The sequence below is a fragment of the Pagrus major genome, chromosome 10 (genome assembly GCF_040436345.1).
Source record: "Pagrus major chromosome 10, Pma_NU_1.0".
Taxonomy (NCBI): Eukaryota; Metazoa; Chordata; class Actinopteri; order Spariformes; family Sparidae; genus Pagrus; species Pagrus major.
Window position 1 is genome coordinate 7,897,374 of NC_133224.1, and position 70,422 is coordinate 7,967,795.

Below are 70,422 nucleotides of genomic sequence, written 5' to 3' on the forward strand. Positions count from 1 at the left end.
ACAATTGGAAAAAAGAGTGGTAAAAAAAAAAATAAATGGAAATGCTGGTTTCTGACCTGAAACAAAAGAAAAACTCAGATGGAACTCAAACAAAATTAAAATCTGACCTCAGTCATGTCATCCACCTTCCTTTTCATCATCCTAAACACTGGTGGCACCTCACCTCGCAGGAGGGCTTCTGATGCATCTGTCCAGTGGGTGAACTGCTTTCCATGGCTCAAAAAACGATTAAACAATAGAAACAAATAAACATTTCTTAAAAATGGTTATATTAGACAATGACAAACAAGTCACGTGAACACAGCACAGCACAAGTGTGTATCTTCAATCTAAAATGCAATGGTATTACCTTCAAATGCAATGGCATTTTTCATGTGGACCTCCAAATGCCGCTGAAGTCTGGCTGGTTGGCTCGGTTTAAACATGCCTTTGGGACAAAGGGGGCAGTGGTACTGACTGCAGGCTTTCCACCACATGGAATAATTGAGTGATGCATCTAAAAAGGATATAAAATGCATCACGTGTTTGAATTATAGTACATGAACTTCAATTCAAATTAATGTATACAGCCTGCAAACTTAGATTGTCTTTGCTTACAGGTCATGGCCACTTGCACCAGGTAGTGTAAATGAGGCCTTACTTATGTAGAAGTAGTAATAATGACTACAAAAATACTGCACTACGGGTTAAAGTCCGGCATTCAAAAACTTACTTAAGTGAAAGTGGCTAAAACAAGACACTTAAGTAATTTAGTATGTTATGTTAGAAGCAAAATATACTCAGTAATTTCAGTTACTATTCGTTTTGTTTATATACTGTAGTATACAACAGAGGTGGAAAAATAAAAAAGTAAGAATGTGCCATGTAGTCCTGCCACATGTTGATTCCACTTGTGCACTTAAACAGGTGATATCACTAATTAGCTATAGCTATAATTAGTTAACTTTGACGTTATCTAACTTAGCTTCAAAACAACAACCCAAGCCGACATGTAACATTTGGTAATTTGCATCATTAACTTCTATAACATTATTATTTTACGGCACCTATATTGACGAAGAACACAAGAAACCATGCATTTACTTTCTGTGGATAATAAAAAACAGCTACTCACCGCTACTCGGGACACATGCTCACTCGCTGGTCTCTCTTGAATTAAAAGGCAGGTGAAATGAAGATTTAAATGTCCTCACCTGCCGTCCTGACAGTGGACCCTGCACCGAAAGTGACCTCACAGTGGAGGCCTGCTGCCAAGTGCCTCTCATTACGCAAACACTGTCAGTAAGTGAAAGTGAAACGAAATAAAGCCACACCACCGTTCAGTCGAGAGGCACACAGGCACAGTTTGAAGTGCTCTGCTTTTTCAGTGTAGATTTGTCGGTAAAATGGCTGAATACCAATATCCATTGTTCTTTGAAGCCAGAGATCTGACAGACAGAGAGAAGGGGAAGGTCACGAGACACTTTCAGAAGAGAAAGGATTCTGGGGGAGGTGACTGTTTGATGATTGAAAAGGCTGGAGCAACAACATATAAAGTATGTTTCAAGGAAAAAGAAGGTAAGGGATCACATTTGTTTAATATGAGTTAAAGGCAGAATATACTTTCTAAAAAACATAATATTCTATGTAGTTATAGCTAAAATCTAGTGTCTTGTTTGGACCTTGGCCTTGTTTTTTACAGACCAGGAAAGGGTTTTGCAGAGGAAGTTTCACACCATCCCCCTACCGGATGGAGAACTGCGTCTGACTGTGAGTCGGACTGATTCGCCACAGACCTTTGATCAGCCCTCCACCAGTCAGTCACAGGTGAGTTTCCCTGAAACCCTGCCCTTTACTAACACTTCAGAAACGTCAGAGCCAAATGATCTGGCCTGACCAGTTTGAGGGGGATTTCTGAGCAGAGTCAACATCTGATAATTAAAATGTTTGGTATGCCATTGTGCTGGCTGTGGGGACAACACATTTTTATGCTATCTTTTTAGAATTTACAGATTAATAGATGTAGTTTAGACTTACATATAAACTCATACATTTGTTTGTTATTGCTTTTCTCCTTTAGACATCCAAAAAAGCAAACACAAAAACCCTTGAGAAGATTTTCAAGCCAGATATTTTCCTCCTGTTCTACCTGAGAGACAACCTGAAAGCAAATAAAATTTTACAGAAACAACTCTCTGCTATCGGCTGCACAGTGGACTTTGATCTAGATGAGGAGGAAGCGGTGGTTAGGGGGGATGTTGATAAAGGGTCTGGAAGCGCCTTTGCCAGTGCTGCAGAGAACTGGGAGTTACAAGTTGATAGGGTCTTCATCAATCTAACTGAGAGCTACCTCTGCTATCATGTGGTTGAGGCAAAACAAGCCAAAATCCTCATGCAGGACCTCACCTTTGCGACTGATGATATCAAAGTGTACACAGAGGGTGGTTATCCTGTGGTTGTGGGACCCAATGACGATGTAAAGAAGAGGATTGCGATCCTGGAAAAGAGCCTGCCCACTCAGAAGGAATTACCAATTGCGGAGAGGCAGTTCAAAGTGGTAGAAGAAGAGTTTAGTCGAGAAATGAGTACACATTGCCCAGAGGTTACAATCCGCAGAGGCAACGCCAAGATCATCCTGGAGGGCCCTGACAAGGAGGTGAGGTCAGGAGCTACAAAACTTGATGAACTCATCAAAAAGGTAAAAGAAAAGAGAGTTAAACTTCCTACAGCTTTACTTACCTTCATAACATCCAGCGGTGCCATCTCCAAGTACCAAGCTCGCTTCCAGCAGAGCCTCAGAAATCCTGTTTTCATAGAGGTGGGGTCAGACCTGGTTCTGTCCAGTTTGTCCGCAGATGCGCTGGATGAAGCTGAGACTGCAGTACAGAGAGACCTGAGTCTGGACAATGTGCAGCTGCAGGGAGCTGCAGCTGCACCACCAGATCTCGACAGGGTGAAAGAAATCCTGATGAAAGCCAAGAACGAGGCAAACCATCGAGAGCTCAGAGTGGACGTCAGCTTCATCCCAGGACCCAGTGGAGCTGCAATCACCAAAGTACAACTGGTGGGCTACAGTGAGAATGTGAACAAGCTCAAAGAAGTTCTGCACAACTACCAGATGAACCAAGTTGGGACACAAGAACGGCTGAAACTGCCCCATCCTGAACTGGTCGACTGCTTTGACGATGTCTTAAAAATGATTGGCATGAAGCAGAACAAGGTGACCTTAGAAGCCTCACATTTTCCATCCCCTTCTGTGCTCGTGTCTGGTCCCCGCTGTCAGGTCCAGGAAGTCAAGGCACAATTAAACACAACTCTAGCCAGTCTGACGAAAGACACACTGGTTCTAGATGGACCAGCAGCACGGCGGTACTTCCAAGCAGAGGGTAGATTGAGCAAGGAGCTAGTGGAGAGCTCCTGTCAGGTTATTATCAGGGAACAGCAAGGCGTGTCAGGAACCACCAGCAGCCCTGGCACCACCACCATCACGCCCAGACCTTCCATCACCAGACGAAGCTGCAACACAGTTGGGAGCACTGCGGTCAACAAGACGAGCCTGGAGATCAAGATTGGCGATTTGGTGGATGAGCAGGTTCGACAATTTCCGTTGTATTTTCCAAAGAGCAGTACAGCAGCGATGAAACACTCACATTTATATAATTCCTTGTTATTTCCACAGGTGAATGTGCTGGTGGCCCCCATGATCAACGGGCAGCTTGCCTCTACAAATATTGGTTCAAGTCTCTTAAAGAAAGGAGGGAATGCGATCAAGTCAAAGTTTGAGTCGGCGGCAGCGAATCGCACCTTCGCCCCTGGTGGTGTTCTGCAGGTTGATGCGCCTCCGTCTCTGGGCTGCTCCAAGCTCCTCTTCATTGAATGCCTGGCATGGGATGGAGCCAGAGGACAGAGCATAAAGGTAAAGTAGTCAATCTTGAATCTCCCTCTCGTCAAACTTCACATAAGTTAATTGACTGGCAGATTCGCTCTGTGTGAACAAACAATAGATGCAGTGGAGTGATGTAGCCAACTAGATAGTGATGCTGACCGGTGAAATCACTTCATGTAGCTCTTTCTTGGGTGACGTATTGCAAATAATGCGACACGATTTATAGCTTATGGTGGATGAGGGGCTTGTGCCAAAAGATAATTATCTTTACTGAAATATTGTGTTTTAATGGTGCAAATGAAAAAAATCAAAGGCTTTTTCAAGTCTGGCTATAGTCGACAGGGCATTTCAAAATTGAGAAATATATTGCAGTTCAGTTCGTGGACCATGATTGGAATTAAACAGATCATGGTGGGGTTTTTTTGGCCAGTTGCCCACTCATTAATGCACAAATCTTGATGGTTGTGTTTGAAGATATGATTGTTTGTTTAGACAATAAACTGTTATATATATTTATACAAAGTGACATCCAGTGTCATCTAAAGGCAAGAGTCCTCCTTGCTCTTATGCTTAGTTACATTCGCAGTTTCTCCTCAACGATTGTGGTGCAATGTTCATTTGTATTTATGAAAATAAGAAAAGAAATCGTGAGACACACACCTGGCCAAATGCTGCATTAAGTGTAGTATTAGTAGTATTAAGCCCTAAAACAGCAGTTATACAGTCTTGTGCCTTTTTCAGGGGGATTCAGTCAAAATATATCTTAATTAGAAAAACTGCGGTTCATCCGTCTAAAACTCAAATCTTTTTTATGCTGTGTGCTTATGAAAACACTCCGCATATGTCTTATTTTTGTCTCTTAGGCCCTTGTCAATGGCCTGAAGACGTGCTTGGACCTATGTGTGCAGCAGAATGTGTTCTCAGTGGCCTTTCCGATTATCGGACCTGGAATTGTGTTAAAATACCCGCTGAGAGTGGCCGTTGAAGTGCTGACTGAGAGTATTCGCCTTTTTGGATTATCTGCATCCTCTGGTTCTCTCGCCACCATTCATATCGTCATTAAACCAGGATATCCTGACTCTGAGGAGGTGAAAATCAACACTCAAACAACTGGTTTGTAAGATGAATGTGTGGAGGATTTATTGATGAGAGGGTTTAATGCTGGTGTTTTTTGTTTTTTTTACAGTGCTACCATGAAGTGTACAAACACCTCAGCTCAAGTATAAACCAGGGAGGCCAAGGTAAACCATACATACAAAAAAATCTTCAAGGACTTAGTGATTAGCAATTCGATATTTATATAAAACATGTTGTTGTGTTCTCCTTCTCAGCAATCTTCAAGTCCCTCACCACCGACCTCGACGACATCACAATGACAGTGGGAGGCGGGGTTAAACTACAGCTGGTGTTTGGTGACATCACTAATGAGACTACAGATGTTGTGGTGAACACGACCGACTTCGCAAATTTCCAGAACGGTGAGTGAGAGCTGCTGTAGCCGACCAAAAGACCATGTCGTAACCGTTTCGCGCCTTTACGCTCATGACTTTGTTCAAGACTGAAATATATATAATAGAATTAGGGGCAGATATATTCATGGTGACCAGAGGATGAATCCTTTTTACTTTGGTCAAAATTTCAATGTGTAGGGGAGACCGGCAACAGCGTGTTAGCATTACTATTGTCAACACGTTAGCATGCTGTCATTTAGCGTTTAGCTCAAAGCAGTCTAATTACAACCTCACAAAGCTGCTAGCATGGCTGTAAACTCTTGTTGTGTAATCTAATCGTTTCTCTGCAGACGGTGTGTGCAAAGACATCTTGACTGTGGCTGGACCAGAGGTGGAGGCTGAACTTAAAGCAGGTGAGGAACAAGAACACGCAAGATGTTTTGAAGCAACACAGGTTGAACAGCTTCTTACTTATGTTGTCTTTGTTGTCTTGTGCGCAGCAAAAATGAAAACGGGAGAGATTTTTGTGTCCGAGTCTGGATCGTTCCCTTGTGAAGCCATTTTACATGTGTGTGGAGAAAGGGACGCAGGTATCATCGAACAGCTGGTGTGCGACATCATTGAACATTGTGAAACATATGGATTCGACTCCGTAGCCATTCCTGCCATCTGTGCTGGTAGGTATTTTGTAAGACTTTCCAAAAAAACCCCACAAACACTCAGCTAATATCAGTGTTGTAGTTTAAATTCTGCCAGTAAACATTCAAACTGTTCATGCAGGAGCTGGAGGGTTGGACCCTGGTGTTGTGGCAGGTGCAATCCTCCGAGGGGTGAAGGCTGCAACGTCATCTACTTCTCTGTACTCTGTCACCAACATCCGCCTCGTCCTGATTAAGATCAATGTCTTCTTGGCGTTTAAAGAGGAAGCGACGCAAATGTTTTCCACTGCTGTAATCAACAGAGGTAACAGGAAGTTTCACAAACTTCTTTTTTTGTGTTTGCTTGGAAATATATCTCTTTTTTAAAATCATAATTCACTTGTTCCATTGTAAATTTTCACTGATTGTTATCTTTGGACCCTCCTTGCAGTGTCAGTGCCTCAGAGGCCTCATGTACAACAACAACCGCCCTCTTTGTCAGTGAGCACAGACCTGAGCCTCCTCCATACCACCTCCACAAGTCAGAAGTCCGTCTTCCTCTTCCTGGGTCTCTCCAGACAGGATGTTGACGATGCCATGACAAAGCTGAGGGGTGCGTATCAGGCTCAGTGCTCCACTCAAACCTTCAAAAAGGAGGATCTGGCGGGCCTCACCCAGGACAACGTGGAGGATCTGAAGCAGCTGCTGGAGACGCAGGGTCTGTACATACAGAGGGGACCAGTCCGGGCCGGGAAGCTTAACAGTGAGTGGGTTTAAAGGATGGAGTCAACCAGGTGACGCAGAAGATTAATGACTCTCAGCAAGAGTGTCTCAGAAGAGAGGTGAGAGTCAGGGAGGAGGAGGAGCTGTACACCCGTGTGGCTTGGTGCATCCTGGGAAATAACGGAAACTGGGTCAAACTCCCCAAAACAGCCAATTACAAACTGGAAAAAAATGATATAGCTGCAGGGGTTGTGGACGCACAGGGCACAGAGTGGAGTGTGGATGTACAGAGGTTGGAGGCTTCAAGACCAATAACTGGACAAAAGACGAAGCTGAAACGACTTGTGAATCTTCCAGGTGAGAAGATTGTTGCAGATGAGCATTTAGCTATGCATGAGCTAAGATGAGCTGTTCTGGAGCTTTTGATCATATAACATGTTCACTTTTTAAGACTTTTTGGCTTCAAATTGAGTTTAAAAGTGATATAACGAAAAACATTTGCCAGTGAAACATTTATTTCTGCAGTGTGCTGCTTAGCAATTTATTTGTGCACATTTGCCCACCTGCAAAAACTCTAATGATGACTTCGGAGGGGACACCTACATGAAACGTTATCAAGAGCAATTCCTGAGATTCCACATTTACTTTGAATAACTGACAATTTTCTATGGTGTCCTCTCCTCACCTTTCCAGACTTCACCCTCCCTCTCTACTGGGACAACTTGCCTGGCGGTGAAGTGTTCAAGGCGGTTGCACTGCAGCCTTCCTCTGCAGAGTACAAGTCAGTGAAGGAGGCCTTCAAACGGACTGTCACCAAGACTGTGATGAAGGTGGGGAAGCGTTTCATTGCCTGTAGACATTTCCCGTGTCAGGGTATCCCTTATGATTTAAATCTCAATATAGTATAATTGCATAATATCTGTGTTCTTAACCTTCATTTGAAGAGTCAACATATTTACATCCTTCTAAGCCAAATTCGGAAGCTCAGTATTTTCTTGTTTTTGTGCATTTCCTGACAGATCGAGCGCCTCCAGAACGTTCATCTGCGACGCGCCTATGAAGCGCAGAAGAAGCAGATTTCTGATAACAGAAAACAGGATGGGGGAGCAAAGGAAAAGCTTCTGTACCACGGGACGACCCAGGACAACTGTGACTCCATCATGAAAACTGGGTTCAACAGGCGCTTTGCAGGACAGAACGGTAAAGATCTTTCTCCTCCGTCTTTACATTTCCATTTAATTCCTTCAACTGGTGAAGTGTAACAATCACATGGATGATTTTGGAAAATGTTGTTTAGATTCAAGGACTTCTTTTAAATTCCCTATTTCCTTTTATTCTCAGCTACTTTATACGGTCATGGAACCTACTTTGCCGTAAACGCCAACTACTCAGCACAACCCACCTACTCGAAGCCGGCTGCTGATGGTTCTCAGTTAATGTTTGTGGCCCGAGTCCTGACCGGGGTCTACACTCTGGGAAGCAGCGACATGAAGGTCCCTCCTCCTCGCAGTGACAGTCAGCCCCACGACCGCTGTGACAGTGTGGTGGACATAATAGACAACCCATCGATGTACGTTGTGTTCCATGACAACCAGGCGTACCCGGACTACCTCATCACCTTCAAGTGAGGGAGGTTGCAGAAAAGTTTGTTTATGAAGATGATAATTGCACATATACAGATCCAGCCACAGAGGCCTTCTCATTGAACGAATGAATGAACGATCGACCACGATTACTTTAGCATTTAGCATGTTAGCCAGACCCAGCATGCCTGATGTGTCTGATTTGGGTCACTTACAGTGCATTAAATCACTGCCTATTTAAGGTAGATGCAACCTTTTTATTTCTTTACCAGTGTCGGGGTACAATCATGTTAACCTCAACCCATAACGACGCAGTTCTTTATTATATTGCATTGTTGCACTGTTCGCAGACTGCCAGCCTCGGCCCAGCTGCTACTGCCACTTTCACACCTCTTGATCCTCTCGGGATGATTCCTGTAATAGAGAAACTAGATACAGAGCAAAAACAGATGTCCAGCTCCTGGGTTTACTTCCTGGTTATGGGGCGCACTGACTTACTTCCTGCTCGGCCCGTAGACTTTACATTGTGATGACGTCACAGATTTTTAAATCGCTTTTCAGGGCTCAAGCAAAGTTTTACAAAAAAATTCATAATATAAAGAATCATAATCTATCTTGTTTGTAATTTGATGTGTCCTGTCGTTTTATAGATGTCTCTTTTATAATGGCAGTCTACGGGGAAAAAGCTTTTTGGGCTGCAGGGAAATTTTTCCAAAACTGCGAGTTGCCACTGGGCAGAATTGGGAGCAAGGCCGAGCGGCACCGACATAATAGATCCACAGTGATATAAGATTTATATCAGATTTAAACTTAGACATCTCACCAAAATAATTGCATTTTACATATGTAGGCCAGGTTTAGCAGCACTAAAATACTGATGTGCATTGTAAACATTAAACAAGGTAATGCCATATCCCTCTGCTTGATTTGAATTTACCGCGTTTAATTCACCCACCGTATGAAAATGGTACGTAAATAAACGCACACTTAATATTGTCGCTGTTCATGTGAAGGAAACTGGATTTAGGCAGGCAGTTTAGTTCATACCACAGAGCCGTTGAAAAGAATCAACTTTTGTTTGTTTGTTGTTTCTTTTGTTTTATTCTCACACAGTTTGTCATAACTTTTTTTTTATGTGAATTTGTTTTTAATCTGTAAGGAATGTGACTTGAAATGTAGCCTTAATTGCAATAATTGAGATAAAAAACAAAAAAGGTACAAGTAGCAAGAGTAAATGCAGTTCATTACCTCCGATGCTGCGTTCGAATATAAGTTAAAAGACAGTTTCGATTGTTAGATAGTTGTGTTATTGTCGCCTGGGTCCAGATGTTTGACTCCACCCACTCCACATATCGGAAACATACGGACAAGTGGACAATTCTGTCTGATATCAGGCAAATGTTTTCAGCTATGTTCACTTCGTTATGCAATATGCAATAGTATGTGTGAGGGTTAGAAAAAAACTTTTTATCCTAAGTAAACTTTACTTTATATAAGCAAAGGCTGCTCAGCTATTTGGGTAGTTTGGGTGCAAATGCAGTTTTTCCATTTCTTCGGTGATGAATTATGTCTGATTTTGTGTTTGTTTGGGAATTCATGGCTTAATTACCAATCTGATTATTAATAAAAAAAAAAGCCAAATCATTGATGGTGTCACTTTGACGTTTTGGACTTTCACCACTGACACACACTTACAGTACAGGGAGTATTGTATCTGGGTGACATATGGCTCCGTTCAAATGAAACATAGGGTCTTTTTTACTAAGATTTGTGGCCCTCTTTAGCTCAATGTTTTGGTTACTGTTTTGTTTAGTTTCACTGCCCTAATCAGCCCTGTTTCTAAATCCAGCTCTCATAAAATCTCTAAACTACCTACAAAGCAGCAGACAGACAAAGTTAGCAACTAGCTGGTTAATACAATTGAACATTTGGCAAATCGTGACCATTAGCATTTCGTTTGAAGACTTGGTGAAGACTGAAAACGAGTTAAAGGGGAGAGTCAGCTAACAGGGCCACTAGCTGCATGGTTAACCAAGCTAACTAGCTCAATGGCAGCTACAGTTACCAGAAGTTAGTGGTTTATTTAGCAACAAGTAAAGCTATCTGTCCATCAGGAACCTTCATGAATCACAGGAGGCAGAGCAGCCGGAGGACATCACAGGGAAAACCAGACAATATTTTCTCCAATACTGACGCCAAGATGCAAAAAAAGCATCAATTCTTGATATTTGCATTCAATATAATGTTGCTTTAAATGTCTTGAAGTCTAGAAGAAGAATCTTCATTTCTGACATACAATCATACAATGTAAAACGTAGTGAAACTCATTATTTAAACCATGCCGGAGGAGCAGAGGGCAGCCAATACACCTAATACACGTTTGAACATGGAGAAAACCGGAGCACCTGGAGGAAACCCACACAAGCACAAGGAGAACATGCAACATGCTCTTCCCCAGCCAGTAGTCGAACCCGTCTTGCTGTTAGGCAATAGTGCAAACCCTCAGCTTGGGATCAGACACTTTGGTTCAATGTAGACGGACAAAAGAGAAAGCGAGGTGTTGGTGATGAGCTCCTATCAGGAGGTCCTAACCCTCCAGCATATGGAGTTTCAAATTTGAAGAAAGTATCACAGAACAGCAGCATCCCCAGCTTCTGCACATCCAACATGTCTGCCACTAGATGGCCATGAAACAAATATGACGATTGTCCAAGGGAAGTGAGGCTGTTTTAAGACTCAGCCTTATATTTTACATTACAGGATCATTAATTTGAAAATAAATGTTAAAATTAGTTTACAGGAAATGACAGCATCGTGATACATTTTCCTTCCTGATTAATCACATCTGATTAATTTGTTTGAATGGCTTCTAAACCAAACAAAGCAGTAATTAAAGGTCTTAAATCAAGGATGAGAAGTGATGACCAATTATCACATCAGATTCACATTCAGTATTGTCAAATAACTATGCAGTTTTACATTTTTTGTTTGGTTAAAATTCGCATTTTCCTCAAATAGGTTAGATTTTGTATGTTATGTAGAGGCCAACTGCTTAAATCCACATTTTAGTGTGATTAAAATCAACATTGATCCCACTGAGAAAAACATAAAAATAAGAGAAATATCATCATAAATCATTTGAAACTGTGGCAAATGATGTCATCATCACAACTGCTGTAAGGATTATTATTATATCAACATCATTTATAAAAAATATAATGATTAATTGTTTTCTCATCATCATTACGTCACACTGATCAAGGTACCTGCACAAGACTAACCAGAGAAATGCTCCACTTGAAGCTGAACATCTAAGAAGCTTTATGTATTTGGGTGTCCATTAGGAAAATATGTATCATTTTAAATGAGGAAGTGAGTAGAAAAACATAACTTACAGGAAATGAAACTGAAACAAAACAAAAACACTTCAGCGCGCGCTTCACTCAAGAGGGATGGAGGTACACTGAGAAGCGCCACATGCTGAAAGTTTTACTGTCATTTAGGACTTGGAGGTAAAATGGATGAATACCAACATCCTTTGTACTTTGAAGCCAGAGATTTGACGGACAAAGAGAGAGGGAAGGTGCGGAGACACTTTCAGAAAAGACGAGATTCTGGGGGAGGCGACTGTGGAGTGATTGAAAAGGCTGGAGCCAACACATATAAAATCTGTTTCAAGGAAAAAGAAGGTAAGGAACCTCAGTGGGTTGAAAAGACTTAAAGGCAGAATATACTTAAGGAGGATTTCGTTGGAAACTTGGACATTGTTGTTTCTTCCAGTCCAGGAAAGGGTTATGCAGAGGAAGTTTCACACCATCTTCCTTCCCGCCAGAAAACTACGTCTGACTGTGAGTAGTCTGCCACAGACCTCGGATCAGCCCTCTACCAACCAATCACAGGTGAGAAAATATTGCCCTTTAGTAACCTCAGCTGACACTAAACACAGAGGAGCCAGGGCTTGTCCTGGCGTGATCAAATCACAGACAGTGCTCATAACTGAATCAACACATGCACAAAATACAGATCGACAAAAGAATTAACAATAAATTATAGTGTAGATGATCCTGGTGCAACAGAGGTTGCTCCAAAATATTTAATTAAGGTCCATGAAAAGATTATACATTAGATAAATATGAATTTTAAAATACAGGCAGGTCATATGCATCTTCCAGGTGTATTTATTAGTCCCACATCATATGCAATTTTGCAAATTGTCCAGTTGTGCAAATATGTCCAGATCTGATCTACAACAATACATTTTAACAGTGCTAGAAAGAAAATGGTCACCCTGAAAGTATTTTGGACGTTTATTAGGTTATGTATTTAAATAATAAATCAAAAGAAATGTAATGTTGAAATGCAAGAAAACAGTGCTAGTTAATTAACAATCGATGTTAGCCTTTATAAATTATAAATTATAAATGATAAATTATGTTTGCAATCCTTACTTTGGTTAGTAAGCAAAGATTAAGAAATGAAGCTTGTGTCATGGTTTCGGGTTTTTAGTTCAGTTATTTCCTGTTTTATTTTGTAGGTTTCATCCTCATGTGTCATGTTTTACACTTCCTGTCTTTGTGTGTTTTCCGCCCTTTTCTGATTGCCTTCATTTGTTAGTTTAGTTATTTTGCTCTTAATTTCATGCTTTTATGGCCTGCCTTTGTTTTTGGACTTAAGCTTAGTTATTAAAGCTTTCTTTTTGTCTCTGTGAGCTGCCTGTCCTTGTCCTGTGTCTGCATGTGGGTCCTCACCTTTCTGCAAACCTTAACAGCCTCTTCTGATGAAAAACAGCTAAACTTAATAATGTATTTATTCCTTTCTAGTCAGCTTGCCAGGATAAAACAGTTCTGTTTAATCGATCAAAAACAAAACATTCAGTACCTTTCATCCTATTTTATCCTACCCTTGAGTATCAGTCCTAAAGTAGTCAACATGTTGTGTGCATCATTGTGCTGGCTGTTGTGACAACATAGAAGTTGACAATTGTTATGTAACTTTTATTTGTCATCCAACCATCGATCTTTTGAAGGGCCAAAACCAGGAGGTGAAGTCAGGAGCTACACAACTTGATACTGAACTGATAAAAAAAGTAAAAGAAAAGAGAGTTAAACTTCCTACAGCGTTACTTACCTTCATAACATCCAGCGGTGCCGTCTCCAAGTACCAAGCTCGCTTCCAGCAGAGTCTCAGAAATCCTGTTTCCATAGAGGTGGGGTCGGACCTGGTTCTGTCCAGTTTGTCCGAAGATGCCCTGGATGAAGCTGAGGCAGCAATAAAGAGAGACCTGAGTCTGGACAATGTGAGGCTGCAGGGAGCTGCAGCTGCACCTCCAGATCTCGACAGGGTGAAAGAAATCCTGATGAAAGCCAAGAACGAGGCAAACCATCGAGAGCTCAGAGTGGATGTCAGCTTCATCCCAGGACCCAGTGGAGCTGCGATCACCAAAGTACGACTGGTGGGCTACAGTGAGAATGTGAACAAGCTCAAAGAAGTTCTGCACAACTCCCAGATGAACCAAGTTGGGACAAAGGAGCTGCTGAAACTACCGCATCCTGAACTGGTCGACTGCTTTGATCAAATCTTAGACCTGGTTGGCATGAAGCAGAACAAGGTGACCTTTAAAGCCTTGCGTTTTCCGTCCCCTTCTGTGCTCGTGTCTGGCCCCCGCTGTCTGGTCCAGGAGGTTCAGGCGAACCTGAAAGCGACTCTAGCCAATCTGACAAAAGACACACTGGTTCTAGATGGACCAGGTGCTCAGCGGTACTTCCAAGCAGAGGGTAAAGTCAGCAAGGAGCTGGTGGAGAGCTCCTGTCAGGTTATTATCAGGGAACAGCAAGGTGTGTTCTCCCCAAAGGTGAAACGCTCCAGCACCAGCAGTGTCAAACCCAGGCCTGCCCCCAGACAGCGCCGCAACACTTCAAGCATTGTGTTCGACAAGACGAGCCTGGAGATCAAACTTGGCAGTTTGGTGGATGAGCAGGTTCGACAATTTCTGTTCCACTTTACATAAAGTAGTACAATAATAATACTCACATTGATATTATTACACATTATTTCCACAGGTGAATGTTTTGGTGGTCCCCATGATCAACAGGCAGCTAAATTCTACAAATATTGGTCAATGTCTGTTAAGAAGGGCAGGGGTCGCAATCAAGTCAAAGTTTTACTTGGCGGCAGCGACTCGCACCCTCGCCCCTGGTGATGTTCTGCAGGTTGATGCGCCTCCGTCTCTGGGCTGCTCCAAGCTCTTCTTCATTGAATGCTCGCCATGGGATGGAGTTGGAGGACAGAGCGTGCAGGTAAAGTGAAATATTTGTAATGCAGCCTTCAACTGGAATGTGCTCATATTAAAGCCCTGCCTCATGTTAGATTACTTATTTTTGTTGTTTTGTAGGCGCTTGGGAAAGGCTTGAAGAGGTGTTTGGACCTGTGTGTACAGCAGAACTTGTGCTCAGTGGCCTTTCCAGTTATCGGACCTGGAACTGTTTTTGAATACCCGCTGAGAGAAGCCATTCAAGTGCTGACTGAGAACATCCGCCAGTTTGGATTATCTGCATCCTCTGGGTCTCTCTTCGCCATCCACATTGTCATTGAGCCAGGATATCCTGACTCAGAGGAGGTGACTATCAACTCACATGCACAGCTGCTGTTAATAGTTTGTAAGATGCATGAATGCAGGATTTCTTGAGAATGTGTTTAATGCTGGCGTTTCTGATTACAGTGCTACTGTGACGTTTACAGGCACCTCAGTTTGAATATGAACCAGAAAGGCCAAGGTAAACAGAACTTTTTATTTTATTTCCTATATCTTATTATTGGTTTGAGCTCAAGTGATAATTTTCAACCCAGGTTCCTTTAAGTTTTTATTCAGTTACTTGTTTAACTTGAGTTAACACAGCTCTAAGTTCCCATTTTATCTTAACTAGGCATAGAAAACACTAAAATATCCCAATATCCCTAACTAATTTTGAGTAGTGTACTTTAACCAGCGCTCTGTTTAGAGTTTACAGTGAGACTACCCCTGTAAGCGTTACCAATTCGGCACAAAATAATGAAAAACAAAATACAATCAATAACAGAATCAAGATAAAAAACTCCTCAGCTCTCAGACATTGCTGAGAAAAAACACTGAAGGTTTAATCTTACTGTGATTCAGGTGAATGAATCAGTGTTCCTGAAGTGTAGGTTGGTCTGTCCAAGGTGAAACGGGATGGTTTGGCATCTTCTTTCTCCGGCTCCGAATGTTCAATGTGCAATCTTCCCAACTAAAAAGCTTGGCCTGTGTTACAACAGTCCAACATGCATACAGATACTTTAGTCTTACATATATCGTAACAAAATGAAGTACTTGAGCAGAACGAGCACCGGTTAATTGTTGATTCACTCTGAACCGCCCTAAAATGGAGGCCGCGTTCACCTCACCTTACTAACATGGCTAAACTAGAACATGTCTGTTGTATGTAGCTTCACAATTCGATTTACACAAAGAAAAACCATTAACTGCATAACAGAAAACGTATTCACACTGTTTTAGATTAGCTACTGGTAATTTTGAAAGCACATTCAGCTTGAAACAATGAGGAAATAGCATGCTAACTGTTTCCACTTACCAAATCCTTGATCAAACGTAAAAATAACACAGGAACATTATCCAGCTGATATAGGCATGAGGTGATCACAACAATCCTTCCCAAAATGGATAACATGAAGATTTACTCCACAAAACTCGATTCTTTGCTCTTATTTTCGCCTCTCCTCACTGTTTTGCTATTGTTTACTCCTCCCTCGCTCTCCAGTACGTGGCACTGTAGCTACACTGACATTAGCAGCTGTTAGCCGCTGCCATTATTAAAATAAGCATTACACAAACTAAAATAGCATGAATAAACAGTTTAAACTGCTTTTATGACTCATAATGTTATAATCTAAGACCTGATATAGTATATTAGGTTGCATTATATTTGGCGTTTGCTTGGCCTTCCATTTGTTTGCGGCTATGTTAACCTTGGTTATAGAGTGGTGTTGTTTGTAGTCCCAAAACCCGGAAATCAGTTGGTATTTTTACCCTTCCGAAGTCAGTGGGTTTTTTAATGGGTTTTCCGTTAAATGCCAGAAAAAAAGGTCTGTGGTTACCACAGGCTTAACATAAAATACATAATGAAATGTCCCACAATTAAATTACAAGACCTTACGCATCTTTAAAATGGTGCTAACAAGTGGCTAAATGAGACTGCAGAAGTTGTCAGGGACATTAAACGTCATCATGCCGAACACAGTGACTCATCTACTCACTAGTCCGTCTTTACAGGCCAACTTTAGTTACACTACACTGTGACTTTACAACCTGAAGATTGATCAATTTATAGAAAACGTGTATAGTAATGGTGCAGTGGTGACGTTTAAATCATGCGACCGCAATGTAGTCTGTTTATAGCCTAACGCTAGGGCCCATGTCCAAATAACCTTTTTTTCTCGGCGCAAGCATCTTTTTTTCACTTGTTTCTAATGAGTAGCGAGCGTCTAGTTAGTCTGCTTAGTAACTATCCAGTATAATCTAAACTATCTGGAGTAACTAATGATTCAGTAATTAGTAATAAATTAGTTGTCACTCGTTTCTGGCTTCTTAAAGGAAGCAACAAATGTTTTCCACTTCTGTAATCAACAGGGGTGATGGGGCGTTTCACAAACGTTTCATTCATCTCATTGGCAACTTTCACTGATTGTCTTTTGATTTACCTTGCAGTGCCTCAGTCACCTCAAGAAAAACAACAACAACCATCTTTATCTGTGACCACAGACCTCCACACCACGTCAATGAGTCAGAAGTCCATCTTCTTGTTCCTGGGTCTCTCTAGAAAGGATGTTGACGATGCCATGACAAAGCTGAAAGATCTGTATCAGGCTCAGTGCTCCACACAAACTTTGAAAAAGGAGGCGCTGACAGGCCTCACTCCACACCAAAAGGAGAATGTCAAGCAGCTGGTGGAGAAGCAGGATCTCGACAAACAGAAGGACCAGTCGGGCCAGGACAGCTTAACAGTGAGTGAGTTAAAAGACGAGGTCAACCAGGTGACACAGAAAATCAATGCCTCTCTGCATGGCTCCCTCAGGAGAGAGGTGAAAGACCGGGAAGAGGATGAGTTGTACACCCGTGTGGCTTGGTACATCCTGGGAGATAACGGCAACTGGGAGAGACTCCCCAAGACAGCCAATTATAACCTGGAAAATAACAATACAGCTGGAGGGGTTGTGGACGCACAGGGCACCGAGTGGAGTGTGGATGTACAGAAGTTGGAGGCCACAAGACGAATAACTGGGCACAATGCAAAGCTGAAACGACTTGTGAATCCTCAAGGTGAGGAATATTGCTCTAGATTAATAAGATAAGTCATAAATGTTTAATCAACATCACATCCCAGTAACACTGATCAAGGTACCTACAAGACTAACTAGGGACGTGCCACACCTGAAGCAAAAAGACTATTTATATAATTGGGTGCAAATATGTAGGCTAATCATGAGGAAGTAAACACTAATGAAACAAAAACTAAAGTAAAGTAAAGTAAAAGCACTTCAAAGCACACTGTTCACTCTGGTGGCATGAGGTAGAATTCAGAATTATAGGGAAAAAATGGATGATTCCTAAAATCTGTTGTTTCTTTGAAGGCAAAGATTCGGCAGACAGAGTGAAGAAGATGAGCAGACACTTTCAGAACAGACCAGATTCTGGGGGAGCTGATTGTAGCATGATTGAAAAGGCTGGAGCCAAAACACATCAAATCTGTGTCAAGGATAAAAAAGGTAAGAAATCCCAGTGGGTTAAGTAGTTAAAATGTAGGATCTTGTTGGCAACTTGTACTTCGTCATTTTTTATAGACCAGGCGAGCGTTTTGCAGAGGAAGTTCCACACCATCTCTCTTCCATCTGGAGAACCAGGTCTGACCTCGAGTCGAACCAGTTTGCCACAGACCCCCGATCAGCCCTCCACTAGTCAATCACAGGTGAGAAAATATTTCCCTTTAGAAGAAAGATTCAATGAGCAACCATGAATGTCTGTACAGAGTCAAATGATCTTGAGAACACTTTGAGAGGATTTCTGAGCAGAGTCAACGTCTGCTAATGAAAAAAGTTGACAATTGTCATGATATTATTTTATATTACTAGATTATCAAACCATCTGTCATCTTGAAGGGCCCAGACCAGAAGGTGAAGTCAGGAGCTACAAAACCTGATGAACTGATCAAAACGGTAAAAGAAAAGAGAGTTAAACTTCCTACAGCGTTACTTACCTTCATAACATCCAGCGGTGCCGTCTCCAAGTACCAAGCTCACTTCCAGCAGAGTCTCAGAAATCCTGTTTCCATAGAGGTGGGGTCAGACCTGGTTCTGTCCAGTTTGTCCGAAGATGCGCTGGATGAAGCTGAGGCAGCAATAAAGAGAGACCTGAGTCTGGACAATGTGCAGCTGCAGGGAGCTGCAGCTGCACCTCCAGATCTCGACAGGGTGAAAGAAATCCTGATGAAAGCCAAGAACGAGGCAAACCATCGAGAGCTCAGAGTGGACGTCAGCTTCATCCCAGGACCCAGTGGAGCTGCAATCACCAAAGTACGACTGGTGGGCTACAGTGTGAATGTGAACAAGCTCAAAGAAGTTCTGCACAACTCCCAGATGAACCAAGTTGGGACAAAGGAGCTGCTGAACCTACCGCATCCTGAACTGGTCGACTGCTTTGATCAAATCTTAGACCTGATTGGCATGAAGCAGAACAAGGTGACCTTTAAAGCCCTGCGTTTTCCGTCCCCTTCTGTGCTCGTGTCTGGCCCCCGCTGTCTGGTCCCGGAGGTTCAGGCGAACCTGAAAGCGACTCTAGCCAATCTGACAAAAGACACACTGGTTCTAGATGGACCAGGTGCTCAGCGCTACTTCCAAGCAGAGGGTAAAATCAGCAAGGAGCTGGTGGAGAGCTCCTGTCAGGTTATTATCAGGGAACAGCAAGGTGTGTTCTCCCCAAAGGTGAAAAGCTCCAGCACCAGCAGTGTCAAACCCAGGCCTGCCCCCAGACAGCGCCGCAACACTTCGAGCATTGTGTTCGACAAGACGAGCCTGGAGATCAAACTTGGCAGTTTGGTGGATGAGCAGGTTCGACAATTTCTGTTCTACTTTACAAAAAAGTAGCACGGCAGCCAAGTTATACTCACATTGATATTTTTTTCCACATTATTTCCACAGGTGAATGTTTTGGTGGCCCCCATGATCAACAGGCAGCTAAATTCTACGAAAATCGGTAAATGTCTGTTGAAGAAAGCGGGGAATGCAATCAAGTCAAAGTTTTACTTGAAGACATCAAATCGCACCCTCGCTCCTGGTGATGTTCTGCAGGTTGATGCGCCTCCGTCTCTGGGCTGCTCCAAGCTCTTCTTCATTGAATGCTCACCATGGGATGGAGTCAGCGGAAGGAGTGTGCAGGTTAGATAAAAAAGCCTATATGAAGAGTTGTCTAAAGCAAAAGTGAGTCTGCACAGTTGGCCACATTTGAAGTTTCCTCTTAAAGGCATTCATGGTGCTAAAGTTGTTTGAATGCATATAAACAATCCAAAGTAGTAGTTGTGAGAAGAATATCAAAATAAGTTTGAGAGCAAAGTTACGATCCTGCCTCCTTTCTCGACTCCACACACATTACCAAATGCAGCATAAAGAAATGTGTTTCATGGAAGGATTCAGGTGAGGGGTGTTATTTTGAACGTGAAACTTTGTGTGGCTAAATAGTATTTCCAAGAGTAATAAGCTTCAGAATATGTGGTCTTGTGCCTTTCACAGGGCTTCAGTTCTTGATCAGAATAACTGTGGTATTTTTAACTTATAGCCCCAGTCCATGTTAGATTAACTCACAATGTCAATGCAGAAGTGAAATCACTGAGGAAGTGTTTGGTTTTTGTTTTGTAGGCACTTAGGAAAGGCCTGAAGAGGTGTTTGGACCTGTGTGCAAAGCAGCACTTGTACTCAGTGGCCTTTCCAGTTATCGGACCGGGATTGGTTTTAAAATACCCGCTGAGTGAAGCCATTCAAGTGCTGACTGAGATCATTTGCCAGTTCGGATTATCTGCATCCTCTGGTCGTCTCTCCACCATCCACATCGTCATTAAACCAGGCTATCCAGACTCTGAGGAGGTGACTATCAACACAACTGGTTTGTTAGATGAATGCCTGTAGGATTTACTGATGAGAGTTTTTAAAGCTGGTGTTTTTACTTACAGTGCTACCATGATGTCTCCAGGCACCTCAGCCTAAATATGAACCAAGGAGGCCAAGGTAAGATGTACATTTACATAAAAAAAAAAAAAATCTATATATATATACAACTGCAAACGATCTGTGTTTACCAAACCCGTAGTGATCTTGTTTATTCAACCATGTGTGTCACAAAATGGTGACCCTTGTCCCAAACATATGGTTCTTCATCTCAGCAATCTTCAGATCCCTCACCAGTGACCTCGATGACATCACAATGACAGTGGGAGGCGGGGCTAAACTACAGCTGGTGTTTGGTGACATCACTAATGAGACTACAGATATTGTTGTGAACACGACCAACTTTGTTGATTTTCACAGAGGTGATATATTTTGTGATTGTCTGTAAACGTGACATTGACAACATTGTGAATATGTTGGCATGCTGACATCAGCATTAAGCTCACATTGCCTAACAGAGCTGCTAGCATGGCTGTAGACCCTTGTAGTTTTGCTCTAACATAATCAAATCTTTTCTCTGCAGATGGTGTGTGCAGAGACATCTTAGCCGTAGCTGGACCAGAGGTGGAGGCTGAACTTAGAGCAGGTGAGAAAAAATGACATGCTCGACATTTTCAAGCAACACACACTTTAGCTTCTTCACTCACGTTTGTCTTGTCTTGTCAACCAACCAGACGTCAACCAAAGGAGTGTTTTTGTATCCCGGTCTGGACGGCTCCCCTGTAAAGCCATTTTGCATGTATGGGGAAGAGGGGATGCAGGTATCATCGAACAACTGGTGTGCTACATCATGAGATATTGTGAAAACTATGGATTTAAGTCCGTAGCCATTCCTGCCATCTGTGCTGGTAGGTATTTTGTAAGACTTTCTAGATGTGCAATAAAAAAAAAACCCACAAACACTCAGCTAATATCAGTTATGTAGTTTAAATTAATCAGTATTAATTCTGCCAGTAAACATTCAAACTGTTCATGCAGGAGCTGGAGGGTTGGACCCTGGTGTCGTGGCAAGTGCAATCCTCCGAGGGGTGAAGGCTGCCACTTCATCTACTTCTCTTTACTCTGTCACCAATATCCGCCTCGTCCTGATTAAGATCAATGTCTTCTTGGCATTTAAAGAGGAAGCAATGCAAATGTTTCCCACTGCTGTGATCAACAGAGGTAACAGGAAGTTTCACAAAAATCATAATTCACTTGTTCCATTGTAAATTTTCACTGATTGTTATCTTTGGACCCTCTTTGCAGTGTCAGTGCCTCAGAGGCCTCATGTACAACAACAACCGCCCTCTTTGTCAGTGAGCACAGACCTGAGCCTCCTCCATACCACCTCCACAAGTCAGAAGTCCGTCTTCCTCTTCCTGGGTCTCTCCAGACAGGATGTTGACGATGCCATGACAAAGCTGAAGGGTCTGTATCAGGCTCAGTGCTCCACTCAAACCTTCAAAAAGGAGGATCTGTCAGGCCTCACCCAGGACAACGTGGAGGATCTGAAGCAGCTGCTGGAGACGCAGGGTCTGTACATACAGAGGGACCAGTCCGGGCCGGGAAGCTTAACAGTGAGTGGGTTAAAAGATGGAGTCAACCAGGTGACGCAGAAGATTAATGCCTCTCTGTATGGCTCCCTCAGAAGAGAGGTGAGAGTCAGAGAGGAGCAGGAAATTTACACCCTTGTAGCTTGGTATATCCTGGCACATAACGGCACCTGGGAGAGACTCCCCAAAACAGCCAATTACAGCCTAGAAAATAACGAAATCACAGGAGGGATAGTGGACGCACAGGGCGTCCTGTGGAGTGTGGATGTACAGAGGTTGGAGGCTTCAAGACAAGTATCCGGACAGACGACGAAGCTGAAACGACTTGTGAATCTTCCAGGTGAGAAGATTGTTGTTGCTGAACATTTACGTTTCAAAAGAGCCCGACTGATACTGTAGTCTGAGACCAACAGCAGATACTTAAGAATACCAAGTCTGAATTTCTGGCATTTTTCTATTTTGTCCTCCAACCTTTTTTCAGACTTCACCCTCCCTCTCTACTGGGACGACATGGCTGGCGGTGAAGCGTTCAAGGCGGTTGCACTGCAGCCTTCCTCTGCAGAGTACAAGTCAGTGAAGGAGGACTTCAAACGGACTGCAACCATGACTGTGATGAAGGTGGGCAGCTTTAACTCGAAAAGACATGTCATTGCCTCTAGACATGGAAGACTCGAAGTTAGTTAATAGGTTAGGTTAATGGCTTTCATTCACATTAATGGAACCACTTTATATCAGGGTATCTCTTACACGTGTCTTCATATTGAGTTACTGCACAATATCTGTGTTCTCAACACAGTACAGTTGAAAGGACTAAAGATATTTCCAGCCTTCGGAGGTCATTTTGTTAGCTCGTTATTTACTTTGTTTTGTTATTTTCCCGACAGATCTGGCGCCTGCAGAACGTTCATCTGCGCAAGTCCTATGAGGTACAAAAGAAGCAGATGTCTGATAACAGAAGACGGGAGGGGGGCGCACGTGAAAAGCTTCTGTACCACGGGACGACGCTGGACAACTGTGAATCCATCATGCAAACTGGGTTCAACAGGCGCTTTGCAGGACAGAAGGGTAAAGATCTTTCTCCTCCCTCTTTACATTTCCATTTAATTCCTTTAACTAGTGAAGTGTAACAATCACATGGATGATTTTGAACGATGTTTAGATTTGAGGACTTATTTTAAATTCCCTATTTCCTCTTATTTCCCAGGAACTAGATACGGTCATGGAACCTACTTTGCCGTAGACGCCAGCTACTCAGCCAACCCCGCCTTCTCGAAGCCAGGTGCTGATGGTTCTCAGTTAATGTTTGTGGCCCGAGTCCTGACCGGGGTCTCCACTCTCGGAAGCAGCAACATGAAGGTCCCTCCTCCTCGCAGTGACAGTCAGCCCCACGATCGCTACGACAGTGTGGTGGACATAATAGATGACCCATCAGTGTACGTTGTGTTCCATGACAACCAAGCGTACCCAGACTACCTCATCATCTTCAAATGAAGATGTTGAGGATAGACGACGGGTGCAGAAAAGATTGTTTATGATGATGGTGTTTTATTAGATGAAAGACCACATTTAGGCTGAAAAAATAAACTCATGTAAGTGTATACCTATCACACCACAGAGCTCTTTAGTCCAACAAAACAATATATTTAATTCAAATCGTCTGTCAGACAATCTGTTCCTCGTCAGTGTCAGCACAAGTTAGCCCAGGCTGAAGAGCCTCTCAGGCAGGTCAGGTGATTGTTGCACACCATGCATGAAAAAGCACCTTTAATTATTTATTTCTACCAACCCATGATGCAGATTATGGACAATCTTATGTTAGACAAGTGACAACATAATTGTCTGATTAGCAACTGTATTGTGATTAGTGAATATAGGAACAGTAACATGTTACTGCGTCTGTGTTACAGACAAATGTAAAGTGATTATAGTTATCAGCACTGGTTTACGGGTATTTTTTTTATTATTCTGTTGATTCAGTCATGATAAGATCTTTCTCTTCTGATTAAAATGTCTTCGCCAAAACTACACAGTGCAGCATTAATTGGATTCAGACAGTTTTCCGCTCTGCTGCTTCGGCAATTTCTCGAGGGATGATGTTGTTGTTCTGCTGTTGCACTTTTGTTTGTTTTAGATTACATCATGTGTTATCATTAGGTGATTCATAGTCATCAGTGATGAGTTTTGTCTGATTTTGTGTTTGTAACAAATAAAATTTGCCAAATCATTGATGATGACACTGTGAAGTTTTGGACACACACACACACACACACAGTCACGTCAATATTGCCAACAGGGCACTACATGTCTCTACCATCTAAAAGGGGACCTCTGTTTCTGGTCATTTTGAAAAAACAAAAATAGAATAGAAAAGCTTCTTTTAAGGTCTTTTACCATAATATTACTTCAAATATGTTTTTAAATTTTTTTAAAAGAAATTGCCAAGAGGGGACATCGTTCAGCAACGTCTGCCTATCAAAGAGGGGTCTTACACACACACTTACAGTATAGGGAATCTTTTATTTGGTTGATATTTGCATTTGCATCTTGTACAAAGAAAATAGTGTAGAAACAGTTTTTGTAGACTGATATAAAGAGCTGGAAAGGGCTCTTTACAGTTGTATAGTACTTCAGTATAATAGCTGTAGTTGTATAGTTGGAGTACATTTCAAAAATCAAGCTGCATTAATCAATATTTTGTATGTCAAATGAAACGTAGCATCACAGAAAATTATCCACCAAGGCAGCTGTTCTACTAAGCTTTGTAGCTCTCTAGATCAATGTTTTGGTTACAGTCTCACTGATCAATCAACCCTGTTTGTAAAAGCTGCAGGAAGCCATTTTGAGGAAATTCAGGTCTGATGAATCCACTTAACTACCTACCAAGCAGCAGACAGAGGACAGAAGACAGCAACTAGCTGGTGAATACAATTGAATCTTCATAACAAATAATAACCTAATAATAGATATTTTTTTCAGGAGTTGGGTCAGACTAACTTGACTGAGTAAATGACTGAATATTTTACCTAAATACATAAAATCACCAGAAAACAACCTGGTGGGTTGATCATGTTGCTCTGCCTCTGTTGGAGTTGTAAGGGAATGGGTGTAATTCTTCCCCCTGGTGGTAATACATTGATAAACATAAAATAAACATTGTGTCTGTAATACCTCAATTTTTACTGGATATAGCCCTGTCTTTACTCTCTGCAGTTTTGAGTGTCAAAAACTCCAATGAAACAATAAAAGTGTTCGCTGCCTTCTGTCAACAACCCACAATGCAATGCATATTTTATACATGTGAAAGTTAACTGTGGGGGGACACGACACCTGTCAATGATGACGCAAAATGATGACTAGTTAATTTGTGGGTGAAATCTTTGTTTACATCCCACTATAGAATAAACTATACAACTACTAGAAGATAATAATATGAAATAATGAATGATTGAATGAGTCGGAGAATTTTGAAAACAGCCACGCTCTTGAGTTAAAATGAAGAAGCAAGCTACAGATTTATTCTTCCAAAATATACTTTCTTAAAATCAATTAACATTTTTTAATACTTGGACCAGTTTTTTTTTTTTAAGCATAAAAAAGCACTTAATTGCCCTTTAACTGTCAACATGTTTGATATAGCACAAAAATGTGTTAATTAGCCTTATAATAATTGACTGATATGGAGGACAAGAACTGCCAAAATCAAAAACAGATAGAGAAATAAATACATGGCTTAAAAAATACTATTAAATGCACTAAATATACTATACTATAAAAATAAATGTAGGCAGTAATTGATATTTCTGTTTTAATTTGTTTTTGCATTAATCCTCCTATTTATTTACTTTCACATGTAAGGGACTACAAAAGGTTAAAAAAATACAGAAATTATTTAATAAAGAAATATCAACTCATGTCACATTTACTGCCTACATTTCTTATATTGTGTTTGATGCATTTAATGGAATAATCATTATTATTTATTGAGTAATTTATTTATTTAGTAATTTATTTTTAGGTTCGGTCCTCCATAGCCTAAAACTATCACTTTAGTTGTCATAAATGCTGAAACTACAGATGTGAAACTGTGTTATAGGTTTATATCCGAGCTGAAGTGTAACTGAGCTGAATGTCGTTGGCTGTCAGTGATCCTGCCGCGATCCTCAGGGCTGGATGGTGACAGACGCCTGGCCTCGGACCTGCCTCAGAGCAGGACAGTCCAGCGTAGCGATCACTCTGGTGCTGCCAGCCCTCAGCGGGCTGAAATACTCGGTCCAGGTCAGGGTGGAGCCTCGTGGGATCAGACTGAAACCAGCAGGGGCAGAGTTAGACGGCAGAAGGATTGGGCTGATTTTTGGTGTAATTTTAAAGATAGTCAAAAATCACTGAATCAGGAAGCAGTAACAGTTTATTATCAGGGTGCAAAGCACATGCTTAAACCTGCAGCAACTGCTTTTTAATATACAAACAGATGAATAAAAGCTGTAACATTATGAAAACTTGGTTTACTTATAGCTGATTTTTGTGATCACCTTTAGTTTTTAACAGCCCACCAACCTCTGACATATTAAATGAGTCAAAGACAAAGATGAGACCTATGCCCTACATATACCTATTTCATCTGTTCAGAGCTCACCTGTAATATTTGGACTTGGGCAGCATGAGTCCGGGCCCTTCCATGCGAATGTAGACGCCCTCCAGGCCGAAATCGAAAGGGTTTGTAAATTCGACAGTTGCCATCATCTCTTCACTCACTCTGGCCCCGCCGGACAACTGACGTACACAAAAGACATCCACCGTTAGAAAGAAAAAGACAAATCCGCTGAATAAAGGCTCTTTTCGTTAACTAAACAGTTACACATTTTACATTCACTGTGTGGAATAGAATAAAACAAGCATGATGTCAGACCACAATGGAGAGTTTGGGATTGTGCAGGGTGACGACTTTCATGGCGGTGACGATCTGGCCGGTCTCCTTGACCTTCCCAGTGGCAATAAAATTGAGGTTGGCCTGTTCCACCAGATGCTTCATGTAGTTCTTTGACTCGACCACCACCACCTCCTTCACACCTGGAGAACACAAAGACACAACACTGCTCTCTCTGACATTGACCTTTTTCAATTATTTCTTTTTTTTTTATGATCCAAAGCACACTTTCGAAAGTAGAGGAGTGAACGTTGTTGGTTGTTGAATTAATATTGTAAAAATAGGATGAATAAACATCTTCCTCACTTTTGTTGGGGCCGATTGTCACTGTGGGATCGCTGAACAGGAACTCGGTGCTGGTGACTCCGGTGTAATACACCACGCTACCGCTGATATAGATGTCCACGACGCGGCGCTGGTCGCTGCGGTTTATGAACTCCAGGTCCAGCTCGAAGTCGTCGCCCACGCTGACCTCCAGGGTGGGCAGGACCAGGTCCACGTCAGCCTCAGGAGGGTTGGACTTCACACGTTGACAGCCATACCCCTCTGCTTTTTCCAGAACGGTCCGCTCCTCCTTGCTGCCTGGATTGGATGATTGGAATATATTGTTGTAATGTTTTGTGTTTGTAGATTTCATTCAAACAATCAAAATGTTTGTCTGACAAGCTATCTAATCTTAGTTTAGGATGACATTTGCAATTATCTTAGAATAGGAATTTTCTGTGTGAGGATAATTTAGACTGTCCTAAATTCAAAATAACGGCTGAAAATGGCTCGCAAATAAAGATGGGGAACAACATGAACACTGAAAAATAGGATTCAAAGGCTTCTCAGACCGTAACTTTTGGAAAAGCGTTAACCTGTTGGAGAAACTAACAATGATGTTAGTCTGTTGGAGAAGCTAACGCCAATGTTAGCTAACATTGGCATTAGCTTCTCCAACCGGCTAGGACAGGACACAGCCATGAGTTTAGGAATTGCTTCTGTAATCAGAGGACAGAATTTTTCTGAAATGAGGCCCATAACCTGTCTGCATGCCAAGTTTGCGGTAATCAAAACACCACAATTGGCCCAAGTACCCTGGTCCTTTTCCACGTGCCAACTTTGGCCCAAACCAAGCCAACATAATGCCAATTGGAGGTGATTTACAAACTGAAAGGACCCAAGTCCACACCCCTAAAACCTTGCCAAATCTGGCAGCCACATCGGGGCACATGGCTGGTCCTCTGGTGCCAGAACAAAGCCAGCTGGGCCAAACTCAGCCACTATCATCCCAAATTAACTCTGAACCTGGCATTGTTGCAGAGTATGAAAAACAAATGTGCTTAGCACTGTCTTAGGGACTGCTTGTAGAAGATAATCAATCACAGTAAAAATGAAGTCTTATACTGTGTTCCTGCCAAAGTGTTTCAGTTTTTCTGTTTTCATTACGACACTGTTTCGGGGTTAAATGAATAAACATGAGTACGTTAGTGAGCATTTGTATTCTCTCAGCATTTTTGGGCTGATTTATTTGACAGTTCTTAAAATTATAGTCGGAGAATGTCATGCAACACTCGTGTGTTTGTCTAAACGACAAGCTGAGGCTGCAGCAGAGAAAATAGTTCTGCCCAATATTAAAACACTATGATTTGTGACGGTTGCATTCACTGACCCTCAGGAAACTTGTACTGATCAGTGATGTCACGGCGAGTCACGTCTCCTGGAGCTTTGGTCAAAACCATGCGGCCTACATGAGACTGGTTCACCTTGACCGGCTCCATGGTACCTTCTTTACTCCGGGAGTAAAACACCACGTCGCTGTTGACCTGTGGAGACAAAGATAGAAATAACGTGGAAGTAACCTAAACTTATCTGGAGAGGAGCCCCAACAGAGAAGATTAAATACTGCGTGAATAACAGATTGTCCTGTTGGAGAAACACTGAAAAAATGTTGTTTAAAGACTCACCTCAGCAAACACAAAGGCGGCATCAAAGGGATAGCACATCTGTCCATGTTTGATGGCCTGGACTGATGCAGGACCACATCTGTACATGCCTTGATGGATAAAGAGAGGAAGTATGGAGATAAATGTGACGTCAGACAGTGTATTTAAAACAGTGGTCCTTTAACTGCATTGCATTTTTTAAAAATATAATATAAGGCACTCTTGACTTGTCGTTATAAAGCCACACTTATTTCATAACATTATTATTTACCATCGCTGGTCTCCTGCGGTGTTGCATCCACAACCTGCCAGCCTCCAAAGCCAGCTGGGAGGTCTGGTCTGGACATGTAGCACTCATTCCAGCAGTGATAGTTCCTGGCAATGACAGACATTGTTTTAAATATCATTAGAGAAATAAGTCTAATAAAACTCCTAGTACTCCATAGTACTGAATAACTTCTACAGCCTATAGTGGATCTGAACCCCATAGCTTTACTAGGATTGGGCTTAAAGTGTTAAATTCATCCTTAATCTGGTTCTATGTAAAATAAAAAGCCATGGGGTCATTTAAATCAAAAAGGTTAGCTTAATATGTCCAGCAAATTAAATTTATTATGAGATATCTTCACGTTTTGGTCTGAAAATGGCACTTGATTCAAGTCTTGGAGTGTTCAAAATTTGAAGGGATCATCCTCTAAGGAGCATGAAAGGGCTCCTTAAATTTAATAGCAAACTGCTGATTAGATTTGTATATTCCCTGTTGACAAGTGTTGGCTTACAATGTTGGCAAAAAGTATTAGGATTCATCCTCTGAGGACCATGAACATCCTCAACAGATTTCATTAAAACTGTAGGCTAATTAGTTTAAAAAATACCTTGTCATGAAAGTGAAATGGAAAGTTTGGTGTTAACTGACCAAACCCTGTTTGCTAACCAAACCCATTAAGATTCATCCTCTGGGGATCATGACTAGTCATACCAAATTTCATACCAGTGTTGCCAGTAGTTGCTGATGGACTGCTGGTGCAATTCTGAGGCCACGCCACCAACAGGCCAAAAACAAACCAATGTATGTATACTGCTATATATTATTAAGGTTTTTGTTTGAAGATGGCACTAGATGAAGGTCTTAGAGTGTTCAACATTTAATGAATGTATCCTCTGAGGAACATGAAAGTGCTTAATACATTTCACAGAAAACTGCTGATTTGATTTTTATATTCCTTATAAAAAAAGTGAACGTTTTGGCCTGTTAGAGAGGTCAGGATGTCTGAAAAAATTATTATGGCTCTTCCTCTGGGGACCATGAACGTTTACAACAGATTTCATTAAAATCTTGTCATTACTTTAAAAAGAAATCAATCTTGTCATGAACCAAAGTGAAATGGATATTTGGGTTTTGTTAACTGGAAGGCAATGGGTAATCAAACTTTTTAAAATTCATCCACTGGGTACCATGATTGTGTACATTTCTGATTTCCGTATGATGGTAAGCTACGTGGAAGATGTGTTACCAGATAGAATCTTTGGTGCGATTGCGGTCGATCCTGCCGTTGTCGTGCAGGATGATGTCCGTTTTCAGGTTTCCATCATTGTCATGAGCAGAGTAGTAGTTGGTGACGACTCGTGCTGGGATCCCCAGACAACGCAAGACTAGTTGGACAAGCAATGACAGATATCAAGAGTGAATAGAAGGTTCTCCATTGAACGAACAGAGCCAAAGTACTGAAGAATCAGCCATGCTAAGATATTAAAAACAAGAAAAGGTGCCTCTATACTTCCATTCGTATCTCCTTGAGCAAAGGAATGAAAGGAACTTGGATATTATGACTTATTTAGAAGGGTTTTGAAAAGTGCAACTGGTGTTCGATCAAGATCTCACAGGTGTTGAACACGGCGGCGTAGACCCAGCACTGAGCGTAGCAGACGGGCATCTTGCTGGTGGCGTAGTTGAGCAGGATTTCAGTGCTACCAGTCCAGGAAGTTGGTGCCACCCCGTACATGTAGTCGCCGGTCCAGTTCCCCACCAGCACGCCTTCATCATCGCGGGAGTTCAGCTGAGTGCAACAAAGAGCACATTCACTTGACAACCACTATGGTTCAGTTTCTCAAATGTACTGTAGCTGTTGTTTCTCACTGAAGCCTCATGGAAAAACCAACTGTGTTTTAGAAATAAATAAATATAAATATAAATATTCTCTCACCATAGCAGAGGCCTTTCTGGTCACCTTGATGGGGTCTCCTCTGTTAGTGATGGGCATGTCAGCCTTGTCCATGATATACAGACAGGCATCCAGGACTCCATAGTTAAACTAGGCGAAGAAAATCATCAAATCAAATCTTTGAAAATCAGTCTCGAAGTCTACGATCGGTTGTTCTACTACCTGTCCGTAGTTCCAGTCTCTCTCAGCGATGTCGTCATATGCACCGTGGTAGATGATCCCCACCTCATTCATCACGCACTCCTGCCTCTCTGTCTCATCAGCCAGAAACACGGCATCAGCTGAGGAACGATACAGCAAGACATGTGGAGTTTATGCGGATGAAGGTGAAATAAAATATTACAAAGAAGCTGTTTGTTATCAAGGAGCCTAAACTGACCTGTCGCCCAGGGATTGAAGAGGATGTAGAGGTTTCGGCTGTCTTCCCGTCTGGTCCTACGGATGCCGAAGGGTGTCACCACAGCGACGTACATGTGGTACTTCCCCACAATGCAGTCCGGAGTAGGAGTGATGCCCATGGTGACGGTATTCTCGGAGGTGCTTGTGATGCGGCCTGCCCAGGAGCTCTGACGCTCCTGGGTGGGGAAGACGGGAATATAGGTGCCTTTGCTGTACTGGGGGCTGGAGCCTGGGTGAACAGGGAGCATTGGCAGATTTAACACTTAGCTATGTATGGCACCATGGGCTAGTGACAGTCCTGCCCTTCCAACTTATCCTGAGAAATGTGAAACATCCCATGCTACATGAACTGTTCAATATGATAATGAACAGGAAATGTTTCACTTAATTTTCAGATGAAAAGCTGCACTATTTAAGACATAATTTTTTTTTTTGTCAAATCTTGGCATCAACTAGTTCTCTATACGAAGGTGTGAATTTGACTAACCACTTGATCCAGAATCAAGTGAATTTATGACAACTGCAAGGTGACAAATATCACTTTTTAAGACCGTTTAGAGCTCACCGATGACAAACTCCACAGCGAACTTGTCGCTAGCAGGTTTGTAGGGACGGTTGAAGATGATGTTGACCTGGAACTCTTGTCCTCGACGGACGACGAGAGAGTCAGAGCTGTAAAACTTGGTGTGGTGTTGGGTCTTGTTGATCTCATCCGGCCTCCGCATCATGTCCACATTCGTGATGTCAAGATACTCTGAATGGACAGAAAGACAGCAGGATGTCTTGAAAAACATGTGGATGGATATCTATGAGATTTGCTGGACAGGCTGCCTATTAAAAAAACGTATCAAAAACCTCAGTGATGTGAACGTGCAGTAAATCTCCCTACAACCACTTATTTTTGGCCATTTCCTCACACTCCAAATTCCAGTCACTGCATTATTAAAATTCCTGTCACATATTGATATCTACCACTGCGCAGCTCTTTGACAACAATACAGGGTGGAGTGTGGCGACAAACTGCAGGAAGTCAGCAGAATTTATCCTGTCTGGATGTCATTCATGTGTCAGTCATGTGCAAAACCTACTGGAAACTGTGTCACTGTCGGGAAAAAGACTTTATCTTTTTTAACAAAGACGCACTGTGAGATCTGTCTCCTGCTCTTCAATTCTGCCATCATGAGAGACGACTTGTATATCCACAATTTTGTAAGACGTTGAGTCAGGAGAAACTATATAAACTTCGTATGACTTCATTACTGCAGCACCTTTATTCCCTCTCTGTCTGAACGCTGCTCTGATTGGTCAGCTGTCACAGGCCTGAGCAGGCACCACCCATGGCGTTTCCGCATGAGCTCTGTTGGTTTGCAACTAGACTTAAATCAGACAAACTCATAGTTATAAGTTCTGAAGGCGTCTAAAAATACAAAACTACAAATAATAAGTTGAATAAACTCAAAAATAAAACGTTTTCTGACTCCATTACATTTCTTTATGATGTTTTACAGTGTGATCTCTCACCAGTCAGAGGTGGAAATCCTCTCGGGCCCGGTGCACCAAAGGGCTCAAACTCAGGTACCTCCGTGGTGTCAGAGTTGGCGCTGGCGATGGGAATTGCCGTGCGGCCGCGGTTTGTCACCTTCGGAGGGGGTCCGGAGGGAATAGGGGGGGCAGGAGAGGGAGTCGGGGCGGCACTTGGATCAGACATGGCGCTGATAGTTCAGGGTGGATGATCTGTCGCAGGACTGGAGGAGGAGAGTGGAGGGAAAACAAATACATTATTCCTGCATTAGACTGAATAAATCTTTAAATAACTTCATGACTTCAGATTTCAGAAAATATGCTCATTAAAGTTCTTCATCCATGCAGCGTCTCGAGCTGAATTCCCATCATGCTGGGCGAGCTCTCAAACCCATCTGCTCTACATCTGTGGAAAAACTGGAAGCACGCTTGAGTATGTGTGTGTTTTGTGTGAGAGAGAGAGAGTGTCTGTCCTTGTCCCTTTTATTAAAGATGGGGAGACACGGAAATATTGAAGCTTGCAAATGATGAAACGCACATGGAAGTGGTCTCCACGTGTGGTTGTAGGTTGGGTGAAGAGACGTTTACAGTCACTCCTCTTCCTGAAAGCTGCTGGTGAAGATGGACACTTTTTGCGTTTGGTGATTTATTTTCACTTCACAAATATTTTGTGTTTTTGTGGTCACAGAGAAAGAAACAGAGCATCAATCATGGCTATTAAAAACTTAATCTACTGCAGTAAATAATTGAGTCACTCGTGGTCATGCAGCGAAACCACAGTTAGTCTTACTGCGGTCTTCTTTCATGTTACTATTACATCATTTCACTGGTATGAATTTATTTTAAAATGCATTAACTTTAACAAACCTTATTGTCTGTTATCCTGCTCCTTATAGATCAAACTATTAACTGTGAAGCGCTGATCAGATCCTTTTAATCGTCCCCTTTCTATCTAAGGAAGTTGGTAATAAAGCTTTAATGCTATGGGCTGTTCTCTGTCATCATTTAGCTTTTTTAAAAATGCTTTATTTTCTCATCTTCAAAAACAAATTGCTTATGTTTACAGTAATGTTATCACTGTTTATTCCTTTATTTATTCAGAATGATGTTTTTTTTATGATTGCGTCTAGTCTAAGGCCCCGTTTACATGACAACAGTTTGGCGAAAAATTTGTCCCTTGCTCATACGACAACATTGTGAAAACGATCCTCGTGCACACGGAACTTAACCGAACAGCTGTGAGAAAAACTGATTAAGATCGATAATGAAAATAATTGTTAGGTGCGGGCCCTAAAAGTGATAATGTAATAATAAATTTAAAATGACAATAGTGGAATTGGTGGTGAGCACATCAACAGTGCTCCTACCGTAAAAGTAGTAAAAATGGGAGCTGTACTTTATGGTTAACCAAAGTAATTAAAGGCCCAGCTGACCACAAGCAGGTTCAAACTTATCCCTGGGTGTGAACACATCAAATTGATGTAAACAAAGTCCGTCAGTGTTTTCAGAATGACTCATTAAATCCACAAAACATGATACAGAACAAATATGACATCAGCCCTTCGGTCCAGATGGGATCTACCTGAAACCTGCTTCCAGACCCCGAGTAGACATGAAGTTACTGCCATGATGATTACGTAGGCATGTGGTCAGGCTGATTTAACCCTTAAACACACAACAGCTGTTTACACAAGATGCTCGCAGGCTGCACAGAGTGTCAGGTTTGAGGTACAAACACCTGGCTGAGAATAAGGTTGCTCGTTGTTGCATAATGTGGGCGCGTGCCAGACGAGGAAAGAAGTTTGGGACGACGTTTGGCTGCATGAGTCATCGTTTAACACAGTGAGAGCTCTGTTTTCACTGAAACCACCATCAGCACAGATAGACAGGCTTATAACTGCTGCAGACAGGCTGAGGGACACACGGGTGGACAGTAACATTAAAATAACATTATGTAACTTTTCTACCTTAAAATAACAGCGTCAAAATCACTGAGATTTACGACAGTGTTGTTGCACTCATAAACTGTGGGGGTCACCAAATTGCACACAATGACAATTTCTACATAATGTTGCATTAAATATATATATTTTTTTATGCAAGTATTTGTATTTGAGTCTACTCTACATACTATGCCGTTTTTACTCCACTGCATGTATTTGTCTTACTTTTGAGATTGATATTTTACATTTACATTATATTCCGTTTATGAGTTGTCAGCAGTTCCACCAAAGAGAGATTTTTTACTCTAAACTTATAAAACTGTTTCTTTCAAATAACAGTTTGATCCCCAAAGAGGTAAATCTCATGAATATTTCGCAAAGTAAAGCGTAGAGAAAAGTCCAGAATACTAAAAATACTTCTATTTTTATACTTAACAAACATTTTGATCCCTATTTCTGTACTTTGACTGAAGTAGGAGTTTGACTTGTGATTGAGTATTTTTTGCATTAGGGCTTAATTGCATTCAGCAAAGTAGCTCTTAGATAATTATAGTGGACTAGCACAATACAGTGGACGATGTTTCCATTTGTAAACTTGAGGAGTGAAGTCCAAACTGTACTAAAGTCCAGGATTTGACTGAATATACATGTAGTCGTTCCACAGGTCACACCTCGTTATATCAGTGACCTAAAACTCCTCCATGTCTGAGACACTTGGTGAACGCTCACACACACGTGTGTTTAACACAACTTTGGCAAATGCTGACACAGGAGAAAAAAACCTCCACACAAGTTTAACAGCAGAACTGAGCCTCAACATGAAACTCCTGTGGACATACTTTTTCGAGCACACAACTCAAGTTAAACGGACAAAGATCTACATGCATAATATATAAAATATGTGTTTCAACAGTTGAAGAGGAAGAAGAGGGATAATTTTTCTTTTTTGTGTGTTTCTAATACTACTACTCCAACTACTACTACTCTTACTACTGTATAAGTAAAATATTAAGGTAATAACCTAGATTAGAGGGATGAGTGAGGATTACTCACTCAAGAATCACATTTTAGAAGAGAGAAAAAGTGTCAATAATGTAATAATTCAATCAAACTCCTCAAAGTTGCATGCCATATCGTGAAGTACAACAGGCTTTGTTCGAGTTATTCAAAGTTTGTGTCACCAAATGATCTCAAAAGATTACTGAACAACTGCATAACTTTTAAATGACTTTCAGATGTGTCGTTAAAATCATTACCATCGTCACATCTGGAAGGTATAAACTCTTGAGGAATTTTGTAGCCATAAACCTGGGTCATACCTGTAAAGTCTGAAGTCTGAATGCAGAGTGGTGGCACCTCAGGTGAAGTTGGAGTGAAGCTGCTGTCGGTTGGAGTCGGTCTGCTGCTGCTGCTGCTGCTGCTCCGACTTATGAGACTTCTGCTCCTGCTTAAATACCCTCAGGAGGTAGGAAGAGCTATCTGTGTGTGTGTGTGTGTGTGTGTGTTTGTGTTTGTGTGTGAGAGACCAATGCAGGGAAACAGTGTTGTGTAAGTGGTCAGTCCAACTTGGGAGCAGGATGTGGAATCTACCGTCTCTGTACAACCCACAGCTGGATGGAGCTCAGAGAGATTAACTGACGTTTGAGCTCAGCAGCTGTCAGATGTTTGATCTACATGTAGGTTTGATGTAACCAGGAGAATTATGATTTATTATAATGGCTTTTGTATTTTCTACTGTAATTTTATCAGCCATGCAAGCGATCCACCGCTTTGGTCCAGACTGAAATATCTCCACAGGTATTTGATGGTCCCCAGAATCAGATCATGTGATCTTGTGAATCCACCTCGCCCAGCTTCATGCTCTGCACTTGTGGCCAATCAGCGTCCTTTGAGGAACTGTTGGCAGCTACAGGTGTGGTTTTATGTGTGACAACCAGCCAGAAGCAACTGTTAATCTGAAAATAACAATGGCGGCGGCTGAAGAGGTTGGCGTAGATGCTGCTGAAAGAAGAGCAAAGATATTCAAGGTTTTGTCCTGTTGGAAAAGTTGTTTTTGCTTTTCTCTCACCTGGCGATTGGTGGTTGAAGGTAGCCTGTGATAGACAAACACAGACAGACGGTTCGTCCAATCTGCTGCATTGGATCTTTTACTTCTTTCCTAAAAGTTCCTGCCTTTTCCAGTTTCTAAGAACGATTTCCAAGATGCGTCTATGCAACAAACCATCTGGCACGTCTAACCTCATACTGATCATTCTCAGCTGTACTTTATAATGCTAATATGCCCAACTAAGATGGTGAACATGGTATACCTGCTTCACATGTTAGCATGTTATTGTGTGCTATTGTAAAAACAGGGTTTGCCACGACTTTTACTGTCTTTTACTTGGTACGAGATACGTAATGTATTAATTTAGCGTTGCTTATAATTCATGTTTGTCTTGTACCCAAGTTGTAACAGTGCGTTGTTTGCTCACAAGAAAAGCTCTGACTGATGTCTATTTTAAAACTGTTTCTTTTATGTTATTTCAGGGTTGATTAGAATAAGATTTAATTCTGTCCCTCCTGTTTCTAGCTGTCACAGGTGTGGTCATAGTGCCGGGAGTCCACTCACTCACCTGTGGTTTGTGGCATGTTTACTAGCGCGATGCTTTTATTTGAGGTGTTGGTTTTGGTTCATGTTATCTTTACACAGGTAGGACACTCCCACTGCTCCACCGCTGGCGTCCCAGCTGTGGTGTGTTCTGTCCTCTTCCTCTCCTTTTGGGTTCTGTTATAAATAAAGGGGCAGTTCTGGAAGTTAAGCCACACCGACTGTTGTGGTCACTTCACTGCAGCCTGTGTGTCTCGCTTCATCTGGTGTTTCCCGGCAGGTTATTTACAATCGGAGTTTCATTAATAAGCGATTGTTTGCTGGGTTTCTTGATGAATGACTGGAATAGACCAGAATAGTGCCCTGGTCTGATTTAGGATGGCCTAAAGTTGGCCTGTGGTAAACTGGAGCTGATTCTCAACTGAAATAGCCTGTTTGCATATGATGTAACTACATTTCTGTTGCTGTGGTGCAAGCTGCAAATGGAGGACAGGAAGTGTTTTATGATACATATTGAGACCTGTAGTGGAACATAGGAAGCAATATCACATACTGTCAAACATTCAACATTCGTCTGCTGTTGGGAGTCGAATAATGCTCGTTTGTGCAGGGACCTCTTCATCAAGGGTAAAGTTGTGTACTAGCTAGCTAACTGTTTCCTCACTTTGCAGGATTAAGGTCACAGTTTTTTTTCTCTCCTTTGCTGGAGTTTGGACCGCAATACATAGCAACAGTAGCTAACTTTCCTCCCATCTGCTCTCCATCTGAATTTCACGCGTCATCGGAAAAAAAACCTATTGGCCCAAGTGTGCACTTCCACTTAATGTTTCCCACAAAAACATTGTGCACATCACAAATACAATGCTCCATCCAAATTTTGTGCATAAATTCAGTGAATTTCCTCAACTCTCCATCTGAAAGGACGCTCGAGTACAGTATGTCCTGAGACACAAATCCTGCTTGTGAAGTGCTTGACAGTGTTATCTGTTTTGTGTGTATTCTACAGACATTGAAGCTGCAGTGAAACGCTGATATGGTTACGTGAGAAATGCATGCATGTCCGACTGCGAATCCCTAGATGAAGCGCCGCTGCAGCCTCGCGTGAGTGGCGCTACTCAAACAGGGACCCACCAATGAAAAACTTTACTCCACAGCACTACTAGTGGTCAAAATCTGCACATGATCCCTTTAACTAATCTGGCAAAATGGCTTTATTTTGGGGTTGTTGGCTCACAGCTTCTGGTGCCAGGACACAGCCAGATGTGCCAACAATGAGCCGAAATCAGCTCAAATCTGGTTGTAGGAGTTCAACAACAACTACTGCTTCCTGTTGCTTTAATACTTCAACACGTCAATATCACTTTAACTGTGAGCACTTCTGTTACACCATCAGCGACACTACTTTATATAATATTACCCCGTCTCAGTTCCTTCTACTACTTTACTGTTCTCTCACTTCTCCAGTACTTCCTCTGAGACTACTGTTTTACTCATAACACCTCTTTCTGCTTTCACTCAAGCATGTTCGCACACAGTCTTATTTTCCACACTGGCACCGACACTGTGTTGAAGGGTTTTAAAGAGCATGAAATGACTCCAGCAATTGTTGAAGCGTGGCTCGAGTCACCACATTGCTTATGCACAAGATGTTTTTCATCCATTCGTTTAATAATCTGCTGCCACCATGAGATGGAGTTTCCATCGGTGCTACGCAAAAACATGGGCACAGAAAACAGTTTATATTTCAAACTGATGTTTCGAGAAACTTCATTGCGATGTCCAGCCTTTACTTTGAAACTGATTGCAAGTCAGCGACAGATGAGAAAGCAAAGCTAAAAATATCAGCAGCAGAATCAAATTACAGAGGGAACACTGTACTGTATGTTTATGGGCTTCCCATTTCCACCACAAGCACTTATCTTCTTGATTGGCCAGTTAATTTCAGGGGCAATCTAATCAGCAAATGCCATTGCAAATTTATATGTTGCATTAAAAACTGTGAGCTTCAGCGTTGATGGTGGTATTTTCTGGGCTGTTTTTTATTCATGATATGGAGTCTTTTAGATGGCAGGCATGTTTGGAGGGAAGTGCTGCTGCTGCTGCTGCTGCTGCTGCTGCAGGGAGTCCAATAAAAAGTAATTCATTTGACATTTACAAAAAGCAGCACACATGTGAAAAGGCATCCATCATGGTAATATTCACCGAACACTTAACAGACCTCAAAACAACTCTGCTCGGGTTAATGGCGCCAAATCAATACGGCTGATTCAGTCCTTTCCATAAACATGGTTTGTTTTTATTAACCCTGACTGGTGCTGAAGGAAAGGGTGAATCATAAAGGACGTGATCTAATGTGTGTGTGAGTGTGTGTTTTCATGTGACTGGACTCGACATGGGAACATGTACCATGTATGCAGCCAGGGACGTCACGCAGCCAGGGTGCAGTGACAGCAGGCGTGATGAAAGGATACTGGCTCTTCACACAATGCGACGACTGTTATAGGGGGATGAAAAATATCTAATGTTTGCATAAAAACACAAACTGCGAGGGAGATGCAGAACAGAAAACAAGAGATCATGGGTAGCACTTTGCTTTAACCCCTCTCTATGTAGCATTTATAACTATTTATTACGGTTTACAACACACTTTATGTTAAGGTAATCACAAAAAGGGGCCTAAATGCAAGACACGATGAGGAAGGCAGGTGCATGAACAAAAGGTGAGCTTGTAACAAAGCGCAGGTGAACATGAAAAAGGCGGGAATAGGACAAAGGGAGGAAGTGAACAGCAAAACATGACACATGAGGAGAGAACTACAAAATAAAACAGGAAATCAGCTCATATATAGAGGTAATGTGAATGTAATGACACATGTTGTAGAAATATATATATACAGTTACATGACGCATGCAAACAGCAGAGACAGAAATTGGCAACATTTTTGTGTGTATCCATGTTGGCTTAAAGGTTTAGTTTCAAAGTTAATTTGTGACCTTTACAATCACATCACGCAATAAACCGTCCAAGCTTCTGACAACACTGAGCTCTTTTCTGCATCATCTGCCCATTTCCAGCCTGCCTCACCTGCAGCCACCCTCGCCGTGTCCCTGCCAATCCCAGTCACCTGCTCCTCTGTCCCCAATTATCCTCTCAGAATAAATAACAGCCCATTTCCACCCAACGCCCTGCCAGATTGTCTATTGTGCCATCCCAGCTGTAGCTTCCAGCTTCCAGCCTTTTGTCTGGATCCCTGCCCGCCTTTTGGACCGTTTCCCCCGATCTGAGCGCCAGATCTGACTGCTTACCTGTTGCCCGCCTGATCTGTCCTCTGGTTTCTACCTTGTTCTCAGTGTTTAGGAGTCATGCTTATTTATTTTAATAAAGATCATGTTTGAATGCTGCAGAACAATTACAAAATGGACCCTGTGGTGGGATTATTTTGCTATTTCCTGATCCCAAAGTCAAGAATGAACCTTTAAACTTAGTATTTTGTTAGTGAGGGATCATGAGAGGAGAATTATTACTTGCTTTATTTTAAAATCAAGTATCAAGTGGATACTATGTGAGAACATCTACACGATTTCGCAATTTGTGAACTTCCTGTTCTGTGTGCTCACTTCAGCCACTTAAGATACATTAACAACATGATTCGAGGCAGGAAATTGTTACCACAAGGGCGAGTGAGCTCCATTTTGCTTGTGGGTGAAGGAAACAGAAGTGCCACACATTCACCGCAGGACAGCGTCTGCAGATCTCATCGTGAATCCTGCATGTGTGTTTTAGCATGCACATAAACACTCTACAAAATATTCATCCAGGAATGAATCCTTAGAAATGTGTGCAGCATGCATACATGCATTAATGTGTCTTTTGCAACATGTCACAAACGCTCACCGTGCCATCTCTTCACTTCCTGCTATGTTGTATGAGAGCGCGTTAGAAACCACAGGGGGGTCACGTGACACGACAAGTCCTCCATCGTCTGCCTGTGCTCGGTTAGTGCAGCGCAAAGCCTCATTTTGGATTCATCAAACAACCGACGAGTGTTTCTGTTTTCTTTCACAATGGTGCTGAAGAAAGACTTCCTCTAAAAGTCACACAGGATGCAAAAAGAGGAAGAGGAAGGACAAGTGGACAGAGAGGCGATGGACACGACAGATCAGAGCAGTCCGGACATCGTCACGAATGGTGGTGAGTCGACTGTGGAGCTCTTTTATTGTTTGTATATTCAAGTATTATACTGTTAATCTGCAATGAGCTTGTATAGAGGCATGTTGGTGTGAAAGTGAAGTGAATTCTGAGAGCAAATGTGGTTTAATCTTTGAGCATTACATTATATTTCAAATACAAGTAGCAATCTAGTTAGTTTTCTGAGGTAAAACAATGAAAAATAAGTTTTAAAATGCAGCTTTATGACTGATTACTGTCACACTTCTGTGTTTTGTATCATTCAGATTATCCGGTCCGGTGCACTGAGGAAGTACTACTCCCTTTCTTCACAGATGACAGTCAGCAGGTCGCCATGGCCTCGCAGCACCCTCCTACCTCCCTCAGCGACCCTCCTGCTCTACCAGAACTTAGACTCGTCCTTCTGGGCAGAAAAGGAGTTGGAAAGAGCGCGGCAGGCAACACTATATTAGGAGGAGTGGGAAGCTTCGAGAGCGGGAAGCCCACGGAGGAGTGTGTGAGAAGACGAGCTGACGTTGCAGGGAGAAAAGTCACGGTGGTGGACACCCCGGGATGGGAGTGGTACTACCCGCTCAACAGCACCCCCAACTGGGTGAGGAGAGAGACTTTACGGAGCGTGTCGCTTTGTCCTTCTGGTCCCCACGCTGTGCTCCTGGTGGTGCGATCCTGCGCCTCGGTAACGGAGGACTACGTCGGTGAGATAGAGGAGCACCTGCAGCCGCTCGGAAAAGAAGTGTGGAAACATACCATGCTGCTGTTCACCAGAGGAGATGAGCTAGGCCTGGTGTCCATGGAGCAACGGATCCTGACGGGCGGCCCGGTGCTGCAGAGACTCCTCCAGATGTGCGGGAACCGATACCATGTCGTGGATAACCGCAGCAAAGGAGATGGGACGCAGGTTAAAGAGCTGATAAGGAAGCTGGAGGAGATGGTGGCGGGGAAGAGGGATGGAAGCAGTTGTCTAGAGATGGATAACACGGTTCTGATGGGTCTGGAGGCAGACGGGAAGAGGAGAGCGAGGGAGAGGAGGAAGAAGCAGAGGCAGATGGAGGAGCAGATGCAGAGAGGGACCATCAAGGCTGCTCTCATGAGTGAGTCATTTGTACAGAAAACCAGTTGAATGTAACAATTGATAATGTGACTCAGCTTCCATGAGCTCCATAAAGTGTTTAAGGATCTTTTAAAGGTGCAATATGTAAGAATTTTTATTTACAACATCCAAAAATCAACAAAAATTAGAATGTGATGAAATAACAGTTTTTTAAAAAGATGTAAAAGATGTCTGAAGTTAGCATGCTAACCAGCTAGCCCCTAGCCACTTTGATAGTGATAGTCCAATAGTTATCAACACCAACACTGCCCCAGTGCTCCCAGGATCGCAGCCCAGGCAGTCAGCTAATATGGCCGACAGCTGTACTGCTTACTAGCTAACAGCAGCTACAGTTAGCAGCAGTTAGCGCCTACTCTGATGATATGCTGCCCCCTATTTGTTTGGAGTATGATTTTGACAGGTGGCCAATTCTTACATATGACACCTTTAACTTGTTGTTTTTTGGTTTAGCATTTAGCAGCTAAAGACCCTGATTTTACTCCAGGAGTTGGTTGAGACCAAAACGGAGATTAAAGGAGAGTGAATATCAGACTTCACTGTTTGCTAACACATTAGCTGCATGATACAACTTCATAAAGTGAAAATGAGTTTACAAACGTTTTCCGCTTGTTCTTCTGCCCCCAAATTATATTGATATTTTACATTCTGAACCAAAATATAAATGCGACATATTTCTTTTTGCTCCCATTTTTGACGAGTTGAAGTAAAAGACTTTCTTTTCTGCACACAAAAGGCTTATTTCTCTCGATTTTCGTTCGCAATTTGTTTGAAATCTGTGTTAGGCAACAGAACCAATCCTTTGCCGAGAGTTGCGTAACAAGTATCTGGTTACAATGAAAGGCCACTCTAAAATACCACAGATGTCACAAGTCTTGATGGAGCATGCAATTGGCAGGAATGTCCACCAAAGCTTTTGCCTAAGTTCATGGCCAATAAACCATTTGTGTGCACAGAGAAGTCTTTAGCTCAAGCAAAACAGGAACGAAAACAGTATAGAGTATAAAAGGGTTGCTCATGGTGCCTTATTGCACAGCTGACAGAGGTTTTCAGCCTCTTCTGGTGAACGGCAGCTAGAACAAGCAACTTTCTTCCGGTGAAGAGAGTCAAACATTTAGCAACTTAAAGACATTATATGTAACAATTCTGCACTAAAATGTCCAAACAAGACTCAACCTTTGTTAGATGTTTTGTTGAGTTGTGTACTGGTGAAGTAGAGAGGAGGGAGGGGATGGCTGACTGCAAAACTGACAGGAAGTTAACTAAAACCACAACAACTCTTACAGCAGCTTAAATACATGACCTGTGAAAATGTAGATGGACTTTCAACAGCAATGTTGGTTTTTTAACAGTGAAGACAACAACTCCCATGATCCCACACTACTTACACCTTTTGTGTTGATTGAGATACCCCTAGTGAACCTAACCTAACAAGAGCTGATGGAAACAAAAACACACCTTTTTTTCACCTTCGATCTCTGACAAATAACATACAACTCTGCAGAACAATGGAGCTTTTAAGCCCCTTTTAATGCAACGTTTCGGTCGTATGAAACATTTCCTGTTGAGTTTACGTATGTAGAGTGTGTATGTTGTATGTTACCTGCCGAGCACCAAGCGTAAAAGAGAAAAAGTGGTCATAAAGTCGTCGCTTCTGTATCTTTTGACAGACGGCGGCCACAGTCTGTTCACCCTGCTGCCGTCTGGCAAAAGATACAGAAGTATCTGCTGTAATACCACCAGACTACAGAGCAGCTTCTTTCCTCAGGCTGAGACTCTTGAACTCTAGTTTTCTGACTTGTTTTGGTGGTTTTCCGGCCCCTGGTAGCTGGTAGTGGTAGTTTGAACATCAACATCCCTTCATTTTATAAGAACTGAGCTTATGTTTTACCTCTCCCCCGTCCAGGCGATGGTCTTCAGGGTTCAGAGCTGGACGCCCACCAGTCGTTCTCCAAGGCTCCCCGACGTTTAACCGAGGTCAGACTGGTTCTCCTGGGCGAGCGTGAAACAGGAAAGAGCTCTGCTGGGAACACCATCCTGGGGAAAATGGGCTTCTTCCAGGCCGGAGCTGTAACAGAGGAGTGCGTCCGCCAGCAAGCGGAGGTGGCCATGCGGCTGGTGACGGTGGTGGACACTCCAGGCTGGGAGATAGGCGTAGCTGGAGCCACACCTGAGAGGGTGAAGAGGGAGATCATCAGTAGCGTGGCGTTGTGTCCTCCAGGGCCCCACGCCCTCCTGCTGACTCTGAGGGTGGATACACTGGTGATGACGGGACATGTGAAGGAACATCTGGAGCTTCTGGGCGAGGGTGTATGGAGACACACGATGTTGCTGTTCACCCATGGGGATCAGCTTCGACAGGGGGTGGACATCGAGCAGCACATCCAGAGTGGCGGCAGGGACCTCCAATGGCTGCTGGAGAAGTGCAGGGGCAGGTACCATGTCATCAGCAGCGTAGATGGAGGCTCCAGTAAGGTGACAGAGCTCCTGCAGAAGGTGGAGAAGATGGCCGCAGTGAACAGGTGTGAGGCTTTCTCCAACCTGGTTCACGAGGTCAGGGATCTGAGCCGGCAACAGAAAGAGAAGTTCAACCAGCGGCTGAAGGACATGGGAGACAAACTGCTTCGCCAGGAGGCGGAGTTGAAAAATCTGAGAGAGAGGGAGATGAAAAGCATCAGGTGGTTTTTCGACAGGAGGAAAAAGGGGAAATCACCCGGAAAGGCCGACGTTCAACGGGAAGAAGAGGAGGACGAGGACAGGAGGATTGGCGAAAGGAAGACTGATATGGGGGAGCTGGAGGAGAGGATACGATGGCTGACGGACGATAAAGAGAGAGAAAATCAGGATCTGAGCATAGAAAAAGAGAGACTCCGTGTAGCATTAAACAAGAGTAGAAGAGAAAGAGATGAGGCGATGTTTAACCTGGAGCTAAAGGAGAGAGAGATCGAGGAGCTGATGGAAAGAGTCGACGAGCAGCAACTGAAGCTGCTCGACCTCGAACGTGCCGGTGTAGAAAACGAACATGAGAGGAAACAGAGGGAGAATAACATTAAAGCGGAGAAACAAGAGTGGGAGAGTGTGGTGAAGAAACTGGAAGAAAACATAGAGCTGCAAAAGAAAGTGACAGCAGAGTGGCAGGAAAAAGTTGACTCCTTAAAGATGGAAATTAACGAGACTAAAAGACACTGTGATGATGTTCTCAAGAGGAAAGACGAAGAGAAAACCAGAGAGATGGCAGAGATGCAGGAAAAACTCAAAACTGAGATGGAAACGAAAGACGAAGAGCAGGAAGAACTGAGAAGGAAAGCGTCAGAGGAAAAGCAGATTGCTCTTGATAACGTAAAACAAATGGAGAGGAAAGTTAACGAAATGAAATCACAACATAAGAAAGAGTTAGAGAGAAAAACACATGAGACAGAGACAGAGATACGAAGCTTAAAACTGCAGCATGAGGAAGAAACAGCCAGAAAAAACAGCGAAACGGAAAAAAGGATGGAGAAAATGAAAACCCAACACCAAAAAGAAATTGATCTGAAGGTTAAAGACAATGAGAAAGATAAAGAAAGGATCAAACAACAGCATGACAGTGAAATTAGGGATATACAGCAAGAAAAACAGAAAGAGATTGAGGAGCTGAAAGTGCAGTTTGCAAAAGAAAGAAAGGAACAAACGCAAGCGAAAGAGAGAATGAGAGCTGAGTTAGAACAGAAGTATCTCGTCCAAATGCAAGGAAAAATGCTGGACAACAAAGCAGAGAAGGAAAAGATTCATCTGAATCTCACAAAAGACCTGGCAGTGAAGATGCAAGAGAAAGAAAAAGAGGTAGAAGTGTTAAAACTGCAGCATCAGGAGGAAATTAAAGAAATGGAAAAAGGGATGGAGGCGATGAGAGCTGAGCACCAGGAGGAGATCGACAGGAAAGTGAAAGAAAAGGAGAAAGACGTGGAACGGGTTCAGCAAGAGTACAGTGATAAAATAAGAGACGTGGAGCGAGAAAGACAAAGAGAGATCGAAGAGCTGAAACAACAGTTTGCAGAAGACATTCAGAAACAATCGCAGGAAAGACAAAAGGAGATAAGAGAGTTAGAGCAAACGCACGAAGCTCGAGTGCAAGAAAAGCTGCTGGAAAATGAGAAACAGAAGGAACTGATGAATCAGAGTCATCAAAACTATATACGCGAGAGAGATCGACTAATAGAGGAGTTAAAACATCAGCACGTCAGCGAAATCAAAGAAAAACTGCAAGAGGGTGACAAGGAGAAGGAAGAGATTGTTACGACTCTCAAGAAAGAGACGGAGCGACGACTGGAGGAAAAAGAAAAAGAGATGGAGGAGATCAAACTGAACGTCAAAGAGATGAAGGAGAAGCTGCAACGGACGGAAGAGAAGGAAGTCGATCATTTAAACGACAAGAAAGAGACGCAGCGAAGACTGGAGGAAAGAGAAAGAGAGATAGAAGTGATGAAAGAACGTTTGAAAGGACTTGAGAGACGACTGCAACAGGTCGAGGAGGAAAGAGAAAGAGATTGTTTAAATCACAAGGAGCAGATGGAGCAAACGCTGGAGGAGAAAGAAAAAGAGATGGAGGAGATAAAACAGGACGTCAAAGAAACGAAGGAGAGGCTGCAACAGAAGGAAGAGAAAGAAAGAGACAATCTAAAAAACAAGAAAGAGACGGAGCAACAGCTGGAAGACAAAGAAAAGGCAATTGAGGAAATGAAATTAAACGTCAGAGAAATGCAGGAAACGCTGCGACGGAAGGAAGAGAGAGAAACGGATCATTTAAATGACAAGAAAGAGATGGAGGGAAGACTGGAAGAAAGAGAAAGAGAAATAGACGTGATGAAAGAAAATTTAAAAGGACTTGAGACGCAATTGCAACAGACAGAAGAAGAAAGAGAAAGAGATCATTTAAATCACAGGAAACAGATGGAGGACAAAGAAAAAGAGATGGAGGAGATAAAATTGGATGTTAAAGAAACGAAGGAGAAGCTGCAACAAAAGGAAGAGAAAGAAAAAGACACTTTAAAGAACAAGAAAGAGACGGAGGAACAGCTGGAAGAGAAAGAAACAGAAATTGAGGAAATGAAATTAAACGTCAGAGAAATGCAGGAAATGCTGCGACGGAAGGAAGAGAGAGAAATGGATGAATTGACAGAGATGAAGGGAAGACTGGAGGAAAGAGAAAGAGAAATAGACGTGATGAAAGAAAATTTAAAAGGACTTGAGACGCAATTGCAACAGACAGAAGAAGAAAGAGAAAGAGATCATTTAAATCACAGGAAACAGATGGAGGACAAAGAAAAAGAGATGGAGGAGGTAAAATTGGATGTTAAAGAAACGAAGGAGAAGCTGCAACAAAAGGAAGAGAAAGAAAAAGACACTTTAAAGAGCAAGAAAGAGACGGAGCAACAGCTGGAAGAAAAAGAAACAGAAATTGCGGCGATGAAATTAAACATCAAGGAAATGCAGGAAACGCTGCAACGGAAGGAAACAGATCATTTAAATGACAAGAAAGAGATGGAGCAAAGACTGGAGGAAAGAGAGAGACAATATAAAAATCACAAGACGCAGATCGAGCAAAAATTATCAGAACAAGACAGACTGATAGAGAAACTCAACCAGCATATAAAGGATGTCGACGAAATCCTGCAAAGGAAAGAAGAAGAGAGAGGAGAAATCATTCTGAATCAAAAGAAAGAGGCAGAGCGACGACTGCGAGACACAGAGCGAGAGATGGAGGAGATGAAACGGCAGCTGTTGGACGACACGGAGAGAAAGGCAAAAGAAAAGGAAGCCGAGATCGAAAGCCTGAAACAACAGGCCGACTCCAGGGAGACGAGGTGGAGGGAAGAGCAGAGGAGGAAGGACGAGAGGGGCGAGAACGAGATGAACCGACTGATAGAAATCATCGACAAGAAAACAAAAGAAGTCACCGCGGCGCAGTGTCTTCTGGCTGAGAGAGACGGCGAGATTGACGAGGCGAGAAAGACGTGTGCAAACCACTTGAAAGAAATGGAAGAGCTGAAAGAAAGCTACAACAACCAAACCTCAAGTGTCATCGAGATACAGCAGCTTCACGCGGAGCAGGAGAGGAAAAAAGACGCCGAGACGATGGAAAAACTTGAGGAGAAGGAGGAAGAACTCCAACGACTGAGGCAGAGAGACGGAGAAAACGAGAAGGAGCTCGTCCAACTGAGGCTGACGATCGAGCAAACGAAGTCGGAGCTGAAGGAGCTCACCGGCAAGATGGAGAAGGAGATGACGAGCATGATTCAGGGATATGAGGAGGAGATCGCGGGACTGAACGAGAACGTAGAATCGATCGCGAAGGAGAAAGATCGCTTGGAGGACGAGAGTCGGCAAAGCATCTCGGACGTCACAGAGAAATACGAGGAGAGCCGGAGGAGGGTCGAGGAGCTGCGGGAGCAGAACGAGAAGATGGGAAAAGAGGCGGACAATCTTAAAATCAAGTGCGAGGAGCTGAAGAAGGAGAGCGAAGAAGACGTTCGAAGACATCTCGAGGGACATGATGAAGAAATCCAAAGCGTTCTTAAAGAGAGAGATGAGGAGGTCAGGGCGTTGAAGGAGGCAAAGGACAAACTGCAAGTAGAGATAGAAAGCATGAAGGAGAGAGAACTTGAGGCAGAGAGGCAGATGAATGATGTGAGAGAGCATTTCCAGACACAGCTGAAGGAGAAACAAAGTGAGTCTAGAGAGATTGAAGAGGAATTCTTGAAAAGGGAAGAAGAAGTAGAGGAAAGGGCGCAAGTCCTGAGTAGAAATGAAGAGGAGCTGAGCAAAAGAGGTCATGAACTGGATGTTAAAGAGGGGAAGTTAGAAAGTAAGGAACAGGAACTCAGCGAATGGGAAGCGAGGCTAGAAAAACAGCAAAGAGAGCAAGAGGAAAAAGCGAAACACGAGCAAGATGTAAGCGAGAAGGCGCGAAATATTGAGAAAATGGAAAGGGAGCTTGAAAGCTTGCTTGGAGCTCTGGAAGGGAAACAGAAGGAGCTGAACTGTCACGGTCAGGACCTTCAGAAGAAGGTGAGAGGGCTGAAAGATCAGGGGCAAGAGCTGAAAGACAAGGAGTATTATCTGAGAAATGAGGAGCAGGAGCTGCTCAGCTTGATATCAGAGCTGCAGACGCGTAACGAACACGTGAGCTCGACGACGCAGCAGCTGGATGAGATGGGGAGAGACTTGGCTCTGCTGAAGGACGAACTTCACAACAAGGAGAAAAATCTAAAGGTGTCGCTTAAGAAACTGAACACGTGGGAGCAGAATCTGAGAGAACGGGAGGAAGAGCTGCGCAGAAGAGAGGGAGGACGACACGAGGTTGAGGGCAGGAGGAAGGTCGATGATAGTGATCCTTTTGATCTGACAGCAGTGGAAGACGAGTTGGATTTGATGTATGAAGAGGTGCATGGGAAAGGGGAAAGGGGAAGAGGAATAAACGCAGAGGATAAGGAGGCTCAGAGGATGAAAACAGCATCGTCAGCTGCAGGGAACAACAACCGTCATCCTGAAACACTAAAAAAGATAGAGACGAAAGACAATGAGGAGCCGGAAAGGGCAAAGATCGTACGAGATTTCCAGTTTTTATCTGCAAGTCAACGAAGTTCAAACAACAAAGACTCCTCCAGTTCGGACTTGAAGGTGGTGCTGTTAGGGGAGTCCTGGTCGTCCCGTTCCCCAGCTGGAGTCACCATCCTGAGCGGAGAGACATCCGAACACGACGGGTCTACCTTCAGACGCTGGAGAGGCCAGATATCAGGTCGACGCCTCGCCATGGCAGAACCGCTCGGTCTGAGGTGGCGAGACGGACCGGATCCTTCCAACGCGACGCAAAGGAAAAGCATCCTCGACAGTATCTCCTGGTGCCGCCCCGGACCTCACGTCGTCCTCCTGCTCATGCCGGCCTTCTTGACCTGCACTCAGAAGTACAGGAGAGCAGTGGAGGAGCACATGAGCTTGATCGGGGAAGATATTTGGCAGCGCACACTGGTGCTGTTCACATGGGGGGACATTTTAGGGGAGAGCGCAGAGCAGCACATCCTGAGGAACAGCGAGCTAACGGGGCTGGTAGAGAGGTGTGGGGGCAGGTATCATGTAGTGAGCAGGAAGAAAAGCAACTCTATGATCGAGGGATTGTTTGAGAAGATGGAGGACATGTTGGCCTCGGACAGTGTGTAGAGCTATTATGAGAATTTATGAATTTGTCGTGTAAAAAGAGTGTTTTTCATCTTGTTGTGTGAATATTTTTAGAAGACGCTGATCCTTTATTCACATTATTTAAAGATGTAATATGAAGCGTTTCTGCATTAAAATGTCTGAACACGACGAGACCTCTGTTATCTTGTTGAGTGGTATTCAATGTTCAAACCCAGAGAAAAACTTAATTTTATTCAAGGTAACTTTGTGATTCATTTGGTGCTTTAATTTCCAGGAAAGGATAGTGATACATCGGCGACCGGCCCTGTTTCGTCACGATATTGTCAATCATCAGTGGTTAACCTACTCTCTGAAGTGTGTTCTTTCTTTTTCTGAAGGCATTTCTTCATCAGAAGTCATACATATGTTTGGTCTTAGTGTGTCTCTCCATGCATCTCCCATAGACTTCAATACAACCAGCACCACAGTCTGGCCCCGGAGCGGGATGCGGTGACATATTGACCCTTCAGTCTTAGATTTCTTGCATTCTGGTGTCACATTATCTTTTATTTTACTTTTAATCCTCAGAACACATTTGCAGAATAATTTGCCCTCTAGTTCAAACTTGCATAAATCTGTAGCATGAAGTAACGTTGTAAGTTTGCCATCCTTTCGATGGAGATCGATGTGCATTTTCACAGCCTTTCTTCAGATTTCTTCTCTCCAGGGAGTCTGAAATTTGTTGAAATACTCTTTCCCCTCTCCGTTTCTCTGTCCGTCTCTCCCTCGACAGTAGAGCAGACTACAAGCTGTACGGAGCAAAAACAGGTTATGATAAATAAAAGGGGAAAAAGTCTAAATGCAGAAATGCAAGGGGAATTGTGGCAATGAAAAACGCGAGTCTCACATGAATTGATTACCATTTTAAAATATTTTTTCATCCAAGCCCTAATGTCCACGCCTCTTTTGTAACAAAAGGCTCAAACAAGGTCACAAGCCAGAAAGATTGAGAACTACTGGTCTAACCTTAAATACAGTCATCACATACATGTGAAATCTTAAACCATTCACTACAGCTGTCACATAAATGTTGAGTGAAAAGTACATTTTCCTTTTTTTGAAACGCAGAGTCGAAATTAATTCAAAGACTTAACATCCTGCCAACTGAATGATTTATATGAATATTCATTCGTTATTCATTTTAAAAAAATCATATAAAATTATGAATGAGCTGCGATATCTTGACATGATGATTTTCCAGCCGATCCTCAGCTGACCTGCGCCGTGAGAGCCTTTCACGCTCTCTCCACAAGATGGGGACCTTGTGTCAGTGTAGAGATTACTCTCTGAGCACCAAAGTAATCAGTGTTGAAAGTCACTGATGACAAGGAGTTGATGGTGAAAGTATAGTGAAGCTAGTCAAATATCTTTTTCTTTTTTTTTTTAAAACCGTGTTTTACAATTTTCTGTGTAAATGGCTACTTTTAAAAGGAAGAGTACACAAAAGGCTGACTAGCAGGCCTGTGCTCCATCTTGACTGGAGGCATTTTTAGGAGAACCAAACCGTCTCGCAATTATAACCCCAGGAGGCCTCCCTCACGCTGAGAGGACTCCTGCTTTGACAAGTAAATTATGACTCTTGATGAGAGGAGTGCGGCTTTCTCAGAATGCAATTTTTGACAGCCGGGGGAAAATACGGGTGGATACATACAACAACTTCCATCATCTGTGGAGCCAGATGCAACAGCCAAAAACACTCGTGTGCAATCATCAGGCTAAAAATTATGGAGTGTGAGTGCTGGGCCGTATCTAACATGGCAGCAATGTTTTTTAATCTGTCCATTCAATGTGAGCAGCCTTTAGAGGCGAGATGAGAGGGTGTTGTGTCAAGATGGATCCCTGCTTCTTTGATCATCTCTGCAGGGTGTGACTGTTTTCAAAGCGTCTGGGGAGAAATTAAGGACGGGGAAAAAAAGGAGGAGGAGGAGGATAAAAAAAGTCGGCAAATTGCAGTTGATGCAGACATAATTTTCACACATTTCGGCATAATGTTTTCAAGATATCAGGTATCCACCAAAAACTCAGCCATTATATGTCATAAGCGACGCCCTTTTTCATTTCTGAATCCTTAGATTTGTCATCACATGGCTCATTTATCGTATCACAACACTTGATTTATTGATTAAAAGCTCGGATTGATTACAGAATGCATGGTGGTTTTCTGCAAAATTCAAAGACGTGCTTATTAGTGGGTTAGTTTGAATGGTTTTAGGCTGTATGAAGTTTAAAACTCGTCAAGCCTGCGAGACAAAAAACTTTTGAGTATGTGATTAAAAATGCATGTTGCTCAGCCAAACATAGCCTAGATAGATAGATAGATAGATAGATAGATAGATAGATAGATAGATAGATAGATAGATAGATAGATTTAGGTGCTTAAATATGAAGCTACAGCCATGAGGTTAGCTTACCCTATATGTTAGCTTTGGACCGAGCCAGGCTAGCTGTTTCCCTGTAAACCGTCTTTTATGTTAAGCTAAGCTAAGAGTCTGCTGGCTGTAGCTTGATATTTAGCGAATGCACAGACATTAGAGGGGTGTCAAACCTCATTCAGGAACTTAAAAGACTGTGAATAGGAATAGTTCAAGATTTATGGATACGTTTATTTGTTTTTTTTGGTGAACACTTGCTAAATATGACGCTATGCAGCCAGTTAGCTATAAGCTTAGCATTACTACCGGGAAATGGGGAAACAGCTAAATATGTGTAATGTAACAAACTCAAAAGTCTAACTAACTAGACTGTATCTCTTTACAAGAGTAAAAACAACATACTGCACTTTTAATAGGGGTTTTGTGGGTTGCTTGGCTAAGCTAACTAGCTGCTGGCTGTAGCTTCATAGCCTATTTAGCGAACGGCAAACGCACAGACATTAGAAGGCCTCAACTAAAATCCACCAACAAATCTAAGGCATACGTTATATCTAATTTTTCTGCACAGACAAACCCAAAGAGTAAAAACAACATGCTGCTTTACGGGGGTTGCTAGGCTAAGCTAATCGGTATCAGTGTTATCATCTAGCCTAACTCTCTGCAAGAAAGTTTGAAATTTACCAAAATGTCAAACCACTGCTTTAAATTACGTCATTCATATTATAGTAGGCTATCTTTTCATCTGATCTAAGTAGCCCAAGGTGTCAAGGTGTCTTAATGTTTGAATGTTTTCCTCAGATTGGGCATTTTCTAGCTCAAGGAAGAGTTGGAACAAGAGGTTACAGGACATGTGGGTGTTATAATAAGTTGTTTGCCACATTCCTTAACCTCGGCGAAATAAACCAATCTAAAAGTTTATTAACACCGATCTCAGAGAGGCTGAGGGATGAGGGTTTAAAAAGTAAAAAAAAATGTAAAATGTGAACTTTGATCTCAACAGCCATTACGTCCCGTCTTCTTTCCATTCAAGGCCATTCAGGAAGCAAAAATCACCACTATATCTGCGAGTTCAAAGGTGAATCCTTGCTCCGTATCGGCATCGTCAGCCTGAATGGTGCAAACAGTGAATGATGAAACCACTCCTGGGCACTCATTTCTGTTTTAACTGGCATTAGTTCAGATTAAGGCAACATGGTAACCCTAATTTATCTTTATTTGGAGCCTTTTAAGGGCCTGAATGAGGCTTTTTGGGAAATATGCACCAGGCCACATTTACATGCTCTACAATAGACAGGAACAGCACCGTCAATCATGTCCGCAAATGTTGGAAACAAAATTACTGGTCTGTGTTAAAACAGAAGTTAATGGCTGGGCTGATTTCTATTAAGGTCTGTGCACTCTCATTTGAATAATGGTCTTTCAAACAATGTTTTTTCTTTTCGGTACTTGACCCAGGAGGGAAATAAATGTGATTCCGCTTTAACACCTCCATTAATATTCAAGTGGCTTTAATACTCCAGGTTTATTTCTGACTCACCATAATTAGCATGGCTGTCTGGCGCTAGTTTATGATAAATCATGTTGTGATTGTGCGTTTGGATGGTGGTGGAAACAACTATGGGTTTCATTATAGGGGAAAAAAAATACATAGCTATTGTGAGGAAAGAATACATAGAAGAAGGTATTTTTGGGAAAAACAAAATGATTTGTTCGCTGAATGCATCATTCCTTTCTTCACTGTGTTTAAGGACGACTCATTGTAGCACAGAATCTGATTTTCTTGCAACTGAATACAGAAAGAAACCATTTAATTTAGCCTCTGGTAATCTAAATTGAAATTATTTGTCTATCCTTTTATTGACATAAGACAACCTGCTCTCTCAATTTTGCCTTAAACTATTTGAATTCCTTTGTTGTTGCCTCTTTCTAATACAGCACCATTCATAGCGGGTTTATAAGACATTAAAGGAAAAACCCCCAACGTCAATGAAAAAGTCGGAGATGAGGACTTGTTTAAAAACAGAAAATGAACATGAGGTGCAATATGTAAGTTCAAATACATACTCCAAACAAACAGGGGGCAGCATATCACCAGACTAACCACTAACTGCTTCAAACTGTAGCTGCAGTCAGTTAGTGGTGAGGACTAGGTGCTCGAGTGGTATTACGAGGCAGGACAAGGCAGGGCTAGCCGGCTAGCATGCTAACTTCAGTAGATATCTCTGCAACACAATGTGTTAACACTCTCATTTCTTCACATTCTGCCTGTAATTTCAATTTTTGAATATTTTAGAAGAAAGCATCCCATTTTTTTTCCCTCTCAGTACATTTTGTCCAAACCTCCCAATTTTTTTTGGGACATTGACTTTATTCATTCCTTTTCTAGCAGATGCTTCGTCTCAGGGAGTCGCTGGCAAAGGCCAAAGGGGTGTCCCGTGTGGTGGACAGGTAAATATCTGCATGATCGTGGGTGTAAAGGTCAACGCTGGTCCGCCGAGGGCAAGGATTTATATCGAATCTGATGGACCATGAGGAGTTCCAGATCTGCCCCCTCCTCTGCTCCCCTTTCTCGCTCGTCTACCTCCCATAGCGTACATTTAGATAACGTTAGCCTTTCAGAATGAGATAGCCTAGTCAGACCAGTTACATAAACCACCCATGATCCCACACAGGCCCTTTGGAGTCTGTACCCAAAATAGTTGTAGTGCAGGGGAGGGAAGTACAAAACGTTCCTGCTGGGGAGAAGAGTTCGGTACACGTCTGCGAGAACAAAACCTCAGCTGATCTTGAGAGACTGTCGACGTTTGATTTCTTTAATTGTGGATGTGAATAGTGGGGGTTCATTACAGACATACACATCCACTCTGAGGCAAAAATACACATTAAGTCTTCCCCGAAAAGCACAACCGAGAGCACAAGGGACGACCCGAAAAAGCACAAAATGTTCCTGCAGGGGTAAAGAGGAAACAGACGCTACGTCTTGATGAAATGAGGAGATAAAGTTTTCAACCAAAGCTAATAAAAAAAAGATTTGTCACCTTTTTCAGTTTAAGTTTTGTGCTTCGTTGTGTGTTTCACTTTCTCGCCTCCGCTGCCCTCTCGTTTCCTGAAGAGGGAGCAGAGAGAGACAGAGGAAGAGGAGACGATGCTGCAGATGATGAATCCCCCTCTGGACTGCATCCTTTCCGGCTGAGTGCGTCCAGTGGGCCAGAGCCAGGTCCTGGAATCTAGCTAATGAGACACACCCCCCCGAGGGCCCCGTGCCGTCCCATTGGCTGAGGGGCTGGCGGCGGCCGAGACGATTGGCTGACGGAGACCTGTGCGAAGCAGCTGTCAGAGCGCGTTGCGAATCAAACTCCGGTATTCATATCCAGCATGGCACACAGTAAAGAAGCTAAATGAGCGGAGTGAAATGAGTACTCGAGCTCACATTTAAAAGACGATAAAAACTGCAGGTTGAATCCAGAAGTCGATTTACTTTTAACATTTTTCAACATTTAAATTGACAACAAGCAATTTCATACACCACATTTAACTCTTTATCTGCAGCAGGCTCACTGGATTGGATATTAAATGTCTTTTTGCTACAGAGAATCATTTTTCAGGCCTCTTTTTTTCAAGATCTTCGCTAAATGCACACATATGACGGCTCACTTCCACTCGCTGTAATAAAATATACACATATAGATATTATTTATTCAGTGCGATATCTGACGAGGGCATTTGACAATGAAAGCGACATGATGTGTATCTTGCAGCATGAATAAAATATTGTATTTTTTGTGTGCAAAAGGCTGAACCTCTCATCCGGAACGTCCTACAAATAACTTTAGTTGCACTCGGAGTGAGACGAGCTGGCCTGAACAACATCTGGACATTTGATGCAGGGGAACATCTTAATGAGCCTCGATGCAGAGGATGTATACTTGATTATATTTGAAATGCTGAAACATGTTTTTTGCCCGAAGGAGAGCAAGAACAAGAGGTGCGAGACGAGTTCAAGATGTTGGAAAAGTACAACAGTCCTGCAAAAGATGTAAAAAAGTCGAACCTGCCTCCTTTTCACCCCGTCTTTGACATTTCGCTTCTCTGTCTCCGTGGCCTCCTCCGAGCTGTGAGGCGAGTTCAGCTGGAGGTCAGGATGCGAGAAGAGGGGATGGTGAACATTTCCGGTCACAAGTGAGCGCCCTCTGATCAGCTCATGGTGGCAGACGCCTGAAGGCTGAAGAACGGGAGGAAAAAAAAAAGAGAGCAGCAGGAGGAAGAAGAGTGTACAGATACAAGCAAGAGGGGAAAAGAGGGAAAGGGGAAGATGTGACTTCTGCCTGACAGGGAAAAAAACCAACTGGAGCGTCAGGTTGTATTATTCTCTTAAATTCGGTTCCTCCCTCTGCTGTAGGTGTTTAGGCTTTTGGACCTTTAAATTCTGTCTTGGACCCCAATATAGACGTTTTACTTGTGTTACAGAGTGATTCTCTAGGTTGGCAGCTAGCAGACGCCACAGAGCGTTTCCCTCCCTCTTTGTTGTGCTGCACCCAGTCAGATAAATCTCTCCAGCTGTTGATAAAACAGTTTTGCATCCCTATGTAGTCGTTTTGCATCCCCTTTTTGTTGTTTGGCGTCTCTCTGTAGTTGTTATGTGCGTCTTTGTGGTCATTTTGCACCTCTTTGAAGTCGCTTTGAGTTTCTTTGTGGTTTTGTATCACTCTGTAGTTGTTTTGCGTCTCTTTGTTGATGTTTTGCATCTCTTCATAGTTGTTTTGCATGTCGTTGTACTCGTTTTACTTCTCTTTGTTGTTGTTTTGTATCTCTCTGTATTCATTTTGCGTCTCTTTGTTGTTGTTTTACATCTCTCTGTCGTTGTTTTGAATCTCTTTGTTGTTGTTTTGTATCTCTCTGTAGTTGTTTTGTGTCCCTCAGAGGTCATGTAACCGACTTTCATTTACTTCAAACGCAAGCCAGTTAGGCCATTCAGTAATCCATCCATGGTAGTAAGGGATAAAAGAGTAAAAGATTGATGCTGCACGGGGCAGGACGTATGAACATATCTGGGGTCAGCTGTGAGAGACAGAAAGCATCTGCTTATTTTAATCCAAACAGTCAGAGCAACATGTCTTTGACTGTCAAACTGCATCAAGCAAAACATTTGCATCTATGACCAGTCCTGTCAGCTCCTCTCTCCCTTCTCCTCCCACGTTCATGAGTCTCTCTTTTCACTCTTTCTCCTCTGTTTCATAGTTTGTCAGTACGCATCGCTTCATGCTTCTGTTTGCTTTGCCTCTCTAATCGTCCTGCATGGGCTTTGTCCTCATTTGTAGATCCATCGAGTCAGTGTGTGCCGTCATATCCGCCTAATTAATCAAAGCTAGATCACGTAACAACAGATGTGATGTTGTCTGAATGCCCAGCGGCGGGGGTCAAAAGTTCACAGAAGATGAGCGCTACCTAGTGGTGAACACAGCGTCCCATCTGTATACTACTGTACACTGCTTATTGTTTAATGCACATGGATGTACACACTGTACACATACATGTATGCATGAATGTACACCCTCGGGCGATGTGTATTTCGGTGTATTTGCATCATGCTGTGATGTTTTCTCCGTGTTTTTTTCCTTCTCTGCTCATTTTGACTGTTTCGCCCTGTGTACTGACACACACACACACACTCACACACACACAAGTACACACATAAAACACACAGGGCGCCTAATCCAGCAGATCCTTGAATGACCCGTTCACCTTATCTGAGCTACATTATATAAAACTGAGAAAAAAGATTCGTATGACAGACTAGCAGGGAATTACATGGCTGTTCAAACCTATTAGGCACACACACACACACACGCACGCACACACACACACACACACACACACACACACACACACACACACATTAGATCGCTCTGAAGGACAAGATAATTTTTTTTTTGCCTCATCTGTACTACTTACTTTCTTAATCTCTTGATAGAAAAATAACAATTTCAACATTGGTTTAGTACAAAATGTCCGAATTCATGCTGGATAGACGTCAGGAAACATACATTAACACACACACACACACACACACACACACACACACACACACACACACACCGGTCTGCTCCCTCAGGCACCCGTAGAATATTCTATTGGAAAACACTTCCACTCCGTTCTGTTCAATGGCGCCACATTTGGGTGTAAAAGCTCATTCAGCGAGCCGTCTGGCACCTCGCAACACCTTGAAAACGTTTTCTTTCACCTTTCCTCCGGGATTATACAGAAGGAGCTGTTATTCCATTTCAGGTTTATCTCGATTACCCTCATGAAAGTTTGATGTGCCGGCAGAGAGCGGGAGTCGCAGCTCTGGATGGAGGTGAGGAGCAGATTAAAGATTAATCGTGTCTGTATAATGAAGTCAATCTTGGGAGGACTTTTATTCTTCTGCTTAGGTCAAGTGTGTGTATGAGATATGTGTTTGAAAGGCAATGTGTGCAACCTGATACAAATACATGCTATAGGGGTAGCCAAAATAACCAGAACACCATATGGCAGAAGACTTCAGAGCTGTGCTGTGGCCATTTTCAGCTTTAGAAGGAGGCCTTTCATTCAGTTTATGAGTTTTGAAAATTAAATTACACAACTAGTAGACAGAGCGGCAAGGAAGAAAGGAACAAAGAGAAGGAAGGAAGGAAGGAAGGAAGGAAACAAAGGGAAGGAAGGGAAGAAGGAAGAAAAGAAGGAACGAAGGAAAGAAACAAATAAGGAAAGATGGAAGGATGGCATGAAGAAAAGAAAGAAGGAATGAAAGAAAGAAAGAAAGAAAGAAAGAAAGAAAGAAAGAAAGAAAGAAAGAAAGAAAGAAAGGAGGACGGAAATAAAGGCTGACCACACTGCAAATTCTCCATCTTATCAGGTAATTTTGGTTATTATTGAGTCCTGAAAATCTTATTTTCTTGAAACAACTGAAAAACCTGCTACATCCTGTTTTTAATAAAAAAATCTACTTCTGTCTTGAATGTTATCAGACCAAGGCCGTTACTCCTGATTCAAGCGCAGCAACCATTATTCTTTTCTTGTTTCAAGCTAACTGACGAATATTCCAGAAAAAAACTTTTAATACAGATGCTGTGTCCTCGCTGCAGTGTCCCAGGGTTCAAACCCGAACTCTGGCCCTTTACAGCACGTCATCCTCCCTCTCTCGTCCCATATCCTGTCATCTCTCAACTGTCCAATCTAATAAAGCTACGGAAAGGTCAACAACAAAAAAAAAAAAATCAAAATCAAAATGTTGAAATAATCTTATTGATCTGGCAGAAAGACTTTCTGGCTGGCCAACTAAAGATGAAGTTATAATGTTTAGTTGTTGTTTTTTTGTTTTTAACCACAGCAGTGCCTCAAGTAGACCTGAAGCTGTTCTGTGGACTAAACAGTGACTTAGACTTTATCAGGGGCTTGTTATTCATTTAATGTTTGGTTGTTTCTATAACTCTTGATCCTCTCATTATGTTGTAGAAAATGTACAATGCATGGCTCACTTTGTACTCAAACTGTTGTGCTTTTCAAATGTTTTGGTATCACCTCGGTTCTGGTTCCAAGCGAGCCCAGCTGATACTGAAAGGTGTTACTGAAAACCAGCCGCCTCTTCGTCTGCACTCCGATCACTGGCTGTTTAAAATATGGACTAAACTTCTGGTTCTGAAAAGTGAAGCCAATGCAGAAGTGCTTTAAAACTGCATTCTTTCTACTGGCCAGCAGGGGGCTTCCCCACTGGTTTCAAAAAGACGTCAGATTGTGTGTAAGCTTATGAGAAAATGAGCCTACTTCGCACTTTATTTATTACCTCACTAAACGGTTTCCTGATGAGTTTATGGTCTCAATCTTTAGTTTGAAGCCTTCTTCAACACAGCACGATGTTTATTTTGTAAATTCTGGTCATTATTTAGAGTAAAATAGACAAAAGAAAAAGGGAATGCTTCAGGATGTGCCTTCCTTGAGCTCTCAGTCAGATCCAATCAGGATATCCTCCCCAGTTCCCCCCCTCTCGTTCACTTCTGGCTCCAAAAACCAAGATAGTGACCACCGTAATACCAAACTTGAGGCTTCAAATGAATGGTTGACATAACGGTGGGTTTACTCTCGGCTCTCTCAGACAAAGTGTTTCTCCTTGTTGTGACAAAAAGCCACGTACCGAGACGGATCAATAAACCAACAAGTTTTTTATTGCTATTAAATGGCCACAAAGCAGAGACACAATTCCTGCCATTAGATACATGTAGTGAAGAAACCGAGGAAACACAGATTACAGTTGGTAGAATTTTAAGGTTGAGATCTTTTGATGAGAAAGTACGTGTAATATCATTTTAACTACTGTGTTTCTTTCTTCTCTCCCTCTTCATGGAGGAATAAAGCTAAAGCTAATGAATGTGTCAACATTAATAGACCATTTTGGCTAAAGTAAACAAAATCTTAATTTGTTTTCTTAAAATCAAATGTTTATTCCTAATGTGCAGCCTGAGGTCAGTTTCAACAATACTTCGGAGAGATTCTGGGTTCCCTCCAGTCCGACATGACAGAATACGATGTTGTTCTGCTGCAGACACGGCGACATATTTGCTAAACAATAAGAGACAGTCGTCCAAGAACCGCCGGTCAAATGTGTCTCTGTGTATGTAAAGCGTCGGAGCCTGCAGCCTGCATGCTGTAGCCAGTGGATAGCATGCAGAAGTGGGCCCTTGTGGTTACTGTAGCGGTGCTGTGACTCATTCTGTGCCCGGAGCCAATAATGCATACATGCATCCTAGTCTGTCAAGTTAGGTCTACAGTTGGTTCAGCTGTTTGTGTGAGTCACAGAAGGTTAGGCCACTCATTAGTAAGCATCGGCTGCAGTTTATTCTTTTTGCTACACTTAAATTTCTTTTAATCCTTGTCTGGACTAAGATTTGTCTTGGTTGTAGAACCTGTTGCTCATCAAACGCTCCCTGTGTCATCACATTTATATACAGTTTATGCTGTATAGTTTCAACATACAGTATGTGTGTGTACTGCTGCAAAGCCCCAGAGCCTGTGAGCAAAGTAAATTGTTCAAACCCCTGCGAGTAAGTAGGCCCACGTCATAAAAAATGCATACAGTGGCATATGGTGTGCCAAGCTGCGTTAGAGGCAATGTAGCTGCAGCCCATACACTCATAAATCCATATCCATTACTGCCATTTCTCTTTTTTCAAAGGCCGAGGTCAATAGTTCACATCCCATCACACAGGAGAAACCCCTCAACATCTGCTTCTGTTGCCATGGCAACTGGCTGCTGCTGCTGCTGCTGCTGCCGTGGTTGCTTGACGATGGAGAGAGAAGGGAAAAGAGAGAGGGAGCGAGAGTTTTATTCTATTGCTGCAGGTGCATTTTAATGCATCTTGACGCAAACTGGAGGGCGGTGACGACCGCTTTTCAGGAGCACTGCGGGTCTCGGACCTCAATCCTCTCACAGGCCCGGACCATTACAAGTGTTTTTCCAACACATCGGAGCACATCTTATTCACCTGTTCCTGAGGGGAAAGGGTCGTCCAGAGGTGGCCTCGGACTGATGTGCAGCACTGTTCGTCAAAGAACCACAGCAACACGAGGCCCATAGATTCAGAGTGGCCGTATAAGCCGAAGCTCAAATGATGTGTTTAAAAAATGTGTTGCATTGTGAAAATACTTTAGAATATAATCGAATAGAGCCAATTACAATGTTTGTTTACAATAACTTCCAGGTAAAAAAAAACCCTGCATCACGCACTCGCTTACATGCAGTTTAACGGTCTTTTTTCATGATGTAATGTCAAAGATCTAGACAGAATACAAGTGAATACTCAAGAATCTTAGACAATTGTATTCTAGGATACTTCTTGGAGAGATTTAACACCTCATATAGTAAACTGATACTGATTTGCTGCAGTTCAGAGCTACAAAAGTGGGCAGCCCTTTGAGTTTACATCAATGAGTCACACATGGAATACCAGATGAGTCTTGTTTGATATCTAATAACTTTCAATTGTGTGTTTAGATGATGTGACCACAGCACAGGACCATTTACTTATTCATTGTCAAAATCGCGGCAGCATTAATGAAACATAAGAAACTCATCGCATACCTGTGACATACTAAGAGATTCATGCAGCCAGCGTGTAGCTCACCTGTGCGTGCACAAGGAGAAGGTAGTAAACCAGCGGGCCTTTAGCATGATGTAGAAAGTGTGCTTGTTGCATCAATTTTAAATGTCACCTCCAAGTGCATTTTTTATTTCGACAACCTTGACCTCCATTCAAACCTGGCACGCCAATTTGTCTCTCCAAGCAGGGAGAAGTACATTTAGGAAATATATTTACTCGGCTGTGAATTTAATGCGACCTAATTATGTTTGTATTCCGCCTCAACACGTGTTAACCTCCGTTTAACCGCTTCACTGTGAGGCACACACTCACCTCCTGGCTGTTTTAAAGGGACACACACACACACACACACACACACACATAACAAACACTAACGCAGCTGTAAGAGCTTGTGTTGTGCATGTACCACTGGAACGTGGATTTTATCAAGAAATAATCACTGGAGCTTACATTTAAAAAGTGCTACAGAGAGGATAAAATAACAACTCTGCTACAAGTCTGATGTGACAATTGTGGAAAAATTGCTTCACACATGAAATCATGAATGATTATAATTTGTGTTTGGTTTTATTTATGTTTTATTCTAAGCTCTGCTAAACATCTTCTCCTCTCGACTAGTATGAAAAGAAATATTACCATATCTCCGCTGGCAACAAATTGAGCCACTACACAAATTAATACTTAAATTAGCTTTTTTTTTTCTTCCCCTCACAAACTGTGTTCATATTTAAAATTAATTTCCCTGAATCTGTTTTCAAATTAACAAGAGGGTTAATGCAGGGCTATTAGAAAAATATTTTTCCCAGCATCACATTAATTTAATTTCGTGTTTAATCGAACGCGCCCCGAGATGAGAATAATAACAATAATAATGATGATGATAATAAAAAAGGCACCAATTAGCGTGCTCATTTGCGGTTCTGATTGTGTGATGAATTATTCATGAAATCAGAGTTAACAAGAAGGAGAACGGAGGGATCAGCTTGCCCACTGAGGAGGGATTTGGTATAAAGACAGGACACACTGCTGCCTTTTCTTAGAGGACACACAGCCAGGCTGCTGCTGCTGCTGCTGCTGCACAAACCAGGTACCTTTTACTCTTACAAATACAGTCATTTATCCAGATATATCACAATTGTGTGTCATTTTATTTATTTGAAAAAACACATTTAAAAAACATCCTATTTTTTCCAGATGTTTAGTGCTATTGCTACATTTTCCAAAATGGCATTTAAAAAAAACCCCTCATATTTATAAATACTGATTTTTTTCCCCCCATCAAATAGTAGACAAGATGAAATTACTCTAATTAATGTATTTCATTGCATGCTACAGTTTGTTAATATTTTATTAATTGCTAAAAAATTTAAACCTTTCTTAGAGGCTATTAAGCCAAGTGGAATTTCAAAGATGATTGCTTTAAATTTCTCCCCATAAACACGCAAGAAAGAGAAATTAAAGGGTTTTTTTTGTTTCCCTTTTTTATTTCCACTCTTCATTCAGCAGCCTCATCACACAGGAAACCTTAGACATTATTAGGAAGTCCCTCAACCTGACGCCGACAGACTCTAGGACCCAGAGACCTCAGCATGGCCAAGTCCCCGCGCGCAGTGCATTCACAGTTCACAGGCATCTCGACCTAAATGCGATGTGACGGGAGAACCTTTACTGAAACAAACGGGAATATAGTATCAGGGAAGGCTGACCGAGCTGTGAACCGGGGCCCTAACACGGAGCAAATTAACATCAGCAAAAATAGCTCTGCGTTTTCAGATCGCTTATGTGCCAGGCAGCAAATGCATCAAGCCCTGTCAGGTCATTTTAGCCCGAAGACGTCTCACAAAACATGCTGATGTGATGTGGGGGGGCTCCTTCGGCCGGGCCATCGTCCTCGAACTCTGACCACCGAGCTGGACCGGCTCCTGAGGCGCTGCTGTTTTGTGTCCTGCGGGCAAACGTTCCAGGGTCTAAGCTTTCAGTCCCACTTTCATCCATCATGAGATCTCTTTCGTGATGTCTTCGGCTGAACTGAGTAGTCTAATGATGCTATCTTTGCCACTCTGCCTAGCGCAGAAGGGAGAGGCTGCCTTCTACGAATGCAGTTTGATTTCAAGGCCTCTCCCTGCAGCCCTGCTCCTGTGCCACAGTTTATAAATTCAGGTAGGACTCCTCAAACCCATGACAGTGATGCACAGCTGTCATAAAGCTTCTATATCTGACTCACACACAGTCCATCATCCAGCACCAGAGTGGACTGGTTTAGGTCAGGTGCCAGGAGTGGGTTATGAGTAATCTGAAGCTGCATGACATTTACTGGGTTAAAATCACCTTTTAAAGGCCAGGTTGAGAGTACATTTTAAGGTTACACAAAGAGTCATGATCAGGATCAAAACAGGTTACGATCAGCGTGTAGATCAATGGTGAGGCAGTGAGCATGAGCAGAGATGCAAACCTGTCCTGTGCTTTATCAGTCTTCATGAAAACGGTCACAGTTTTCACGGTCGAATGTTTGCAAGTCATTTTCACAGCTTGGAGAAAACAGTGTCTGATATTGACATGTTGGTGTTGTTCCTTGAACATCAAAATTATTGTTGCTGCAGGACCATCATTTTAACTTCTGAGAAAGTGTCAAAATCCCTTCCTGGAGCAATCTGTCAAGGCTGAATGAGCCGAGTACAGCACTCTCACTCAGGGGACAAGGATTGATTTCCGGTTTGAAGACACTGTTATAGCGCTCGCTTATCATTTTTACATTTAGTTCACTTAATAGTTTCTTTTCAGTTTCTGTTTGGTTCGGTAGAGGGAACAAAAATACTGGTTACTTTTACGATAACATGGTTTGTGTTAAAGTAGACACTCTCACAATGATAAACATGTGTTTGTGAGGATAACTTCTCCCGTGTGGGTATTTTTTCGGCCTTTATCCGTGAATTGCATAGCTGTGAGATTACAAAACCATTAGTCAGTTACAATAATGTTCCAGGAAAAACACCAACACGGTGATATCAAGATGAGTCGTGAGATCTCAACCACCACAACCTCCCAAAACTCTCTTGACTGAAATCTATGCTATAAACAAGTCCTGCTTTTTACTGCATCTGATAGTTTATTACTACGAGTGGTGGAAAGAGTACTGAAAGTCATAATCAGCTGAAATATTACTCAATTACGGTCACCTCTCCAAACCTGGGCCTGCTGCACAGTTTTGTGTTTTATGTCGGTATGTCAGGGTTTCCATTGGCCCGTCTGTGATCAGATCATCTTATTGGCTACAAACATGCCGATAAAAGACTCAGATATTAATTCAAATTGTACTCAACTACGATTTTAAAAGTAACTAAGTAGACTACATGGTGTCAATTGCCAAAGTGATGTCAGGTATAGTTTTAATTGCAGACATGCAGTAAAATCATTCATTTTTCTCATTAAAGGGACAGTTCACCCCAAAACCAGCGTGCAGAAAGTCGTGATATATCTATAGTTCACCATGTTCTATCTTCCATTGGGGGATCCAGGGCGCTTTCGCAGTGTTTTTTTGCGAACACCCTGCGTGAACTGTCATGGAGGATTCGGCCCTCAAAACATGGACTCAGTTTCCAAAATCTGTATTTAGACCTGAAAGTTCAGCGCCACAAATACTGCAGCGGGGGTAAAGCTACATCTTAGCTGAAGGGATGAACTAAACACTCTCGTTGTTCTCAGACCACGAAGTACAAAAATCAAACCAAAAATAGGGAGAGGCAGACATGCAGAGGAGGGAAAAGGCAGATAAAGGTGAGAGATATCCAGTCCCCCCCGCTCCCTCCCTACGCTGCTTCACAGCCCATTAGGTCAGAGCAGAGCAGGGAGCGCTGCTCTTAGGCTGGCGGTGTAATATTGGCGAGGACACCGCTGAGGGAAGGAGCGGGGAGGTTTTTAAAAGCCTGTGTTGTCGGCTGTGTGGGTGAGGTGAGGTGTCATTTCCTGTCACTGCCTGAGAGCACCGACGCAGTGATATAAAAGCGTGCAGCTTCTCAGCAGCTGTTGGAGGGTGGAGGCACCTGGAGGGGGGCAGGTAGAGCACGAGGAGGATGAGGAAGGCACGAACACCAGAGTGGACAAACAGATTATCCTCATGTGTGCAAATAGAGCTGTTACTGATTTGAAAATGTCTACGCATTATGACCATGTCAAAGAGTTTTCTTAGTCTGATTTATCTGATTCATTTTCAGACGCCTGAAACTATCCAGTAAAAGCAAAAAATGAAGAAGAAGAAAATATAATTTTGTGTGAAATAAATGAATTTTTCTGCTTTCCTATGTTGTAAATAATCTAATGAAGGTTGAGAGACCTTAAAGCAAGTGTCTGCTCATCCTTCTACACAGAGTGTGACCTTACAGTCTGAAAACAGGTCTGAAGATGAGCTGTATTTAATATTTGTGCAGTTTGTGACGCTCAAAGCTGCAACACATCCATCTCAGAAATCTCAAGAGCAAATATTTCCAGACATTATATAATAAGTAAGATGAATAGGAGGTAGAAAGTAGTTCTCAGTGAGTGTGTTCAAGCTTTTACCTCCTGCAAGTACTTTAAAGTTACACAAATACAAACATGTATGTATTGATAGATTAGACTCTTTTCTTTTTGGTAATTGTGGTCAATTTTAAAAACTAGAATGGCACCCAGTGGAGCGCATACCTCCGCCAAGGCCCAACAGTCCCCTTTTGTAAATATCCATTCATTAAAGATTAAAGAAAAAGACATAAATAAATTCCTGGATCCGTCCATTTATCTGGATCCACAGTAGAAACTAACAACCAAACTATTTAGGTCCTTTGTCTTCCTCTGCATCATTGTCCATGACTCACACTAAGACCCTAAACATATTTTCATGTTTGCATTCATATTTGCATCTGTGGAGATGTGGCCTGCCGTACCTTCTGAATGTCTCCAGGGGGGATTTTGACATCTCCTTTAAAACTCTTTGGGATGATCGAGAAGAGAGAGAACAATGGCACCCTTTCACACCCTCTCTTTGTCCTTCGCCTTCATGAAAACAGCCTCTCAGCATCCTTTCAAATCTCTTCTCTCCTCTGCACATCAGCTTTATCTGAGGTGAGAGGACACCTGAGAAGCAAAGGAGCCAGACTCCGGGCCCGGGGTGCGATTGAACCCTGATTTCTCATGCCCAGACTTCTTTTCACACTTCGATCACAATTGTGAGGGCGACCCCGGGTCAAGCATCTGCCGGTACCCTCACCCGATGAGGAGAGGCGACACTGAGCATGCTCACGACCTGGCTTTATGGGTCACGTCTTCTTTCCCTGAGGGCGTACGAACACATATTAAACCTACACGCTCGATGAAGACAGACAGATGTGAACGCATGAAAAGCATCCACACATTTTCAGATTCGATTAAATACGATCATATAAGGGCGTGCATTAAATATAACACACACACACACACACACACACACACACACGTGGTGATAAACAGTATGTGACAGAGTATCTGAGCCATATGGCCTCACACCGCATGCTGCAACTGATCCCAATGTATATACACTAATTGTGTGACAACAGATGTGTTAAAAAAAAACAACACATCTGGCATCGTCACGGACACAAGTACTCACACACACACAAGAGCTGTAAGAGCATAACACACACAGCGCAGTGGGTGTCTGCATGCAGACCTGACTGGAAATGCAGAGAGAGCCCAAACATGCCAGAGGGGATCAAAATCCGCTGCTCTGCGCCCTGCCGATGTCGCGACCCCTGGTTAGAGGAGCTGGACGGGAAGGGTGGCAGACCTTAGTGTTGGCACTGCGGGGGATGCCGGGGGAGGTGAGGATCACACACACACACACACACACACACACAGCCGACAAACACACACACTCTCAGACTTATAGGATGTACGGAGGCGGACATAACAAATGAGACCCTGGGAAAGTATCAATGGAGTCGGGAGTTTTGCTTTTACTTAAAGATGCTCTAATCAATATTCTTATTTAAACAACGGGTCACTTGTGTAATCTGAAAGGTGCCGTAGACCAGCATTGGGAGGCTTACTTTAAAAATGTATTCGGATACAGTTACTAGTTACCTATTAAAAATGTAGTCAGCAAAGTAATCAATGTATGGCAATATTAAAGAAATGTAACTTGATGACTTTCCATTACTTCTGGATTACTTTAACACCAAATATATGCAAATAAAGATGTTAATCATTCAAGTACATCATTCTACATTTTAAAATAATATTCCCGTTAGTAATCCACTTTTTTACTGAATGTATCTGTAATCTAATTACATCTTTGTTTCTGTAACTTTACCCGAAATACAGCTACCATTTTATAGGTAATTCAGTTACATGTACTCCATTACTCCCCAAGACTGTTGTAGAAAAAACCCACAGATAATCATCCAAATCAGCAGAAATTAACAGCAAAAAAACACTTTAAAACCAATTTAACACTACTCTGCCCAGCACCAAATGACAGACAACGGTTTTTAGCTGAGAGCTGGTGCACAAGGGGGAAGCAGTCACGCAGGAGGTGGAGGAGACCAAAACAGAGCTAAAAGGTGAGTAAATATTAGATTAAATTCATCTGGTTGTCAAAAAACGCTGCGAAAAGGCCCTTCTGGATGCCACGATGGTAGATGAAACAGGATAAAGTGTGTTCTAGGGTTTCAGTGGACAAAACGTGGCGAGGTTTCCTTTCTTCATCATGAATGTATTACGATCCACTGCACCCTCACAACCACAAGCATAGCACCCTCATTTATCCCCGTACATTACATCATTCATCAGCTACTCGACACAGGGCTCTTATTTCCCCCCTCCAGTCTCTCCA

The 70,422-nt window shown here is 42.5% G+C and overlaps 5 protein-coding genes across 5 annotated transcripts; 4 read left to right on the plus strand and 1 right to left on the minus strand.

The window, feature by feature from the left end:
- Positions 1-1,350: 1,350 nt before the first annotated feature.
- Positions 1,351-9,906, plus strand: LOC141003842 (uncharacterized). Its single transcript, XM_073475316.1, has 14 exons — positions 1,351-1,557; positions 1,682-1,806; positions 2,060-3,571; positions 3,659-3,895; positions 4,729-4,953; positions 5,052-5,106; positions 5,197-5,343; positions 5,667-5,729; positions 5,817-5,993; positions 6,097-6,279; positions 6,406-7,034; positions 7,371-7,507; positions 7,697-7,877; positions 8,019-9,906. Exons 1-11 carry the CDS (start codon positions 1,386-1,388, stop codon positions 6,729-6,731), a joined length of 3,222 nt encoding a protein of 1,073 aa, XP_073331417.1. The 5' UTR covers positions 1,351-1,385; the 3' UTR covers positions 6,732-7,034; positions 7,371-7,507; positions 7,697-7,877; positions 8,019-9,906.
- Positions 9,907-11,777: 1,871 nt separating this feature from the next.
- On the plus strand, positions 11,778-17,397 carry LOC141003304 (uncharacterized). Its single transcript, XM_073474631.1, has 8 exons — positions 11,778-11,949; positions 12,041-12,159; positions 13,287-14,237; positions 14,320-14,556; positions 14,652-14,876; positions 14,979-15,033; positions 17,001-17,326; positions 17,368-17,397. Exons 1-8 carry the CDS (start codon positions 11,778-11,780, stop codon positions 17,395-17,397), a joined length of 2,115 nt encoding a protein of 704 aa, XP_073330732.1.
- A 1,150-nt stretch (positions 17,398-18,547) lies between these two features.
- Positions 18,548-24,263, plus strand: LOC141003738 (protein mono-ADP-ribosyltransferase PARP15). The gene is made up of 12 exons (XM_073475179.1): positions 18,548-19,396; positions 19,487-19,723; positions 20,201-20,425; positions 20,512-20,566; positions 20,722-20,868; positions 21,030-21,092; positions 21,181-21,354; positions 21,485-21,667; positions 21,752-22,378; positions 22,520-22,656; positions 22,923-23,103; positions 23,243-24,263. Exons 1-12 carry the CDS (start codon positions 18,776-18,778, stop codon positions 23,527-23,529), a joined length of 2,937 nt encoding a protein of 978 aa, XP_073331280.1. The 5' UTR covers positions 18,548-18,775; the 3' UTR covers positions 23,530-24,263.
- Positions 24,264-24,535: 272 nt separating this feature from the next.
- f13a1b (coagulation factor XIII, A1 polypeptide b) lies at positions 24,536-36,399 on the minus strand. Its single transcript, XM_073475085.1, has 15 exons — positions 36,295-36,399; positions 33,033-33,256; positions 32,077-32,265; positions 31,492-31,740; positions 31,275-31,393; positions 31,095-31,202; positions 30,773-30,947; positions 30,405-30,543; positions 29,162-29,265; positions 28,912-29,000; positions 28,617-28,770; positions 27,269-27,544; positions 26,945-27,105; positions 26,672-26,808; positions 24,536-26,340 (listed from the first exon to the last, which is right to left on the minus strand). Exons 2-15 carry the CDS (start codon positions 33,217-33,219, stop codon positions 26,199-26,201), a joined length of 2,229 nt encoding a protein of 742 aa, XP_073331186.1. The 5' UTR covers positions 33,220-33,256; positions 36,295-36,399; the 3' UTR covers positions 24,536-26,198.
- A 5,168-nt stretch (positions 36,400-41,567) lies between these two features.
- On the plus strand, positions 41,568-51,205 carry LOC141004149 (uncharacterized). The gene is made up of 3 exons (XM_073475648.1): positions 41,568-41,757; positions 42,021-42,845; positions 44,769-51,205. Exons 1-3 carry the CDS (start codon positions 41,670-41,672, stop codon positions 51,056-51,058), a joined length of 7,203 nt encoding a protein of 2,400 aa, XP_073331749.1. The 5' UTR covers positions 41,568-41,669; the 3' UTR covers positions 51,059-51,205.
- The last annotated feature ends 19,217 nt before the right edge of the window (positions 51,206-70,422 follow it).

Coding starts and splice junctions, on each gene's coding strand:
- LOC141004149 (XM_073475648.1), top strand. CDS start 41,670: ATGCAAAAAGAGGAAGAGGAAGGACAAGTGGACAGAGAGGCGATGGAC. Junction 41,758..42,020: donor GGACATCGTCACGAATGGTG/GTGAGTCGACTG, acceptor TGTATCATTCAG/ATTATCCGGTCCGGTGCACT. Junction 42,846..44,768: donor CATCAAGGCTGCTCTCATGA/GTGAGTCATTTG, acceptor TCCCCCGTCCAG/GCGATGGTCTTCAGGGTTCA.
- LOC141003842 (XM_073475316.1), top strand. CDS start 1,386: ATGGCTGAATACCAATATCCATTGTTCTTTGAAGCCAGAGATCTGACA. Junction 3,572..3,658: donor GCGATTTGGTGGATGAGCAG/GTTCGACAATTT, acceptor TTATTTCCACAG/GTGAATGTGCTGGTGGCCCC. Junction 4,954..5,051: donor GATATCCTGACTCTGAGGAG/GTGAAAATCAAC, acceptor TTTTTTTTACAG/TGCTACCATGAAGTGTACAA.
- LOC141003738 (XM_073475179.1), top strand. CDS start 18,776: ATGAAAGCCAAGAACGAGGCAAACCATCGAGAGCTCAGAGTGGACGTC. Junction 21,093..21,180: donor GGAGGCTGAACTTAGAGCAG/GTGAGAAAAAAT, acceptor TCAACCAACCAG/ACGTCAACCAAAGGAGTGTT. Junction 23,104..23,242: donor GCGCTTTGCAGGACAGAAGG/GTAAAGATCTTT, acceptor CTTATTTCCCAG/GAACTAGATACGGTCATGGA.
- LOC141003304 (XM_073474631.1), top strand. CDS start 11,778: ATGGATGAATACCAACATCCTTTGTACTTTGAAGCCAGAGATTTGACG. Junction 14,238..14,319: donor GCAGTTTGGTGGATGAGCAG/GTTCGACAATTT, acceptor TTATTTCCACAG/GTGAATGTTTTGGTGGTCCC. Junction 14,877..14,978: donor GATATCCTGACTCAGAGGAG/GTGACTATCAAC, acceptor TTCTGATTACAG/TGCTACTGTGACGTTTACAG.
- f13a1b (XM_073475085.1), bottom strand. CDS start 33,219: ATGTCTGATCCAAGTGCCGCCCCGACTCCCTCTCCTGCCCCCCCTATT. Junction 27,106..27,268: donor GACAATCGGCCCCAACAAAA/GTGAGGAAGATG, acceptor TGTGTTCTCCAG/GTGTGAAGGAGGTGGTGGTG. Junction 26,341..26,671: donor CCCAAGTCCAAATATTACAG/GTGAGCTCTGAA, acceptor TGCTGGTTTCAG/TCTGATCCCACGAGGCTCCA.